The sequence below is a fragment of the Bos mutus genome, chromosome 26 (assembly GCF_027580195.1).
Source record: "Bos mutus isolate GX-2022 chromosome 26, NWIPB_WYAK_1.1, whole genome shotgun sequence".
Taxonomy (NCBI): Eukaryota; Metazoa; Chordata; class Mammalia; order Artiodactyla; family Bovidae; genus Bos; species Bos mutus.
In genome coordinates, this window is record NC_091642.1 from 35,120,506 (window position 1) to 35,176,556 (window position 56,051).

At 39.4% G+C, this 56,051-nt stretch overlaps 1 protein-coding gene across 2 annotated transcripts; it reads right to left on the reverse strand.

The window, feature by feature from the left end:
• Window positions 1–403: 403 nt before the first annotated feature.
• LOC102285833 (cytochrome P450 2C9) lies at window positions 404–54,187 on the reverse strand. Of its 2 annotated transcripts, XM_005899431.3 has the most exons (9): window positions 54,020–54,187; window positions 51,478–51,640; window positions 51,171–51,320; window positions 27,535–27,695; window positions 26,140–26,316; window positions 19,883–20,024; window positions 15,314–15,501; window positions 1,549–1,690; window positions 404–585 (listed from the first exon to the last, which is right to left on the reverse strand). In XM_005899431.3, exons 1-9 carry the CDS (start codon window positions 54,185–54,187, stop codon window positions 404–406), a joined length of 1,473 nt encoding a protein of 490 aa, XP_005899493.1. The 2 variants fall into 2 exon arrangements, with proteins under 2 accessions (XP_005899493.1, XP_005899494.1); XM_005899432.3 differs by lacking the exon at window positions 26,140–26,316.
• Between the last annotated feature and the right edge of the window lie 1,864 nt (window positions 54,188–56,051).

Below are 56,051 nucleotides of genomic sequence, written 5' to 3' on the forward strand. Positions count from 1 at the left end.
TTTCTCACGTGTATTAGGCACACCATAAGGAAACTCTGAGAACTGGCTCATCAAATTATGCTTTTAATTAGGAACATGCATAGAATAATAACTCTCCATTGCCATACACTAATCATCTTGTTCTATTTTGTATTGACTGCATAGTGCTACTCGGTAATAGATAAAGCATTAGCATATGTGACGGCCAATACAAATGTTATATAGATAAAGCATTAGCATATGTGATGGCCAATACAAATGTTACAGGACATGGAGAATAGCGGATACATTTCTGCAGTGAAACTGCACCATAACAAGAAGAGAGATTGAGAAGGCATTCCTAGGCAGAAGAATGAAGAGGAAAGGAGGTGACCAATGCCTCAGATGAGAAGGAGTTGAAGACAACGTCATAGGAGACAAGTCCTTACAGAGGAATGAAGCAGAGCTTGTAAGGAGGTGGCACAGAAGTGAACCCATTGGCAATTGGGGTGGTGTCGATGTCCTTTGGGTCAACCACAGATTTCAAAGTAAATTTTTGTAAAATCGCTGTCAGGAATAAAAACACCTCCATGCGGGCCAGGCTCTCTCCTGCACAAATCCGTTTTCCTGAAAATAACAAACACAGAGAGTACATACTCCTAGAACACTGTGTTTCTGGTTGTTAGAAAGAGTTGGCATGCACATCTGGTATTCCAACCTCTCACAGCTGTGGGGGAGTTTCATGAGGAACTGGCCAATGTGTTACTTATCAGTGGTTAGAAAGTAACAATTGATGAATGGTTGAATGGATAAATGTAAGCCACAACAGTTAGATAGGCAGACATAGAATGGATACACATGCTGTCCACATAATTTCGTATCTTAATGGCTACCCTGGCATTGGAGAAGGAAATGGCAACCCACTCCAGTGTTCTTGCCTGGAGAATCCCGGGGACAGGGGAGCCTGGTGGGCTGCCATCTATGGGGTCGCACAGAGTTGGACGCGACTGACGTGACTTAGCAGAGCAGAATGGCTACCCTTATTTACACAAATTTTTAGTGAGCTTTGGCACTATGCCATGTACTTCATTAACAATTCTCATGCAATTTGATATTTCATGTTTTCATCAACCTTTTTCTTCTCCTGGAAACACACAGTATAGTTGTAGTTTATGTTCTTAGTCTGATGTCCCTATCATCTTTATTTCTACTCCTCACAGCCTCTGTTCTCTGCTCTAACTACATCTTCATCAATCTTCAACACATCTTGAAGTTTCAAGTTTTACAACACATGGTTCCTTATGGATAAGGTACACTTCTCTTATATTTTCAGCACCTAGCTCAAATTTTATTTCTGAATTTGAAAGAATTGGGTCATCTTTCAAAGCTTTGGTAACTTAGAGCAATAAAGAGCATATATTATGAGAAGGGAAAGTGTGGGGGCATTGCAATTCCTACACCTGAGTATAGGAAAAGAGCAGTCCAACCAGCCCCTGAGTGGGAATTTTATAAGAAGTTCCAACTGATCCCCCCCCCCCCGCCCCCAAAGCATCTTGTCCTTTGAAGTAACGAAGGAAAAAATTTTGTTACCTGCTGAGAAAGGCATGAAGTGGTCACTCTTTTTAAAGTTACCACTCTCATCCAGGAAGTGGCCAGGGTCAAACATTTCTGGGTTAGGAAATACTTTGTCATCATACAGCACAGAAGTCAGTGATACTAATACACCTGTGCCCTGGGAAGAAAAGATGAAGATAAACTGAATTATAAAGAAGTCATGGAACTGGAAGAAATGTTATAAATTATTCATTCCAATATTATGACCTACAGGTGAGGAATTCTAGGTCCAAAGAAAGACAATGGCATTTTGAGCCAGACAAAGAAGTAATAAATAAGGAATAAGCTTAAGGCAAGTGACAGTGGTATTTGAAGTGGTGAGTTCATGGATCCTAGTGTGTTAGACCTTCTGAATCCATTCTGCTTATCATACTGTTGTCTGTCCCCATCAGCTGCCTTATTTCACTACTTTAGTTTTCACTCATCTAATATGTGGATTATGGTTTAAAACGGGGAGACTCTTAGAGTTTGGGATGTCTGGATTATAAGTTCATAAGGCTTTTATAAACAGATTTCTCATCTAATTAATAATAAATTCTGTGATAATAACAATAAGTATAATAACAACTGCTAGTATTTATCATTGCCATGTGGATTGTTTGTCTTAAAGTATATGGCAGGGTTCATTAGAGATGGATGCTAGCTTAAAAACATATAGAAAGGGCGGGGGCGGGGGGGGGGGGCGGTCCTAAGATGGCAGAGGAATAGGACGGGGAGACCACTTTCTCCCCCACAAATTCATCGAAAGAACACTTGAGCCCTGAGCAAATTCCACAGAACAACTTCTGAATGCTGGCAGAGGATATCAGGCACCCAGAAAAGCAGCCCATTGTCTTTGAAAGGAGGTAGGACAAAATATAAAAGGTAAAAAGAGAGACAAAAGATGTAGGGACTGAGATCCATCCTGGGAAGGGAGTCTTAAAAAAAGAGAAGTTTCCAAACACCAGGAAACACTCTCTCCGGGCGGGTCTGTGGCGAGCCTTGGAATCTCAGAGGGCAAAATAATCAGGAGGAAAAATAAATAAATAATTAAAACTCACAGATTACCTGCATAACAGCAACTTCCAGCTGTGCAACAGCCCAGAGGCTCGCATCCCCCACTAGCAAGCGGGGGAGGAACAGGGAGGAGCAGGCTGCACTGCTTAAGATAAGGACCTGGCCTGAATCCCCTGAGGGCAATCTGAGGAAACTAGCTTGAGATAGCAACCCAGACTGTGGAATAGCTATCCTGTGATCCTGGGAAAAGCCCTAACCACCGCCAGGCATGCTTACAGAACAAAGGACTGAGCAGAGCTAGCTGGCTGTGGACCCAGTCTATCCCCTGTCAGAGACAGGCAGGTGAGGGCAGCCAGAGCTGGAAGGGGGCAATCGTGGCCCCAAGGAGGCATCCTACACCAAACTGCAAGCAGACTTCCTTGATAACCAAGACTTTCTGGGATTCTGGACGGTCGACATCCACTGGCAGGGTGGCAGCCAGAGATCAGCTTCCCAGAAGAGACACACGGCACACCTGAGAAGGTGCGCCTGTTGTACACCCAGAAAACCAAGTGGCTGGGACGGGGGAGGAGATAAGTCGCAACCTTCAACTGAGGGTGACTACGCGTGTCAAGGACCTGGCCACCTGAGTTGCTCGGACCTGGGATGGGTGCAAAATGCAGGCCCAACAAAGTCCGCCTTTGTGGAGTACCCAAGAACATGAACCTGAGCGGCTTAGACGTGGGACGTGCATGCAAACCAGGGCCCACATCAGACAGTTCCCAGCAGAGCAACATGGAGTCTGAGCAGTGTAGACTGGGAAAGCACACACGCTGTGATTCACTGTGGCTGAATCACTGTGAACACACACCAGTGATATTTGTTTGCAGTGTTCCTCCCTCCTCAAAGCACGACTGAACAAGTGAGCCTAAAAAAAAGTGACCACCACCGCGCCCCTTGTGTCAGGGCAGAAATTAGACACTGAAGAGATCAGTAAACAGAGGAAGCTAAAATAAACAGAGGGAACCGCTTTGGTTCAGGTGCAATAGATTAAAACTGTAGTTAGCACCGATTACATAGGAAGGGGCCTATAGACTGCAAGAAGTACAAGCCAGACCAAGGAACTATCTGAAAATGAACTAACCCCACACTGTCTGCAATGGCTCCAGAGAAAGTCTTAGATATATTTTTACTATTATTATTTTTAATTAAAAATTTTTTATTTTATTTTATTTTTTGGTTATTTTTAAGTCCCCATTACTCCTTTAATTTTCATTTCTATAACCTACTATTACCTTGCAAAAAAAAAAAAGAAAGACTCTATTTTTAAAGCAAACTTCATATATACATATATTTTATAATTTCTGTGACTTTGTGTTTTTTTGTTTGTTTTTTGTTTTTTGGGGGTTTTTGTTTTTGTTTTTTAATATTGTATTTTTGAGAATCTAACCTTTATTTAAGATTTTTAATCTTTGCTTATTGATATTTGTTATCAACTTTGTACCTTTAAGAACCCAATCTACAGGACCCATTTTTACTTGGGAGTGAGATCACTGGCTTGATTGCTCTCTCCCCCTTTTTACTCTCCTTTTTCTCCAACAGGTCGCCTCTATTTCACCCCTTCCCCTTTTCTTCTCTACCCAAATCAGTGAATCTCTTTGTGTGTTCTGGGCTGTGGAGAACACTCAGGGAACTGATTACTGGCTGGATCTGTTGCTCTCCTTTTGATTCCCCCTTTTATCCTCCTAGTCACCTCTGTCTCCTTCCTCCCTCTTCTCTTCTATGTGCAACTCCATGAACATCTCTGAGGGATCCAGACTGTGGAGAGCACATAGGGAAGTGATTACTGGCTAGCTTGCTCTCTTCCCTTTTGATTCCCCCTCTTCTCCTCCTGGTCACGTCTATCTCCCTCCTCCCTCTTCTCTTGTCCACGTAACTCTGTGTACCTCTCCAGGTGTCCATCACTGTGGAGAAACTTTTCATCATTTACATCAATGTTTTATCACTGGTGCTGTATAGAAGGTGAAGTCTTGAGGCTACTGTAAGAATAAGACTGAAAACCAGAGGCAGGAGGCTTAAGGCCAAATCCTGAGAACACCAGAGAACTCCTGAACCCAGGGAACATTAATCGATAGGAGCTCATCAAATGCTTCCATACCTACACTGAAACCAAGCACCACCCAAGGGCCGACAAGCTCCAGAGCAAGACATAACACTCAAATTCTCCAGAAACATAGGAACATAACTCTGAGCCGCAATATACAGGCTGACCAAAGTCACACCAAGCCCATTGACATCTCAAAACTTTACTGAACACTTCATTGCACTCCAGAAAGAAAAAATCCAGCTCCGCCCACCAGTACACTGACACAAGCTTCCTTAACCAGAAACCTTGACAAGCCACCCATCCAACCCCACCAACAGTGAGGAACCTCCACAATAAACAGGAACCACCAAACGGCAGAATACAGAAACACCACCCCAAATGCAGCAATATAAACAAGATGAAAAGGCAGAAAAGTACCCAGCAGGTAAAGGAACAGGATAAATGCCCAGCAAACTAAACAAAAGAGAAAGAGATAGGGAATCTACCTGATAAAGAATTCCAAATAATGATAGTGAAAATGATCCAAAATCTTGAAAACAAATTGGAGATATAGATAAATAGACTGGAGACAAGGATCAAGAAGATGCAAGAAAGGTTTAACAAGGACCTAGAAGAAATAAAAAAGAGTTAATATATACTGAATAATGCAATAAATGAGATAAAAAACACTCTGGAGGGAAACAAAAGTAGAATAAGGGAGGCAGAAGATAGGATAAGTGAGGTAGTAGATAGAATGGTAGAAATAAATGAAACATAGAGGAAAAAAGAATTAAAAGAAATGAGGACAACCTCAGAGACCTCTGGGACAATGTTAAACACCCCAACATTCAAATCATAGGAGTCCCAGAAGAAGAAGACAAAAAGAAAGACCATGAGAAAATACTTGAAGAGATAATAGTTGAAAACTTTCCAAAAATAGGGGAAGGAAATAATCACCCAAGTCCAGGAAACCCAGAGATTGAAAACTTCCCAAAAATGGGGGAAGGAAATAATCACCCAAGTCCAGGAAACCCAGAGATTCCCAAACAGGATAAACCCAAGATGAAACAACCCAAGACACATATTAATCAAATTAACAAAGATAAAACACGAAGAAAAAATATTAAAAGCAGCAAGGGAAAAAAACAAATAACACACAAGAGGATTCCCATAAGGATAACAGCTGATCTTTCAATAAAAACACTTCAGGCCAGAAGGGAATGGCAGGGCATACTTAAAGTGATGAAAGAAAATAACCTACAGCCCAGATTTCTGTACCCAGCAAGGATCTCATTCAAATATGAAGCAGAAATCAAAAGCTTTACAGACAAGCAAAAGCTGAGAGAATTCAGCACCACCAAACCAGCTCTCCAACAAATGCTAAAGGATCTTCTCTAGACAGGAAACACAGACAGGGTGTATAAACTGGAACCCAAAACAATAAAGTAAATGGCAATGGGATCATACTTATCAAGAATTACCTTAAATGTAAGTGGGTTGAATGCCCCAACCAAAAGACAAAGACTGGCTGAATGGATACAAAAACAGGACCCCTATATGTGTTGTCTACAAGAGACAAACCTAGAAACAAGGGACACATACAGACTGAAAGTGAAGGGCTGGAAAAAGATTTTCCATGCAAATAGGGACCAAAAGAAAGCAGGAGTAGCAATACTCATATCAGATAAAATAGACTAAAACAAAGGATGTGAAAAGAGACAAAGAAGGACACTACATAATGATCAAAGAAGATATAACCATGATAAATATATATGCACCCAACATAGGAGCACCACAATATGTAAGACAAATGCTAACAAGTATGAAAGGGAGAATTAACAATAATACAATAACAGTGGGAGACTTTAATACCCCACTCACACCTATGGATAGATCAACTAAACAAAATTAACAAGGAAACACAAACTTTAAATGACAAAATAGACCAGTTAGACCTAATTGATATGTATAGGACATTTTACCCCAAAACAATGAATTTCACCTTTTTCTCAAGCACACACGGAAGCTTCTCCAGGATAGATCACATCCTGGGCCATAAATCTAGCCTTGGTAAATTCAAAAAAATTGAAATCATTCTAAGCACCTTTTCTGGCCACAATGCAGTAAGATTAGATCTTAATTACAGGAGAAAAACTATTAAAAATCAAAACATACGGAGGCTGAAAAACATGCTGCTGAATAACCAAAAAAATCACAGAATAAATTAAAAAAGAAATCAAAATATGCATAGAAATGAATGAAAATGAAAACACAACAACTCCAAACGTATGGGACAGTGTAAAAGCAGTGCTAAGGGGAAGGTTCATAGCAATACAGGCATACCTCAAGAAACAAGAAAAAAGTCAAATAAATAACCTAACTCTACACCTAAAGCAACTTGAAAATGAAGAAATTATGAACCCCAGCGTTAGTAGAAGGAAAGAAATCTTAAAAATTAGGGGAGAAATAAATGCAAAAGAAACAAAAGAGACTATAGCTAAAATCAACAAAACCAAAAGATGGTTCTTTGAGAAGATAAATAAAATTGACAAACCATTAACCAGACTCATCAAGAAAGGGAGAAAAATCATCATCAAAGGGAGAAAAATCAAATCAACAAAATTAGAAATGAAAATGGAAAGATCATAACAGACAACACAGAAATACAAACGATCATAAGAGACTATTATCATCTCACAAGCTAGTAAAGTAATGCTCAAAATTCTCCAAGCCAGGCTTCAGCAATATGTGAACCGTGAACTTCCTGATGTTCAAGCTGGATTTGGAAAAGGCAGAGGAACCAGAGATCAAATTGCCAACATCCGCTGGATCATCGAAAAAGCAAGAGAGTTCCAGAAAAACATCAATTTCTGCTTTATTGACTATGTCAAAGCCTTTGACTCTGTGGATCACAATAAACGGTGGAAAATTCTGAAAGAGATGGGAATACCAGACCACCTGATCTGCCTCTTGAGAAATTTGTACGCAGGTCAGGAAGCAACAGTTAGGACTGGACATGGAACAACAGACTGGTTCCAAATAGGAAAAGGAGTTTGTCAAGGCTTTATATTGTCACCCTGCTTATTTAACTTCTATGCAGAGTACATCAAGAGAAACACTGGACTGGAAGAAACACAAGCTGGACTCAAGATTGCCGGGAGAAATATCAATAACCTCAGATATGCAGATGACACCACCCTTATGGCAGAAAGTGAATAACTAAAAAGCCTCTTGATGAAAGTGAAAGTGGAGCGTGAAAAAGTTGGCTTAAAGCTCGACATTCAGAAAACAAAGATCATGGCATCCGGTCCCACCACTTCATGGGAAATAGATGGGGAAACAGTGGAAACAGTGTCAGACTTTATTTTGGGGGGCTCCAAAATCACTACAGATGGTGACTGCAGCCATGAAATTAAAAGACGCTTACTCCTTGGAAGGAAAGTTATGACCAACCTAGATAGCATATTCAAAAGCAGAGACATTACTTTGCCAACAAAGGTTCATCTAGTCAAGGCTATGGTTTTTCCTGTGGTCATGTATGGATGTGAGAGTTGGACTGTGAAGAAGGCTGAGCATCAAAGAATTGATGCTTTTGGACTGTGGTGTTGGAGAAGACTCTTGAGAGTCCCTTGGACTGCAAGGAGATCCAACCAGTCCATTCTGAAGAAGATCAGCCCTGGGATTTCTTTGGAAGGAATGATGCTAAAGCTGAAACTCCAGTACTTTGGCCACCCCATGCGAAGAGTTGACTCATTGGAAAAGACTCTGATGCTGGGAGGGATTGGGGGCAGGAGGAGAAGGGGACGACAGACAATGAGATGGCTGGATGGCATCACTGACTCGATGGACGTGAGTCTGAGTGAACTCTGGGAGTTGGTGATGGACAGGGAGGCCTGACGTGCTGTGATTCATGGGGTTGCAAAGAGTAGGACACGACTGAGTGACTGATCTGATCTGATATGTAAATAAAGTGGACAACTTGGAAAATATGGACAAATTCTTAGAGAATTACAACTTTCCAAAATTAAACCAGGAAGAAATAGAAAATCTTAACAGACCCATCACAAGCACGGAAATTGAAACTGTAATCAGAAATCTTCCAACAAACAAAAGCCCAGAACAGACGGCTTCACAGCTGAATTCTACCAAAAATTTAGAGAAGAACTAACACCTATCCTACTCAAACTCTTCCAGAAAATTCCAGAAGTCGTGTCCGACTCTTTGCGGCCCCATGGACTATAGTCTACCAGGCTCCACCCTCCATGGGATTCTCCAGGCAAGAGTACTGGAGTGGGTTGCCATTTCCTTCTCCACCAGAAAATCGCAGAGGAAGGTAAGCTTCCAAACTCATTCTATGAGGCCACCATCACCCTAATACCAAAACCTGACAAAGATGTCACAAAAAAAGAAAACTACAGGCCAATATCACTGATGAACATAGAAGCAAAAATCCTTAACAAAATTCTAGCAAACAGAATCCAATAACACATTAAAAAGATCATACATCATGACCAAGTGGGCTTTATCACAAGGATGCAAGGATTATACAATATCTGCAAATCAATCAATGTAATACACCACATTAACAAATTGAAAGATAAAAACCATATGATTATCTCAATAGATGCAGAGAAAACCTTTGACAAAATTCAACATCCGTTTACGACAAAAAAACCTGCAGAAATCAGGTATAGAAGGAACATACCTCAACATAATAAAAGCTATATATGACAAACCCACAGCAAACATTATCCTCAATGGTGAAAATTTGAAAGCATTTCCCTTAAAGTCAGGAACAAGACGAGGGTGCCCACTGTCACCACTACTATTCAACATAGTTTTGGAAGTTTTGGCCACAGCAATCAGAGCAGAAAATGGAAAGGAATCCAGATTGGAAAAGAAGAAGTAAAACTCTGACTGTATACAGATGACATGATCCTCTACATAGAAAACCCTAAAGACTCCACCAAAAAATTACTAGAGCTAATCAATGAATATAGTAAAGTTGCAGGATATAAAATTAACACACAGCCATCCCTTGCATTCATATACACTAACAACGAGAAAACAGAAAGAGAAATTAGGTTTAAAAAGGTCCCATTAGTTTATTTTTGCTTTTATTTCCAATATTCTGGGAGAGCAACGGACAAACAACTAATCTCAAAAATATACAAGCAACTCCTACAGCTCAACTCCAGAAAATAAATGACCCAATCAAAAATGGGCCAAAGAACTAAATAGACATTTCTCCAAAGAAGACATACAGATGGCTAACAAACACATGAAAAGATGCTCAACATCACTCATTATCAGAGAAATGCAAATCAAAACCACTATGAGATACCATTTCACACCAGTCAGAATGGCTATGATCCAAAAGTCTACAAGCAATAAATGCTGAGAGGGTGTGGAGAAAAGGGAACTCTCTCTTACACTGTCTGTGGGAATGCAAACTAGTACAGCCACTATGGAGAACAGTGTGGAGATTCCTTAAAAACTGGAAATAGAACTGCCTTATGATCCAGCAATCCCACTGCTGGGCATACACACTGAGGAAACCAGAAGGGAAAGAGACACGTGTACCCCAATGTTCATCGCAGCACTGTTTATAATAGCCAGGACATGGAAGCAACCTAGATGCCCATCAGCAGATGAATGGATAAGAAAGCTGTGGTACATATACACAATGGAGTATTACTCAGCCATTAAAAAGAATACATTTGAATCAGTTCTAATGAGATGGATGAAACTGGAACCTATTATACAGAGTGAAGTAAGCCAGAAAGAAAAACACCAATACAGTATACTAACGCATATATATGGAATTTAGAAAGATGGTAACAATAACCCTGTGTACGAGACTGCAAAAGAGACACTGATGTATAGATCAGTCTTATGGACTCTGTGGGAGAGGGAGAGGGTGGGGAGATTTGGGAGAATAGCATTGAAACATGTATAATATCATGTATGAAACGAGTCACCGGTCCAGGTTCGATGCACGGTACTGGATGCTTGGGGCTGGTGCACTGGGACGACCCAGAGGGAGGGTAGGGAGGGAGGAGGGAGGAGGGGTCAGGATGGGGAACGAGGTATACCTGTGGCGGATTCATTTCAATATTTGGCAAAACTAATACAATATTGTAAAGTTTAAAAATAAAATAAAATTAAAAAAAAAAAAAGAAAAGAAAGAGAAATTAAGGAAACAATTCCATTCACCTTTGCAACGAAAAGAATAAAATACTTAGGAATATATTGACCTAGAGAAACAAAAGAACTATATATAGAAAACTATAAAACACTGGTGAAGGAAATCAAAGAGAACACAAATAAATGGAAAAATATACTGTGTTCATGGATTGGAAGTATCAATATAGTGAAAATGAGTACATTACCCAAAGCAATCTATAGATTCAGTGCAATCCCTATCAAGCTACCAACGGTATTTTTCAGAGAACTAGAACAAATAATTTCACAATTTGTATGGAAATACAAAAAACCTCGAATAGCCAAAGCAATCTTGAGAAAGAAGAATGGAACTGGAGGAATCAACCTACCTGACTTCAGGCTCTACTACAAAGCCACAGTCATCAAGACAGTATGGTACTGGCACAAAGACAGAAATATAGATCAATGGAACAAAATAGAAAGCCCAGAGATAAATCCACACACCTGTGGACACCTTATCTTTGGCAAAGGAGCCAAGAATATACAATGGAGAAAAGACAGTCTCTTTAACAAGTGGTGCTGGGAAAACTGGTCAACCACTTGTAAAAGAATGAAACTAGAACACTTTCTAACACCATACACTAAAATAAACTCAAAATGGATTAAAGAGCTAAACATAAGACCAGAAACTGTTAAACTCCTAGAAGAAAACATAGGCAAAACACTCTCCGATATAAACCACAGCAGGATTCTCTATGACTCACCTCCTAGAATATTGGAAATAAAAGCAAAAATAAACAAATGGGACCTAATTAAAATTAAAAGCTTCTGCACAACAAAGGAAACTATAAGCAAGGTGAAAAGACAGCCTTCAGAATGGGAGAAAATAATAGCAAATGAAGCAACTGACAAAGAATTAATCTCAGAAATATACAAGCAACTCCTGCAGCTCAATTCCAGAAAAATAAACAACCCAATCAAAAAATGGGCCAAAGAACTAAACACATTTCTCCAAAGAAGACATACAGATGGCTAACAAACACATGAAAAGATGCTCAACATCACTCATTATCAGAGAAATGCAAATCGAAACCACAATGAGGTACCATTTCATGCCTGTCAGAATGGCTGCGATCCAAAAGTCTACAAGCAATAAATGCTGGAGAAGGTGTGGAGAAAAGGGAACCCTCTTACACTGTTGGTGGGAATACAAACTAGTACAGCCTCTATGGAGAACAGTGTGGAGATTCCTTAAAAAACTGTAAATAGAACTGTCTTATGACCCAGCAATCCCACTGCTGGGCATACACACTGAGGAAACCAGAGTCAAAAGAGACACATGTACCCCAATGTCCATCACAGGACTGTTTATAATAGCCAGGACATGGAAGCAAGCTAGATATCCATCAACAGATGAATGGATAAGAAAGCTGTGGTATATATACACAATGGAATATCACTCAGCCATTAAAAAGAATACATTTGAATCAGTTCTAATGAGGTGGATGAAACTGGAGTCTATTGTACAGAGTGAAGTAAGCCAGAAAGAAAAACACCAATATAGTATACTAATGCATAATGTGGAATTTAGAAAGAAGGTAACAATAACCCTGTATGTGAGATAGCAAAAGAGACACAGATGTATTGAACAGTCTTTTGGACTCTGTGGGAGAGGGTGAGGGCAGGATGATATGGGAGAATGGCAATGAAACATGTAAAATATCATATGTGAAATGAATCGTCAGTCCAGGTTTGATGCATGCATGATACAAGGTGTTTGGGGCTGGTGCCCCAAACAAACTGGGATGACCCAGAGGGATGGGATGGGGAAGGAGGTTGGGGGGGGGTTCAGGATGGGAAACACATGTACACTCATGGCAGATCCAAGTCAATGTATGGCAAAACCAATACAATATTGTAAAGTTAAATCAATAAATTAATTAATTAAAAATAAAATTAAAAGAAACATACAGAAAGGATGAAAAAATAGAAAAATCATTTTATAACAATTCAGCTTAGGGTCACCGACTTAGGCAACATTTACCTATTAATGCTAAAAATGTAGGGTGAATGATAAGCATGAAATTTACCAAGTTCTAGTACTATGCCATATATTTTTATTAATTAAGTGTAAAAAAAAGCCAGAATATAGGCCATGGAAAAACCTGACAGATACTATTTTATTATGTGAACAACAGTGCATAACTGATAACGAGATAAATGACATGATGTGGCCTCCCACCTTCCCAATGAATTTCAGTGGGAAACACAAAGCACCTATGTAGTTCTCTTGCCGAATCATAACTGGAATCTAATTTCTAGAGAACCAGCTTGAAGAATATTTTACATGAGTATTGGCCTGGACACTTCACAAAGTGAAATGTACTAAAAGAAAACAAAGAGGGCAAAGAGAACTCATAATGGAAGACTAAAAAGTGAAGATAGCCAGATTTCATGCTTGTTCTTTGGCTGGATATTGAATTAAAAAGGGAAAAAAAGACCATAAAGGATATTCCAGTAAAAGTGGGAAAATTTGAAATACAGGCTGGGGGGACCTCCCTGGTGGTCCAATGGTTAAGACTCATGCTTCCACCGCCTTAACATCTAAAGTTATTAATAATTTTAGTCTATATCAATGCCCACATTTTATTTAAAAGGGAGGTGTTATATCATTCCAAATATCCACTAGGAGAAGGATGAACTTTTTGTGGAAGAATATAAACATCGTCTGAAACTCAGCATTTTCTCATTTATAACAATTGATACTCAACAAAAAGTTATTAGGCACTTCAAAGGCACAGCTAGGTGACCACAAGTAGAAGAGGGGAAAACTTATAAAATATGTCCACCATAGGGAACATTTCTCATCTCACTTTATAAGGACAACATTATCTTAATATTAGAAATCTGACAAGAAAATTTTGAGGAAGAAATATAGACCAAAATTCTTTACTCTAAACAGCAAAGTTCTGAACAAAATGTAGCAAACCAAATTCAGCTGTGTGTATATTTATAGTATGTATATTTAGTGGGAAATTGGGGCCATACAATCATAGCAATAGTTGTAGAAATCAATATGAAAAAATTGTATAGCAATTATAACCTATAAATCATAAAAAATAAAGAGGGTAAATTTTCCTAATCTAAGTTTTAAAATCTACCAAAATGTACATAAAACATGCTCAGTAGTGAGAGGTTAACCTCCACTCTCCCATAGATCAGAAATGAAACAAAGATGAAACACGGATATTAACCCAGATTACAGGGCAATGTATATAGAAATTGCAATTAATTTAGAGAAAGATTATTAGTAATGATTTTAAAATTATCAAGTTTCTTACCATTAAAATCATCAAATGATAAAAGCTGATTATATTCCCATATTCCAGATAAAAGAAATAGAAAAGACTAAAAAGTTTATAAAAGCAAGAATGATATTAAGCACCTAGGGGGGAAACAAAACAACAAAAGATTTGCAAGCCAATCAGTACACTGAAAAATTTTGAGAGAACTATAAACCCCCCAAAACTGGAAGTATATACCATATTTATTAACACAAAGATAAAATGAGTCATGATGTTAAACCTTTCTAAATAGATCAAATATAACACTGATAAAAATCCCAGCAGGGAGCTTTGATAAATTGACAAACCAGTACTAACATTGTTTGGAAAAGTAAACAGCTAAGATCAGGAAAACAATATTAACAAAGCAGAACAAATTTGGAAGACTTACACTGCTACCTGTCAAAATCTGTTATAAACTTTCTAGACTAACCTGGAAACAATACACAAACCATTGAATTGCTACACATATGATTTTTGTGCTTCTCTCATCTGTGTTCATTAAGGATTGCACCCATACTGAGAGAGTCATTTCCTAGGCAGGTTGATAAGGAGTCTAGGGGTCCCCAAGGAGAGAGGGGTCTGGAATTCTCAAGGAGGAAGAAAGGACAAACTTTTTTTTCCTTCTCTACATTCCTTAGGATTATATAACAATAATGTGTCCTGCCTGAGGACAATCTCTGGATTAAACCTTCTGGCTAATTCTGTTATCTTAAAATGTAAATTATGGGAGTAGACCTGGTCTTTACAAGGATTATATAACAATAATGTGTCCTGCCTGAGCACAGTCTCTGGATTAAACCTTCTGGCTAATTCTGTTATCTTAAAATGTAAATTATGGGAGTAGGTCTGGTGAGGTCTTTACAACCTCCAGACATTCTTTGGATTCATTGGCAAGTATATAACTTCATTGCTAACACTAGCAAGTGGGTACTCTTTCTGCCCCCTTCTGATGCCTATGTCAGAAGCTTTCTCTATCTCCTTTATACTTTAATAAAACTTTATTACACAAAAGCTCTGAGCCATCAAGCCTTGTCTCTGGCCCCAGATTGAGTTCTCCTCTGGGGGCCAAGAATCCCGGTGTCTTCGTGTGATTCAACAATAACCTTTCAATACCATGAAATGGGAATGTCAAGACCACTGAAGTCACTGTAAGAGAAACCAATCTAACCTTGGGGATGATATAGTTTCTGAGTTCAATGTCATGGGTCACCATATGGGGCAGACTGGAAGGGACCAGGTCAATGTATCTCTGGATCTCGTGGACCACAGCATCCGTGTAGGGCATGTGGCTTCTGTCCTGCATGCAGGGGCTCCGGTGTCTTCCAATCACACGGTCAATCTCTTCCTGGACCTTAGCTGATAAGAGATAGTATGACTAATGCAAAAAAGAAAAATGCATATCACATTTGCATACCAATTCAGGGATCAGTTCAGTTCGGTCGCTCAGTCATGTCCGACTCTTTGCGGCCCCATGGACCTCAGTACACTAGACTTCCCTGTCCATTACCAACTCCCGGAGCTTGTTCAAACTCATGTCCATTGAGTTGGTGATGCGATCCAACCATCTCACCCTTTGTCATCTCCGTCTCCTCCCGCCTTCAAACTTTCCCAGCATCAGGGTCTTTTCCTTTTGTTTTGTTTTTTGTTTTTTTTTCCAGGTGCTGATTTTATTTTTATTTTTTAACTTTACAATATTGTATTGTTTTTGCCATATATCAACATGAATCCGCCACAGGTATACATGTGTTCCCCATCCTGAACCCTCCCCACTCCTCCCTCCCGGTACCATCCCTCAAGGTCTTTTCCAATGAGTCAACTCTTTGCATGAGGTGGCCAAAGTATTGGAGTTTCTGCTTCAGCATCAGTCCTTCCAATAAATATTTAGGACTGAGTTCAGGGATACATGAGGCATTATGAAGGTATTCCAACATCATTATAAACATCAGTTAGGACTCCCCTGGTGGTCCAGTGGAAAAGAATCTGCCTGCCAGTGCAGGGAGCACATGTTTAATCTCTGGTCTGGGAAGATTCCATATACTGTGGGGCAACTGAGCCCGTGCCTTGCAATTACTGAGCCTATGTGTTGTAACTACTGAAGCCTGTGTGCCCTAGAGCCTGTGCTCCACAAGAGAAGCCACTACAATGATAAGCCTGAATGCAGCAAATAGAAAGTAGCCCACAGTTGCTAAAACTAGAGAAAGTCCACATGCAACAACAAAGACCCAGCAGAGCCAAAACTAAATGAATAAATAAACAAAAATTAAAAAAAAAAAAATCAGTTAAATGCCCAGAACTACACCCAGACATAGAGAGAAAATGACTGTAATATAGATGTGTGCACATTTCCTACAAACTAGGCTTAAGATACATCTATACATATCTCTATATTAACATATATGATAAAACAAATGATGAACTGTTTCAAAATATAAACAAAACATAACCTCAAGACATTATAGTCCTTGCTGAAAGAAAAATAGGAATCAGATGTTAATTTTTAACAAAATAATATAGAGGTAGAAATGTTAAATTATACATTTTGTGTATTTGTACAATTTGCAATGATACTCTTTTCATCTTCCAATTTCCATAAGCCACTACACTGAGTATTCTAGCAGTTTCTTCTGAAATTGATGCTATATTTCTAAATAATAATTCACTGTTTCTATTTTTAACATACCTATTTCTAGACAATATTGTCCTGTGGGAGATGAGAATTTATTAGTATAGCTCCATCTCCACTTCATACAGAACACACATAATTCCTGTTACTCCATTTCCCCCAATATATTTAGATCACAACTTTTGGCTGTTAGAATTTCATTTTATCATCATTCTGACTACATAAACAAAGTTTCCTGATCAGACAACTATGATTATGTTTCATTTTTTGTATTTTCTTGGACTTAAATATGTCTATTTCATCTTATAAATTTCTGCATCTTGATCTACAATTATTTCCAAATACTGAGATAAATATTCCAAACTCCAAATAATAATTTTCCTTTTATAAGGAAATCTCAGATCATCAATTACTTCTCTATTGTTTGGTCTCTCCCTTCATAGCTGCTTTATCTATCTAATCCATTTTGAAGCAGATATTTTCTATGCCTGATACCTAGCAATAGCCCTGACACTTTCATTTTCCTTCATGAGTTCTCAAGATTTCTGGAGCCATGATTTCCTATGACATGACTTCAGGCATTTGGATGAGAAAAGGGAAAGAGTGGGTAAAAATTTTGTCAAACACACTGGTCTGAAAACACCCTTTATAAAATCAATACCCAGTTTGATAGTTGCTCTTGAATTCTGATGCTGTTGTGAACTCTAATCCTTTATCTATGACCTGCTACATTTCTCTGAAAGTTTTTGCAATTTTCTCTTTTATCCTGGTGTTCTGAAATTTCATGACCCTCTGTCTTGAGGTGAATGTTTTTATTTCATTCACTCTGCTAGACATATCAAGAGAATTATCTATCTACATGGCAATATTTAGAGGTCTTTTCTCCAGAGTGTTCATGCTCTGGAGTTTTTCTCTTGCTGCTGAATTTCAGGAAGCAGGGTGCAGAACGGAGCTGAGTCTGAATTCAAGATGTGGATTCTTCCCTAAACTTTCTTCCATGCCACACTATTTCCTCCTGTCTCTGCCCAGTGTCCTGGGCGTAGGGCCTCTTAGATACCACTTCTGTAGAGAGTAAACCTCTCTCATTCTATTGGGGGAACACAGTGATCTGATAAAGTGAAAGTGTTAGTGTCTCAGTTATGTCCAACTCTGTGATCCCATGGACTGGAGCCTTCCAGGTTCCTCTGTCCATGGAATTTTCCAGGGAAGAATACTGGAGTGGATTACCTTTCCCTTCTCCAGGGGATCTTTCCGACCCAGGGATTGAACCTGGGTCTCCTGCATTGCAGTCAGATTCTTTACCTTCTGAGCCACTAAGGAGTTGTCAAAGAGCTGTGGCTAGATGAGCTACTTTTATCAGCCTTTGTCTCCCCCTATTCTGTTTGACACCTGCTACTTCTAAATGCTGAAACTTACAGTATGGTAGGGATATAAATAACTTTTCCTAATTATGTATCTTCCTTTTCTGATATTTAGGACACAACTTAATCTTCTCTGTGCTGTGCTTAGTCACACAATTGTGTCCGACTCTCTGCGACCCCATGGACTGTAGCCCACCGGGCTCCTCTGTCAATGGGGTTTCCAGGCAAGAACACTATAATGGGTTGCCATGCCTTCCTCCAGGGGATCTTCCCAACCCAGGGATCAAACTCAGGCCTCCCGCATTGGAGATGGATTCTTTATCACCTGAGCTACCAGGGAAGTCCAAGGATACTGGACTAGGCAGCCTATCCCTTCTCCAGGGGAACCTTCCTGACTTGGAAATCAAACCGGGGTCTCCTGCATTGCAGGTGGGTTCTTTACCAACTGAGCTACCAGGGCAGTATCTTCCTTTTCCGATATTTAGGACACAACTTCATCTTCTCTACTGACTTCATTATCACCCCTCAATATGTCCTCTGTGTTTTAGAAATTTGTTAAAGATCTATCTGTTGCTGTTTCCTGGCCTCTTCTTGTCCAACTTTAGAAGACTAATTCTCATTTGTAATAGTTCATAGTCATTGTAGAGACATCCTGACACATGACAGGACATTGTTTCTAAATTGCTATGAACAATCATAGCTCTTTAAACGTAAATGTCTTATACAATGTTCTTCGTAAAAGATAAAATTATAGACTGCCAAAGTTCTTATTTTGGCAAGCACTGTTTCTCTATAACCAGACTTCTGGACTAATAAAATACCAGTACAGGCACCTTAAACCTGAATAGTACAATTTCTTGTGAATCTAAATTTTTAGATCACTTCCAAGAAAGTAGATGTTATATCTGGCTACCTCACTAAATTTCTAGGATTTCCATTTAGGCTTCAGTAAGGAGAGTATCCTGGAGAAGGCAATGGCACCCCACTCCACTACTCTTGCCTGGAAAATCCCATGGACGGAGGAGCCTGGAAGGCTGCAGTCCATGGGGTCTCGAAGAGTCGGACACGACTGAGCGACTTCACTTTCACTTTTCACTTTCATGCATTGGAGAAGGAAATGGCAACCCACTCCAGTGTTCTTGCCTGGAGAATCCCAGGGACAGTGGAGCCTGGTGGGCTGCTGTCTATGGGGTCGCACAGAGTTGGATACAACTGAAGCGACTTAGCAGCAGCAAGGAGAGTATCCAGAGAAGGAAATGGCAACCCACTCCAGTATTCTTGCCTGGAGAATCCCAGGGACAGAGGAGCCTGGTGGACTGCCACATGGGGTCACACAGAGTCGGACACGACTGAAGTGACTTAGCAGCAGCAGCAAAGAGAGCTTCCATTTTCCCTGCCCTGGCTTTAGAACATTGCATTTTCAGAATGAGGTGGTAACAAATTGGCCTTTCCATAATAAAGACATTATGCAGCCCCAGGCCAATTCATGCTGGGAGTGCCAGCTACACATGACCTCCTATGAAATCCAGATGCTGCTTTATTGCTTTTGTTATTTTCCACAGTGTTTCACTCCTGTCTGTCATCCTCCTGTATTATGTAAAGATGTCCCAATACCATCCCTTCATTAAATCTGAAAACATTAAGCTGCTCAAACAGAGATTTACATAATTCTCGAAGAGCAAGAAGATGGAAAACACTTCGAGTCTCTTTTCAATATCTCTTCTGCAGTCACCCTGCTCACCATGTACCATACCTGTGACCTCTGGGTGCTTCAGCAGCAGGAGGAGCCCATATCTCAGAGTGGTGCTCATTGTCTCTGTCCCAGCTCCAAACAAATCAAATACAGTGGTTGTCAAGTTTTCCAAAGTAAACTCCAATTGTTGATTTTGTTTTTCCTAGGAATGATTTGATAAAATTGTTTGACAAGCTAGTTTATCAGAATTGCCCTTAATCCAAAATAGCTCATGGTGTTTTAGAGTTAAGGCAACATACAAATTACTTGGCAATTACAGGGAAAAAAAACCATTGTATAGAAAAACAAAATACTATAGATCAGTTGACTTAAATGTTATTTTCTCCTGCCTTATTCCTCATTTGCCTAAAAGTTCCATTCATCAGCCTCTTCTGCATTTAGGTAGTGGTTCAGATAGTAAAGAATCTTCCTGCAATGCAGGAAACTCAAGTTTGATTCCTGGGTAGGGAAGATCCCCTGGAGAAGGCAATAGCTTCTCCATCCCCCAGATATTGGAATGGCTACCCACTCCAGTATTCTTGCTTGGAGTATTCCATGGGCAGAGAGAAGCCTGGTGGGCTACAGTCCGTGATGTTGCAAAGAGGCAGACACAGCCGAGTGACTAACACATTCACTTTCAGGCTATGCAGCTTAATTTTTTGCCAGCAAGATATAAATAGAAACCTACTGGTACACTTCCTCTTTCTTACTCAAAACAAGTATTTGATAGATTGAAAGTGATTTCCGTAGAAATGGAAATCAAAAGAAAGCTGGAGTAGCAATACTCATATTGGACAAAATAGACTTTAAAATAAAGACTGGGGTTTTGCTGGTGGTCCAGTGACTAAGATTCTGCACTCCCAATGCAGGGGGCCCAGGTTTGATCCCTAGTTTGGGAACTAAATCTCACATGCTGCAACTAAGTGTTCACATACCACAATTAGAAGATCCTGCATGCCACAACTAAGACGTGGCACAGCTAAATAAATAAAGATAAACAAATAAATTAAATAAAGACTGTTACAAGAGACAAGGAAGGACAGTACATAATGATCAAGGATCAATCCAAGAAGATGTAACAATTATGAATACATATGCACCCAACATAGGAGCACCTCAGTGTATCAGGCAAATGCTAACAGCCATTAAAGGGGAAATCTATAGTAACAAAATAATAGTGGGCAAATTAAACTTATAGCACTGGACAGGTCGTCCAGACAGAAAATTAAGAAGGAAACACAAGCCTTAAATAACCCATTAGACTAGATACATTTACTGTCCTAGATATTAATTGGGAAGTCCATTCTAAGGCACCAGAATACACTTTTTTGTCAAGCACACATGGAACATTCTCCAGGATCTCATCTTGGGTCACAAATCAAAACTCAGTAAATTTTAGAAAATTGAAATCATATCAAGAAACTTTTCCAACCACAAGGCTATGAGATTAGATATCAATTACAGAAACAAAATGTATAAAACACAAACACATGGAGGCTGAACAATATGTTATTAAATAACCAATGGATTGAACATGACTGAGCACACACCCACCACATTGCAACCAACGGTATTATACATGATACTATACACAGAAAGTCCTAAAGATGCTACCAAAAAACTACTAGAGCTCATTGATGAATTTGGGAAAGTTGCAGGATACAAAATTAATACATAGAAAAGAAATCTCTTTCATTCCTATACACTAACAATGAAAGATCAGAACGAGAAATCAAAGAAACAGACTCATTTGCCATCACACCAAAAAGAATAAAGTAGCTAGGCATAAACCTACCTAAAGAGGTAAAAGATATGTACTCAGAAAACTATAAGATCCCAACAAAAAAATCAAAGATGACATAAACAGATGGAGAGATATATCATGTTTGTGGATCAGAAGAATCAATATTGTGAAAATGACTGTACTACCCAAGGCAATCTACAAATTCAATGTTCAGTTCAGTTCAGTCACTCAGTCATGTCTGACTCTTTGCGACCCCATGAATTGCAGCACGCCAGGCCTCCCTGTCCATCACCAACTCCCGGAGTTCACTCAAACTCATGCCCATCTAGTCGGTAATGCCATCCAGCCATCTCATCCTCTGTCGTCCCCTTCTCCTCCTGGCCCCAATCCCTCCCAGCATCAGAGTCTTTTCCAATGAGTCAACTCTTCGCATGAGGTAGCCAAACTATTGGAGTTTCAGCTTTAGCATCAGTCCTTCCAAAGAACACCCAGGACTGATCTCCTTTAGAATGGACTGGTTGGATCTCCTTGCAGATTCAATGTAATCCCTATCAAATTACCAAAGGCATTTTAAAACAAACAAACATAAAAAGCACTTGACAAGTAAAAGAAAGCAGGCTGTTCTAAGTACTGAGTAGAAGGGACTGTTAACATGCAAAAACATTGTCCTTAGGCCAGTATTAATTTCACGATGCATTTGTAACCTCCAGTGGTCCAGTGCCATGTCTAATATTAAGTAATAAACACCCTCAAGGGAGACCAAACACTCTGAATGAGTATACTTTTTAGAAAAAGAGTCATCGCCTTTGACTTTACACAAGCTATAAGCTTGTCAATTCAAAACTATTCTGAAGTCAGTAAGAAATGCAGTGAACTCATAAAACAGTACTAGTATTTTGATTTCTTGAATTGGATTTGAAGATAAAGCCGTTACGTGTACATAGCCTATCATTATTAGGCTATAGAAAATACTGCTGAAAGGAATTATATAAAACAATGTTGAAAGATTAAAGAAAGCCTTATAAATAAAGGGCTTCCCAGGTGGTGCTAGTGGTAAAGAACCCACTGGCCAGTGCAGGTAGATGGAAGAGACACAGGTTTGATCCCTGAGTTGGGAAGATCTCTTGGAGGAGGGTGTGGAAACCCACTCCAGTATTCTTGCCTGGAGTATCCCATGGACGAGGGAGCCTGGCAGGCTGCAGTCCACAGATAGTACTGAAGTAAGTTAGCATGTATACAAATAAAAACCTTCCTTGATATAGATCAAAAGCACTCAGTATTATTATGATAGCATTACTGAATTAATGTCACAAAGAAGGCAGATAAGAAGTTTCAAAAATCCATCCCTCCACTGAAACAACAACTGGCCATGCACAAAGTGTCTGAGCAACTACTTTGGGACTCTGAAAACTAGTTAGACACTTGCAGCTGATGTGCTTAAGTGCAGTGTCTGATAAATGTGACATCTCCCATGCTGACTAACATTCCTCATAACCCAGTTCCAAGGCAGACAGTTATAGAAAGTGTGGGCTGTATTTGTGGTGCAGCCAGCGGATCTCAGAACAGGAAACTGGACCACATTCTTCTACATTGGGATTGTGTGTTTGGATCACCAAGAGGCTGGCACAGAAAGCAGCCATTGTTTCAATATCCATGGCTTTCATTGAAAACACAAAGAGAATGCTTTCTTTTCCCATTTATATTTATGCAATGGCACCCCACTCCAGTACTCTTGCCTGGAAAATCCCATGGATGGAGGAGCCTGGAAGGCTGCAGTCCATGGGGTCGCTGAGGGTCGGACACGACTGAGTGACTTCACTTTCACTTTCATGCATTGGAGGAGGAAATGGCAACCCGCTCCAGTGTTCTTGCCTGGAGAATCCCAGGGACGGGGGAGCCTGGTGGGCTGCCGTCTATGGGGTTGCACAGAGTCGGACACGACTGAAGTGACTTAGCATAGCACAGGTATTTAAGAGAATCTCTGTAAGGTCACTATCTGACTATGGAGATAACAGAACAGAGAGTCAATTGACCACACAAGATAAGAAAATAGTCTTGGCAAAAATAATCTGGAAAAGTTACTACACAAAGGAATTAATACAGTCTTCAAATAAAAATAACAATTGTTAGAAGAGTGTAAAATATTATTTCCAGAGTTACCACATTATATTATATAAAACATGTAAGTATGGTCCATTAACAGCTGAAAAAAGATTGACACAAACCACTGTTGAGGAAACCCAGACACTGGACTTACTGGATTAAAAACTATAAGATACATGTCTTAGGTATGTGCAAAGAGAAGAAGGAAACCATGTATGAAGAACTAAGAATATCAAAAAAGTATAAGAACAATTAGGGAATATCAATAATGAGAACAGCATTGTAATAAAGAACCAATAGAAATTCAGGAGCTAAAAGTACAATACTAAAAATTTTAAAACTTACCAGAAAGTTTCTGGTATTGTACTTTTTATAATAAAAAGTAGTATACTGAAGTAAATCATTCACTACATCTAATCATTATAAACTATGTAGATAAATATCCTATTTATAATGGAATATAATATAACCATAAAAAGGAAGGAAATACTGCCATTTATGATTGCATGGATGGGACTTGAAGGCATTATGCTAAATGGAATAAATCAGGAAAAGAAAATAAAATATCATATTATCTCACCTATATATGGACTATGGGCTTTCCCAGTGGTGCAGTGGTAAAGAATCTGCCTACCAAAGCAGGAGACACAAGAGACCTGGGTTCGATCCCTGGGTCAGGAAGATCCTCTGGAGTAGGAAATGGCAACTTATTCAGTATTCTTGCCTGGAGAATCCCATGGACAGAGGAGCTTTGTGGGCTACAGTCCATGGGGTCGCAGAGTCAGATACAACTGAGCGACTGAGCACACACACATATGTGGACTATAAAATAAAAATCTGAACTCATAAGTGCAGAGAACACATTGATGGCTGTCAGAGACAAAAAGGGGTCAGAATGAATGAACGTGGTCAAAAAGTACAAACTTCCAGTTGTAAAATATAAATAAGTCCTGGGGATGTACTATACAGCATGATAACTGTAGTTAATACCTTATTGTAAATGTACAAGTTGCTAGGAGGGTAAATCTTAAAACTTCTTATCACAAGAAAAAAATGCAATTATATCTGAGATGGATGTTAATTAGACTTATCGTGGTGATCATTTTGCAATACATGCATATATTGAATCTTTGTGTTGTACATCTAAAGCTAATATGTTATATGTTTATTATATGAATTCTAAATTTCTAATTTTTATTAGAAATAAAAATCTACATTGTCTACAAGTCACTTAAGACCCAAATACACAAATATGTTGAATGTGAAAGAAGAAAAAAGATATTGCAAGATTGAGTAGACAAATAAAGTCTTAAGAAGGCCTGTCCTCAAGAGAAGCTAGTTAACCCGAGCCTCACCTGCTGGGGTTTTATCAGATACTAACTGACCTGAGGGTAGAGAAATATCCCATCCAATTAGCTCTAGCTGTGGGAGAAGTGAAATTCCCAGCTGTGGCCCACTCTCACTTTCCCGCCCCATCTAAGGAGGGAGAAAAACACTGAGGAACACACATGAAGTTAACAGTCTAGAGGCATAGGCTCACTAAAATTTTGCGACCCCTAGCAAAATCACTTTCTTGGTATAAACTGACAAGTTTATTCTAATATCCACATGGAAATTTAAGAGACCACAAAAGCCAAAACAATCTTCAGAAAGAACAACAAAGTTAAAGGACGTCTCAATTTCAAAACTAACTACAAAGCTAGTAATTAAGACCACCGGATGATGTGACACTGACATAAAGACAGAGATTATCAAAATAGAGTTGAGATTACATAAATAACCCTCCACATTTTGAGTCAACTGATTTCTGACAGGGATGACTCATGTGGAAAAAACAGTCTTTTCCACAAATGGTGCTCACAGACACCAGCTTCCAACTCCATATCTATGTCAATCCATTTTACTTTACACTCAATTAAGGTTTCTCTCTTCCATCCACCTACTCTTTCCCATCACACTTCTCTGCACTGCTGAATACAGCATATACCCATCTGAAATTCCCTCCCCTGTCTTTCAATGTGAATATATTATTATATTCACAACCGCTGGACATACAGGAAGGCCAGCTGCCTCAAGCCATTCTTTTCCAGTCCATCACACAGTGTGTGCAATTACCATGACCGTCTTCATATTACAGCATGATATTTTGTATTTTCTCAAAATAATAGGACACAACTTAGTGAATAAACAACAACTTGTTTGTAATTGTTTACATTTCACCTGAGGTGTTATTCTGTCTCTCTTTGGGTAGATTCTTATTACACAAAGAGCGGGATCAATTTTTCTACTTATCATGCACACAATATGTATTTAAACTGCTTGACAGCATTGCCTCCCTGACCATTAAAATAACTCTGGTAAATACAGAACTAGTCAATGAACCACAGAATGCACAATCGATCAGATAACTGAACTGTCATTAACATTTTACCTGCTCCATTCTGATTAGGAAACAATCAATATAGTCCCGAGGGTTGTTAATATCCAGGGATGCTTTGTGTTCCATTGCTTTCTCCAACACAAAACTTTTTAAATTAGCAACATTTTTAAGTACTTTGTTATGACTTCCTGGTAAATAATCAAAGAGTGCGGGGAAATTATTGCAAACCTAGGAGAGAAACAACTGTTTATTAATGAAGATCACTTTAATAATACTTCTATACCATATGCCAAAACCTTGTCAGAAATGGTATTATAAGTATTAATATAATATGGTCACTGTATTGAGGGAAATTCTTATCTTACAGGTACATAATTTGCTATACTGATAGATATATATGAGGGAGAACATTCTGACCAGGTATCAAATATGATAATCATTTCCTATAATCATATATGTATAGTATAAAAGCACTGTTATAAAAGTTATCTCATTTTCTTATATCAACTCTTCCCTTCTATCATGAAATATGGGATGGCATGAAATACTATGACTCATATTTTGTAGATGACAAACAACAGAGGTTAAGAGAGTTTGGACAATCTGATATACAGCTCAGGGCTGGTCTCTGATGTTTCTACTGCTCTCTCATAGACTCAAACATAAGATCATATTTCAGGACTGAAATAATACTAAAAACCATGAAACTTAACTCAATGCAATAAAGTCACTGGTCCCCAGAGCAATTAAGTGACCTCTGCAAGGTCACATCATTGTCTTTTAGGTAGAGGGCAGAACATGTCAGCTCAGCAAAGGTGATGAGATTGTTGTTGGTTTGGTATAGGAACCACAAACCAACAACACCTGTGATGTTGGTTTGTGGTTCCTACACCAAACAACCCCAATCACCTTTGTCATCCCCAAAGCAATTACCTTGTCAGTTAAGATGCCAGCTGAAGCACCAAACACTCCTATCCTAGTCAGTGTCCCCTGGCAGTACTCTCCCCCTTGAAGGAGACATTCTTTTTCTTTCCAAACACAGATATTTCTGCCAACTTAATGTGCTGAAGAAGTCCTTAAGTGGTGACTGGGTGAAAAGGCTTGTGGGCAATGGAAGCTTTTCCAGAAGGACATGGAAGTCCTTCTACTGCTGTAGGCATGTTTTGGGGAAGCTACCAAAATAGTTTATGGAAAGTGGCTTTGGAAACTGGTGGGAAAACCACTGAACAGTGTCAATAGGACTGAATTACAGTTCTGTATTCTGGGCACGAATTTTCCTGTCTATCATTAAAGGGCTCCACCATCGTCCCCAGATGAGCCTTCCATGATGCTAAGCTCTGGGCAGGACTGTGCTTTTCACACATTCACCTCACATCTTGGTGTATCTGGACCTCATGGAGTAAAGAGCAGAAATGATTCCCAGAGAAGAAAGGACCTGGGCCTCACCTGAACCCATGGAGAGCTCAGAATCCTGAGGATTTCGTTCAATCTTTCCATTAGATCTAGAAAAACTGGATCTTTATAATCAAAACGGTTCTGGAAAATAATGGAGCAGATCACATTGCAGGGAGCACAGCCCAGGATGAAAGTGGGGTCACAGGGCAACCCTAAAGAATAACAAACAATTTAAACACGTCATTAAAACATATAGGAGACATTTGTATTTAAGATAACAGGTAAAGGTAATTTTAGAAACTCTAAAGCAATATTTTCGGCTTCCTTGTGGCTCAGCTGGTAAAGAATCTGCCTGCAGTGCGGGAGACCTGGGTTCAATCCCTGGGTTGGGAAGATCCCTTGGAGAAGGAAAAGGCTACCCACTCCAGTATTCTGGCCTGGAGAATTCCATAGATAGTCCATGGGGTTGCAAAGAGTCGGACACAACTGAGTGACTATCATTTTCACAAAGCAATATTTTACCAGCTAATTGCATTAATAGAAAGTATTCCACATGCATAAAATCAACATATCACTTTTACCTTAACCTGAGTAGGTAATTTCACCCTAGCTATGTAAATAATGGTTTTTGAAAAGAAAAAAGTCAATTAAAATCCACTGCTTTAATGTGTACTCTTTTCACGCAAAGGGCCGGTTAAGTTGAATGGGGGAAAAAAAGAAAACAGTTTAAAAGACTATTTTTATATCATTTTATAACCTATATTTATCAGTGCTGAATATTATCTGTTTGCAAAGCCTGTAGAAAATAAAGCACTGATAAAGAAAAAAGAGAATAGTTGAGAACCTCAAAATGCTTTACATAATGTATAGTTGAAAGAATCATCTCTAGAATCAACATGGAAGTTAAACAGAGATTGTAGGTGAATTCATGTATTTAAAGGAACAGATTTTAAAAAGCAGCAAGTATCCATGCTATATGAGAAAAAACTAATACAAATGAACAATGTTGGCCACCACAACATTCTAAAGCAAAAATCCTCCAATAAAAAACAAATAAAATAAATGAGAACAAGAAAAATAACTTTTTATAAAATGGGTTTCTTGTCTAAAATATGAATTGTTGTTATTGTTCAGTCACTAAGTCATGTCTGTCTCTTTGTGACCTCACAAATTGCAGCACACCAGGCTTCTTTGTCCATCATTATCTCCCTGGATTTGCTCAAGCTCATGTCCATTGGGTCAGTGATATCATCTAATCATCTCATCCTCTGTCACACCTTGCCCTCAATTTCCCCCAGCATCAGGGTCTTTTCCAATGAGTCAACTCTTTGCATTGGTTTGGCCAAAGTATTGAAGCTTCAGCTTCAGCATCAGTCCTTCCAAAGCATATCCAGTGTTGATGATACCACTTTAATGACTGAAAGTGAAGAACTAAAGAGCTTCTTGATGAAGGTGAAAGAGGAGAGTGAAAAAACCTGGCTTAAAACTCAACATTCAAAAAACTAAGATCATGGCATCTGATCCTATCTCTTCATGGCAAATAGACTGGCACAAACTGCAGCTACAAAATTCAAATATGCTAGATCCTTGGCAGAATAGCTATGCCAAAGCCAGACAGTGTTTTAAAAAGCAGACATCACTTTGCCCACAAAGGTCCATATAGTCAAAGCTATGGTTTTTAAAGTAGTCATGTATAGATGTGAGAGTTGGACAATTCTTTATTGCCTTCTTTAGGCTGAGAGCTGAAGAACTGATGCTTTGAACTGTGGTGCTGGAGGAGACTCTTGAGAATCCCTTGGAGAGCAAGGAGATGAAACCAGTCAAACCATACCAGGTGATCTGGTATTCCCATCTCCTTAAGAATATTCCACAGTTTGTTGTGATCCATGCAGTCAATAGAGAAAAGGAAAGTTTAACCCACCAGAATAAAAGTTCCAAAGAATAGCAAGGAGAAATAAGAAAGCCTTCCTAAGTGATCAATGCTAAGAAATAGAGGAAAACAATAGAATGGGAAAGACTAAAGATCTCTTCAAGAAAATTAGAGATACCAAGGGAACATTTCATGCAAAGATGGTAACAATAAAGGACAGAAATGGCATGGACCTAACAGAGCCAGAAGATATTATGAGACGTGGCAAGAATACACAGAAAAACTATACAAAAAAGATCTTAATGACCCAGATAACTATGATGGTGTGATCACTCACTTATAGCCAGACATCCTAGAGTGTGAATTCAAGTGGGCCTTAGGAAATATTATGTGAAAAAGATACTGGAGGTGATGGAATTCCAGCTGAGCTATTTCAAATCCTAAAAAATGATGCTGTTAAAGTGCTGCACTCAATATAACAGCAAATTTGGAAAACTCAGCAGTGGCCACAGGACTGGAAAAGGTCAGTTTTCATTCCAATCCAAAAGAAAGACAATGTCAAAGAATGTTCAAACTACTGCACAGTTTCACTCATTTCACATGCTAGCAAAATAATACTCAAAATTCTCCAAGTGAGGCTTCAACAGTATGTGAACCAAGAACTTCCAGATATTCAAGGTGGATTTAAAAAAGGCAGAGGAACAAGAGGTCAAATTGCCAACATCCGTTGGATCTTAGAAAAAGCAAGAGAATTCCAGAAAAACATCTACTTCTGCTTCATTGACTACACTAAAAGCCTTTGACTGTGTGGATCACAACAAACTGGAAAATTCTTGAAGAGATGGGAATACCAGACCACCTCACCTGCTTCCTAAGAAACCAGTATGCAGGTCAAGAAGCAACAGTTAGAACTGGACATAGAACAATAGACTTTTCAAAATTGGGAAAGAAGTATGACAGGGTTGTCTATTGTCACCCTGCTTATTTAACTTCTATGCGGAGTACATCATGGGAAATGCTGCGCTGGATGAAGCACAAGCTGGAATCAAGATTGCTGGGAGAAACATCAATAACCTCAGATATGCAGATGACACAACCCTTATGGCAGAAAGTGAAGAAGAACTAAAGAGTCTCCTGATGAAGGTGAAAGAGCAGAGTGAAAAAGTTGGCTTAAAACTCAACATTCAAAAAACAAAGATCATAACATCTAGTCCCATCACTTCATGGCAAATAAATGGGGAAAAGTGGAAACAGTGACAAACTTTACTTTGGGGGGCTCCAATATCACTGTAGATGGTGCCTGAAGCCATGAAATTAAAAGACGCTTGCTCCCTGGAAGAAAAGCTATGAGAAACCTAGACAGCATAGTAAAAAACAGAGACATTACTTTGCAACAAAATTCCATCTTGTCTAAGCTATGGTTTTTCCAGTAGTAATGTATGGATGTGAGAGTTGGACCATAAAGAAGTCTGCGTGTGGAAGAGCTGATGCTTTTGAACTGTGGTGTTGAAGAAGATTGTGCTGGAGTCCCTTAGACTACAATGAAACCAAATAAGTCAATCTAAAGGAAATCAACCCTCAATATTCTTTGGAAGGACTGATGCTGAAGCTGAAGCTCCAATGCTTTGGCCACCTGATGCCAAGAGCTGACCCATTGGAAAAGATGCTGATGCTTGGAAAGATTGAAGGCAGGAGGAGAAGGGCACAGCAGAGGACGAGATGGTTGGATAGCATCAGTGACTCAACGGACATAAGTTTGAGCAAGCTCCAGGAGATGGTGAAGGACAAGGAAGCCTGGCATCCTGTGGTCCATGGAGTCACAAAGAGTTGGACACAACCAAGGGACTGAACAACAACAATACACAGTTAAAAGCATTAGCAGAGTCAATGAAGCAGAAGCAGATGAATGTTTTAGAATTCCCTTGCCTTTTCTATCATCCAAAAAATCCTTTAAGCTAGGCTTCAGCAGTATATGAACTGAGAACTTCCAGATGAACAAGCTAGATGCAGAAAAGGCAGAGGAACCAGAGATCAAATTGCCAACATATGCTGGATCATAGAAAAATATGAATAAAATTTAAAATTTCTATTTCAAACATAAATCCAAGGTAAATGAAGCAGAAAAGGTAAATTGATGATTTTTTTAAAATTATCTCCTTAGGAATTAAATGTTAATCATTTCCTTTCAGATCAAAAATTAATTATTTGGGCAGAGTTGCCCTATGTGAACATCTGGGATATTGTTCTGTGTAGCTAGCAACAGAATAGTATATTTCAATCAGTTTTAAATGCATCATTTAAATCAAAATTATCATATTTCCAACAAAGAAATCACATTAGAGGAAAAGTTTTCTTTTTTGGTAGGACATCTATAAAACAAAATTGCTGCAATGAAATAATCAATGAAAATTCATTATGTGGAATGATAAAATGTTCATATCTATAGATTAATAATTACTTGAATAAAAAATATACTGACAATAAAATAAATAAATAAATAAATATATATATATATATATACTGACAGAGTGACATCAGGAAGATGGTGTCCTTGCCCTTTTTCTCCCATAGAAACACTGATTTAGAAATGATAAATGCAATAAAAATTTTAATGAGGTTTTCAGAATCCAGTTAAGTGTTGCAGTAAGATAGATGAGTACACAGCTAAGAACAGACATATTAAAACTTATAAAAGTGCAATTTCATTTTTCCTGTATTAGCAACTCCCCCAACCTGGCACAACTCAATGCTGGAAGAGCATGGCCAAGGTGGTGACTACTCCATTGCAGGAAAAAGAAGGATGAAGCATGCATCCAATGAACTGACTTTTCAGGGGCCTCTTAGGAAATGGTTTCTGTCTTAACTAACTTGGGGTGCTCTCAGAACTATGATAGTATGGATGTCTGGGACCACTGAGAATAAAGGAAAGTGAGGATTGTGGTTTGCTATATATGGCCAGCATGGCTTGGTACAATCTAGAGAAAGTGAACTACTTCAGGCTTTTTCTTGAAGGGGATGGGAGAGGAGTAGAGCTTACATCTGGTACTCTGGCTCTTTGCAGGGCTACCCAAGGGAATGGTATCTGTCTCATCTGATTCAGGGTATTAAGCGGGAACTTGCTGCAGACAGACAACAAAGGGAACAAAAGATTACCTGAAATGAATTTGGCAAGCTTCACTAATTGTGAAATTCTACACTCAAGGCCTTTTTTCATACTGTTCATGAGGTTCTCAAGGTAAGAATACTGAAGTAGTTTGCCATTCCCTTCTCCAGTGGACCACATTCTGTCAGATCTCTCCACCATGACCCTCCCGTCTTGGGTTGCCCCAGGGGCATGGCTTAGTTTCATTGAGTTAAACAAGGCTGTGGTCCTAGTGTGATTAGACTGACTAGTTTTCTGTGAGTATGGTTTCAGTGTGTCTGCCCTCTGATGCCCCCTTGCAACACCTACCATCTTACTTGTGACATTGTACAGGAGACAGGGATCAAGACCATCCCCATGGAAAGGAAATGCAAAAGAGCAATATGGCTGTCTGGGGAGGCCTTACAAATAGCTGTGAAAAGAAGAGAAGTGAAAAGCAAAGAAGAAAAGGAAAGATATAAGCATCTGAATGCAGAGTTCCAAAGAATAGCAGGAAGAGATAAGAAAGCCTTCCTCAGCGATCAATGCAAAGAAATAGAGGAAAACAACAGAATGGGAAAGACAAGAGATCTCTTCAAGAAAATTAGAGATACCAAGGAAACATTTCACGCAAAGATGGGCTTGATAAAGGACAGTAGTATGGACCTAAAAGAAGGAGAAGATATTAAGAAGAGGTGGCAAGAATACACAGAAGAACTGTACAAAAAAGATCTTCACGACCAAGATAATCATGATGGTGTGATCACTCATCTAGAGCCAGACATCCTGGAATGTGAAGTCAAGTGGGCCTTAGAAAGCATCACCACGAACAAAGCTAGTGGAGGTGATGGAGTTCCAGTGGAGATATTTCAAATCCTGAAAGATGACACTGTGAAAGTGCTGCACTCAATATGCCAGCAAATTTGGAAAACTCAGCAGTGGCCACAGCACTGGAAAAGGTCAGTTTTCATTCCAATCCCAAAGAAAGGTAATGCCAAAGAATGCTCAAACTACCGCACAATTGCATTCTTTTCACACGCTAGTAAAGTAATGCTCAAAATTCTCCAAGCCAGGCTTCAGCAATATGTGAACCATGAACTTCCTGATGTTCAAGCTGGTTTTAGAAAAGGCAGAGGAACCAGAGATCAAATTACCAACATCTGCTGGATCATGGAAAAAGCAAGAGAGTTCCAGAAAAACATCAATTTCTGCTTTATTGACTATGCCAAAGCCTTTGACTGTGTGGATCACAATAAACTGTGGAAAATTCTGAAAGAGATGGGAATACCAAACCACCTGACCTGCTTCTTGAGAAATTTGTATGCAGGTCAGGAAGCAACAGTTAGAACTGGATATGGAACAACAGACTGGTTCCAAATAGGAAAAGGAGTATATCAAGGCTGTATATTGTCACCCTGCTTATTTAACTTCTATGCAGAGTACATCATGAGAAATGCTGGACTGGAAGAAGCACAAGCTGGAATCAAGATTGTCGGGAGAAATATCAATAACCTCAGATATGCAGATGACACCACCCTTATGGCAGAAGAAGAACTAAAAGGCTTCTTGATGAAAGTGAAAGTGGAGAGTGAAAAAGTTGGCTTAAAGCTCAACATTCAGAAAATGAAGATCATGGCATCCGGTCCCACCACTTCATGGGAAATAGATGGGGAAACAGTGGAAACAGTGTCAGACTTTATTTTTTTGAGCTCCAAAATCACTACAGATGGTGACTGCAGCCATGATATTAAAAGACACTTACTCCTTGGAAGGAAAGTTATGACCAACCTAGATAGCATATTCAAAAGCAGAGACATTACTTTGCCAACAAAGGTCCGTCTAGTCAAGGTTATGGTTTTTCCTGTGGTCATGTATGGATGTGAGAGTTGGACTGTGAAAAAGGCTGAGCACTGAAGAATTGATTCTTTTGAACTGTGGTGTTGGAGAAGACTCTTGAGAGTCCCTTGGACTGCAAGGAGATCCAACCAGTCCATTCTGAAGGAGATCAGTCCTGGGATTTCTTTGGAGGGAATGATGCTGAAGCTGAAACTCCAGTACTTTGGCCACCTCATGCGAAGAGTTGACTCATTGGAAAAGACTCTGATGCTGGGAGGGATTGAGGGCAGGAAAGAAGGGGATGACAGAGGATGAGATGGCTGGATGGCATCACTGACTCAATGGACATGAGTCTGAGTGAACTCCAGGAGTTGGTGATGGACAGTGAGGCCTGGCGTACTGTGATTCATGGGGTCGCAAAGAGTCGGACACGACTGAGTGACTGAACTGGACTGAACTGAACACTCAAGGCCAGAGAAATTGCATCTTCATTTTCAAAAGAAAAAGATTTCAGAGGCCCCCAGAATCCCTAGCCAAGATACCTGGTGAGAGTTTTGCCTTATATAAAGACTGGGCCACAATAATGTGAAGCAATTATCCTCCAATTTAAAATAAATTAATTAAATTTAAATAATTTAAAACGAAGGCAGAATCAGCTGTGAACTACCCATTAAAAAAAAAAAGAAAGACTGGGAGGGTTGGCAATTTTTTTTTTCAAAATCCTGGATTTCAACATGAAGTCACAAAAACAAAAAGAAGCAGGAAACATGGCCCAAAGGTAGAAAATAAATCTCTGGAAACTGATCCTAAAGAAATGGAGATATTACTTATATGAACAAAGAATTTTTAAAAATGTGATAAAGATGCTTCATCAGTTCAAGAGGATGATTCATGAACAAAATGAAACTGTCAACAAAGAGACAAAACACAAAAAAGAATCATACAAGGACTTCCCTGGTAGTCCAATGGTTAAGAATCCGCCTTCACATGCAGGAGACATGGGTTCCATTCCCAGTTGGGAAACTAAGATCCCACATGCCTCAGAGTAACTGCTGCTGCTGCTAAGTCACTTCAGTCGTGTCCAACTCTATGCCACCCCATAGATGGCAGCCCCCCAGGCTTCCCCATTCCTGGGATTCTCCAGGCAAGAACACTGGAGTGGGTTGCCATTTCCTTTTCCAATGCATGAAAGTGAAGTCGCTTAGTCGTGTCCGACTCTGGCGACCCCATGGACTGCAGCCTACAAGGCTCCTCCATCCATGGGATTTTCCAGGCGAGAGTACTGGAGTGGGGTGCCATTGCCTTCTCTGCAGAGTGACTAAGCCCATGCTAATATTATTTAATCAGAATATCAAAAGGGAAAACTATGAAAAAGAATGAAGAAATCCTAAGGAACTTACAGAACACCAATAATTACATCAATATGCATATTGTGGGGAAGAGAGATAGAAAGGGACAAAAAGCTTATTTGAAGAAATAGTGGCAAAAACTTGCCATATCAGGGGGAACACTGACACTCAGATTCTAGAAGGCCAACACACTCTAACTAGGATGAACAAAATAATCCACATTGAAATACATTATAATCAAATTGTCAAAAGTCAAAGATAAAGAGACGAGTGTGATAACAGCAAGGAAATAGTGATTTGTCTCTTACAACAGAAGCATCATACAACTAACAACAGGCTTCTAAGCAGAGGTGTTGCAGGCCAGAAATGAGTGGGATGATAAAGCAAAAAGAAGAAAAAAATGTCAACCAAGAAAACTCTTAACATATCTGGCAAAACAATTCTCCAAAAAAGGACAAAAAAAAGCTGAAGGTGTTCATCACCACTAGACATGTCTTACAAGAAAGGCTAAAACGTGTCATTAAAGTTGAAACAATAGGGCACTGAGCAGAAACACAAAGGCACAAAGGTATAAATCTTGCTGATATAGGTAAATATATAGACGAATCCAGAATACCACATAATGTAGAGGTGGTGCATAAACCACCACTACCTCTAGTATAGAAATTCAAAGATAAACTGACAAAACTTTACCTAGATTACCTAAAAAAAGAGAGGGGAGGTGGGGCAGGGACTTCTCTGGCAGTCCAGTGGTTGAGACTGCATTTCCAATACAGGGGGCATGTGTTTGATCCCTGGTCAGGGAACAAAGATCCCACATGCCATGCAGCCAAAACACAACAAATAAATAAATGGATGAAAAGGTGTACAAGAAAATCTCAATCAAAATAACAAATGCTATCTAAAATTTTTTAATTAAAAAAGAGAAAATTCAAATGAAAAACAATCAGAAGTGAAGATGAGACATTACAATTGATACCACAAAAATACAAAAAATGTTGAAGCAAGTACTATGACATCAACAAATTGTATAGCATAGAAGAAATGGATAGACAAGCTGTTAGGACTGAATCATGAAGAAACAGAAAATCTCACAAACCAAAAATAATAAGGTTGTCAAATCAGTAATCAAAACCCAACAACAAAAAAAGCCTAGAACCAGATGATTTCACTGGTGAATTCCACAAACATTTAAGTATTAGAAACATTGCCAATCGTTCTCAAACTCTTTTGAACATATGCAAATTTATCAATGCAATATATCACATTATTAAAATGAAAAGCAAAAATCAACACAATAGATGTAGAAAAAGCATTTGACAAAATTAGAAATTCTTTCTTGATAAAAACACTTCTATATTACTCAACATAATAAAGTGATATATGACAAACCTACAGTTAACATCATACTCAAAGGTGACAGTCTGAAAGCTTTTCCTCTAGGATCAGGAAAAATATAAGATTGCCCCCTCTTAACACTCCTATTCAACATAGTACTGGGGGTCCAGGCCAGAGCTATCTCTCCGTAAAAAGAAATAAAATGTGTCCAAAGGAAAAGGAAGAAGTAAAAACTGTCTGCTTGCACATCTTACAATCTTATGTATGTAAAGCCCTAAAGTTCTACTAAAAGCTTAGAACTAATCAGTGAATTCAGTAAAGTTGCAGGATATGAAGTCAACAGAAAAAATGAGACATTACAACTGAAAGTGATCTATGACAACCTCCCAGCTAACATTGTACTCAAAGGTGACAGATCAAAAGCTTTTCCTATAGGATCAGGAACAATAAGAATGCCACTCTTACCACTCCTATTCAATATAGTACTGGAATCCTAGCCCCAGCAGTCTCTCAGTGGCAACCCACTCCAGTATTCTTGCTTGGAAAATTCCATGGAAGAAAAGACTGATCGGCTACAGACCCTAGGGTTGTAGAGTTAGACACGACTGAGCATGCATACACACACAAAGGAAAAGAAAGAAGCACAAAAGTCTTCCTGCACATGCTATGATCTTATATATGGAAAACCCTGAAGACCCTACTAAAAACTGTTAGAACTAATCAGTGAATTCAGTAAAGTTGCAGGATATGAAGTCAACATAAAAAATGATTTGCACTTTTGTACATTAAAAACAGTCTGAAAAAGAAATAAAGAAAACAATCCCATTTTTCTCACAATAAAATGATTAAATGCTTAGGAATAAATTTAACCAATGAAGTAAAAGTGTTATACTGATCTCTCAAAGACACTGATGAAAATAATTAAATAAGGCATGAATAGCTATTTAGTGTCCATGAATCAGAAGTATTAATACTATTATTATGTCCATAATATCCAAAGCAGTCTGTAGATTCATTGTAATTCTACCAAATTCTATCAAATTCTAATGGCATTTCTTACAGAAATACAAAAAAATCATTCTAAAAATCCACATGTATTTTTAGAAAAAAAAATCCAAATATTAGAAAAGACCCCAAATACCCAAAGAAGTCCCAAGAAGAATGAAAAATGCTTGAACACATTAAAATTTCTGATTTCAAACCATATTACAAAGCTATCAAGAGAATATTGTACTGGCATAAAAACAAACACATAAACCAATGCAACAGAATTCAGAGCCCAGCAATAAACCCGTACGTATATTATCAACTAATATTTGACAAGGAAGCCAAGAATACTCAATGGAGAAGGATAGTCTCTTCAATAAATAGTGTTAGGAAAACTACAAATTCACATGCAAAAGAATGAAACAGGACCCCATCTTTACCAATCATAAAAGTTAACTTTAAGTGGATTAGAGACTTCAATGGAAGACCTGAAAGCATAAAACCTCTAGAATTAAACTTAGAGAAAACACTCCTTGAGAACGGTTTTGGCAATGTGATTTTTTAAATGTGACACCAAAAGGACAAGCAATAAAATCAAAAGTAAACTAATGGGACTACATCAAAGTAAAAAGCTTTTCTGCACAGCAAAATAAGTAAGAAAGGAAACCTACAAAATGTGAGAAAATTTTTGCAAACCATATTTCTTTTTTTTTTTTAATTATCAAACTTTAATTGATAGACTAATTTTACAGGATAAACAATAATAAGACAGCTAGTCAAGGTTACACTTTAAAAAAAAATTTTTTCCAGCAGCGCAAATCTAATAGACTAAATACGTTCATCTCCTCCCAAACAGGCATTTGATTAAAAACAAAAACCAGAACAGAGCGTACACCACAAGGAGAACATGGTACTTACGTACATTGTCAAATAAATCAGCAGAACTCTTTAGGAAAGAAAAAGAGATTCTTAGAAATTCATAAAGCAGTAGAACCACCCAGCCTGGCAGGTCAACTGACCAGATGTGACACACACTGGAGGGCTCCTGACCACCTGCGACTTCAGAAAGGCCACCAGGCCCCGCGAAGAAGGGAACAGGTGCCAGTCCTAACTGGAGATGACTTGATCACAAAGCCTGAAGACAAAAGGACTATCCTTCCCAAGACAACAGGCCAGGAGAGAAAGAAGCGCCCTCAGAGGACAGGGTGGAAAGCAAGCCGCCCTTGGCACACAGGGTCCTGCCTCTGGCAAAGAGGGCGGGCCAAGTGTGAGTGCCCGGGACCGTTCCTCCAGGCACCTGGTGGAAGGGAGAGGAAGAAGCAAGGCAGCCCCTTCCAGCTGAGATCCGGCAACTGAGTGGCAAAGGGCGTCTCCCTGGCCCTCGTCATGGAAAGCAGGAGCCTACGGAGGCCTCACCTGGCCCACCATGTCTGCGATACAGCAAAGTGCACCCTTAGCTCAGCTTGACTTTCTTTTTAAAAAGAGCTGACGCTACTTGCAAAAGGCCCATCATCGATTAAAACAATACCAAATAGTTGAATACTGAATACCAAAGAGTCGGAGCAAGTCTCGAGACCATCTCTCTCAGTTTTCTGAAAAGGCTGACTGAAACAGAGCTGAGAGCAGGGATACCTCGTCACTAGTCTGCCAAGTGGCGGAGGGGAGGGAAGGAAAGGCTTGTTGTCCTGCGAAAGGGCTGCCAGCTCCACGAGAGAAGGCAGCCTCACCCCCCTGTCCACCCTCAGAGCCCCGCGAGGGGTCCTGCCCCCTCCCCAGCGAGGACTCCGCGTGGAAAGAAGCCTGAAGGAAAATGAACACTGTGATGCTACCGAAGGGGAAGGAGTGTCTGAATTTGCTAACACAGATTTAGTCAGTACATCCTGGACCATAAGAAGATGACGACGAGCCCGCTCACGGGCCAAGTGACAGACTAGTGAGCGCTGCTGGGACCCAGGCGCGGCTTCTCTGCTCGCCAGGGCTTCCTGCAAGGGCTCCACATGGATGGGGCGGCCAGAGCCCAAGATCGGGCCAGCACTGTTCGTGGGCTCTGGAAAGCAACGCTCGAACAGGTCCGTACGAAAAGATGTCATTTACAGTATTTATATAGAAGATCTCCAAGTAAGGAAAAAAGCACCATTTTTACTTCAAATAAAAAGGCTCACACAGGCTTTGGTCCTGTTTTGAGACGACACCGGCCTGAGCGAGAAGCGGTTTGGCCCTTGGGGAGCAGGGAGTCGGTACGCACGCTGTCACTGGGAGGAAGGGGCATCAGGTGGCAGGGATGGGCGGGGGGCAGCCGCCCGAGCAGGGCGAAGGGGGAACCTGGTGGGAAGGGCCTTGGGGAGCAGCCCCACAAAACGGGGACAGGATGCCTGCTTCAAGAGCGGGCGTGTGGCACTGTCTGGACAAGCCTCTGGGACAGGCAGGCTGGCCAACAGAAAGAGCAGCATTCAAACCGCGCCGCCACTCTGCGAGCACGCGAGGCCTGTCAACTGCAGAGCAAGGCTTCCACGAGCAGCAAAGACATGCTCTTTCCTCCAAGGACTGTGGACTGACAAGGACAGAAGAGCTACAGGTACTGCGCCTTTTGCAAGGGGTGGAAAACAGGCCATCTCCTGGATGCTACACTTCCCAGACGAACTTGTACCCCCCAGAAAAGCAAGAGGAGTTTCCTGCCTAGATCCGTAACCTGGCATGGACAACACCACGAAAAGCAAGAGTTGGTCTGGATGGGCTGGATTCTTGAACTACGGACCACAGCTTTCTTATCCATTCATCTGCTGATGGACATCTAGGTTGTTTCCATGTCCTGGCTATTATAAACAGTGCTGCGATGAACATTGGGGTACACGTGTCTCTTTCAATTCTGGTTTCCTCAGTGTGTATGCCCAGCAGTGGGATTGCTGGATCATAAGGCAGTTCTATTTCCAGTTTTTTAAGGAATCTCCACACTGTTCTCCATAGTGGCTGTACTAATTTGCATTCCCACCAACAGTGTAAGAGGGTTCCCTTTTCTCCACACCCTCTCCAGCATTTATTATTTGTAGACTTTTGGATCGCAGCCATTCTGACTGGTGTGAAATGGTATCTCATAGTGGTTTTGATTTGCATTTCTCTGATAATGAGTGATGTTGAGCATCTTTTCATGTGTTTGTTAGCCATCTGTATGTCTTCTTTGGAGAAATGTCTATTTAGATCCTTGGCCCACTTTTTGATTGGGTCATTTATTTTTCTAGAGTTGAGCTGTAGGAGTTGCTTGTATATTTTTGAGATTAGTTGTTTGTCGGTTGCTTCATTTGCTATTATTTTCTCCCATTCTGAAGGCTGTCTTTTCACCTTGCTAATAGTTTCCTTTGATGTGCAGAAGCTTTTAAGTTTAATTAGGTCCCATTTGTTTATTTTTGCTTTTATTTCCAATATTCTGGGAGGTGGGTCATAGAGGATCCTGCTGTGATGTATGTCAGAGAGTGTTTTGCCTATGTTCTCCTCTAGGAGTTTTATAGTTTCTGGTCTTACGTTGAGATCTTTAATCCATTTTGAGTTTATTTTTGTGTATGGTGTTAGAAAGTGTTCTAGTTTCATTCTTTTACAAGTGGTTGACCAGATTTCCCAGCACCACTTGTTAAAGAGATTGTCTTTAATCCATTGTATATTCTTGCCTCCTTTGTCAAAGATAAGGTGTCCATATGTGCGTGGATTTATCTCTGGGCTTTCTATTTTGTTCCATTGATCTATATTTCTGTCTTTGTGCCAGTACCATACTGTCTTGATAACTGTGGCTTTGTAGTAGAGCCTGAAGTCAGGTAGGTTGATTCCTCCAGTTCCATTTTTCTTTCTCAAGATCGCTTTGGCTATTCGAGGTTTTTTGTATTTCCATACAAATTGTGAAATTATTTGTTCTAGCTCTGTGAAGAATACTGTTGGTAGCTTGATAGGGATTTGCGTTGAATCTATAAATTGCTTTGGGTAGTATACTCATTTTCACTATATTGATTCTTCCAATCCATGAACATGGTATATTTCTCCATCTATTAGTGTCCTCTTTGATTTCTTTCACCAGTGTTTTATAGTTTTCTATATATAGGTCTTTAGTTTCTTTAGGTATATATATTCCTAAGTATTTTATTCTTTTCGTTGCAATGGTGAATGGAATTGTTTCCTTAATTTCTCTTTCTGTTTTCTCATTATTAGTGTATAGGAATGCAAGGGATTTCTGTGTGTTGATTTTATATCCTGCAACTTTACTATAATCATTGATTAGTTCTAGTAATTTTCTGGTGGAGTCTTTAGGGTTTTCTATGTAGAGGATCATGTCATCTGCAAATAGTGAGAGTTTTACTTCTTCTTTTCCCATTTGGATTCCTTTTATTTCTTTTTCTGCTCTGATTGCTGTGGCCAAAACTTCCAAAACTATGTTGAATAGTAATGGTGAAAGTGGGCACCCTTGTCTTGTTCCTGACTTTAGAGGAAATGCTTTCAATTTTTCACCATTGAGGATAATGTTTGCTGTAGGTTTGTCGTATATAGCTTTTATTATGTTGAGGTATGTTCCTTCTATTCCTGCTTTCTGGAGAGTTTTTATCATAAATGGGTGTTTAATTTTGTCAAAGGCTTTCTGTGCATCTATTGAGATAATCATACGGTTTTTGTTTTTCAATTTGTTAATGTGGTGTATTACATTGATTGATTTGCAGATATTGAAGAATCCTTGCATCCCTGGGATAAAGCCCACTTGGTCATGGTGTATGATCTTTTTAATGTGTTGTTGGATTCTGTTTGCTAGAATTTTGTTTAGGATTTTTGCATCTATGTTCATCAGTGATATTGGCCTGTAGTTTTCTTTTTTTGTGGGATCTTTGTCAGGTTTTGGTATTAGGGTGATGGTGGCCTCATAGAATGAGTTTGGAAGTTTACCTTCCTCTGCAATTTTCTGGAAGAGTTTGAGCAGGATAGGTGTTAGCTCTTCTCTAAATTTTTGGTAGAATTCAGCTGTGAAGCCGTCTGGACCTGGGCTTTTGTTTGCTGGAAGATTTTTGATTACAGTTTCAATTTCCGTGCTTGTGATGGGTCTGTTAAGGTTTTCTATTTCTTCCTGGTTGAGTTTTGGAAAGTTGTACTTTTCTAAGAATTTGTCCATTTCTTCCTCGTTGTCCATTTTATTGGCATATAATTGTTGATAATAGTCTCTTATGATCCTTTGTATTTCTGTATTGTCTGTTGTGATCTCTCCATTTTCGTTTCTAATTTTATTGATTTGATTTTTCTCCCTTTGTTTTTTGATGAGTCTGGCTAATGGTTTATCAATTTTATTTATCCTTTCAAAGAACCAGCTTTGGGCTTTGTTGATTTTTGCTATGGTCTCTTTTGTTTCTTTTGCATTTATTTCTGCTCTAATTTTTAAGATTTCTTTCCTTCTACTAACCCTGGGATTCTTCATTTCTTCCTTTTCTAGTTGCTTTAGGTGTAGAGTTAGGTTATTTATTTGACTTTTTCTTGTTTCTTGAGGTGTGCCTGTATTGCTATGAACTTTCCCTTAGGACTGCTTTTACTGTGTCCCACAGGTTTTGGGTTGTTGTGTTTTCATTTTCATTCGTTTCTATGCAAATTTTGATTTCTTTTTGATTTCTTTTTGATTTCTTCTGTGATTTGTTGGTTATTCAGCAGGGTGTTGTTCATCCTCCATATGTTGGAATTTTTAATAGTTTTTCTCCTGTAATTGAGATCTAATCTTACTGCATTGTGGTCAGAAAAGATGCTTGGAATGATTTCTATTTTTTTGAATTTACCAAGGCTAGCTTTATGGCCCAGGATGTGATCTATCCTGGAGAAGGTTCCATGTGCGCTTGAGAAAAAGGTGAAGTTCATTGTTTTGGGATGAAATGTCCTATAGATATCAATTAGGTCTAACTGGTCTATTGTATCCTTTAAAGTTTGTGTTTCCTTGTTAATTTTCTGTTTAGTTGATCTATCCATAGGTGTGAGTGGGGTATTAAAGTCTCCCACTATTATTGTGTTATTGTTAATTTCTCCTTTCATACTTGTTAGCATTTGTCTTACATACTGCGGTGCTCCTGTGTTGGATGCATATATATTTATAATTGTTATATCTTCTTCTTGGATTGATCCTTTGATCATTATGTAGTGACCTTCTTTGTCTCTTTTCACAGGCTTTGTTTTAAAGTCTATTTTATCTGATATGAGTATTGCTACTCCTGCTTTCTTTTGGTCCCTATTTGCATGGAAAATCTTTTTCCAGCCCTTCACTTTCAGTCTGTATGTGTCCCCTGTTTTGAGGTGGGTCTCCTGTAGACAACATATGTAGGGGTCTTGTTTTTGTATCCATTCAGCCAGTCTTTGTCTTTTGGTTGGGGCATTCAACCCATTTACGTTTAAGGTAATTACTGATAAGTATGATCCCTTTGCCATTTACTTTATTGTTTGGGGTTCGAATTTATACACCATTTTTGTGTTTCCTGTCTAGAGAATATCCTTTAGTATTTGTTGGAGAGCTGGTTTAGTGGTGCAGAATTCTCTCAGCTTTTGCTTGTCTGAGAAGCTTTTGATTTCTCCTTCATACTTGAATGAAATCCTTGCTGGGTACAATAATCTGGGCTGTAGGTTATTTTCTTTCATCATTTTAAGTATGTCTTGCCATTCCCTCCTGGCTTGAAGAGTTTCTATAGAAAGATCAGCTGTTATCCTTATGGGAATTCCCTTGTGTGTTATTTGTTGTTTTTCCCTTGCTGCTTTTAATATTTGTTCTTTGTGTTTGATCTTTGTTAATTTGATTAATATGTGTCTTGGGGTGTTTTGCCTTGGGTTTATCCTGTTTGGGATTCTCTGGGTTTCTTGGACTTGGGTGATTATTTCCTTCCCCAGTTTAGGAAGTTTTCAACTATTATCTCCTCAAGTATTTTCTCATGGTCTTTTTTTTGTCTTCTTCTTCTGGAACCCTATGATTTGAATGTTGTAGCGTTTAATATTGTCCTGGAGGTCTCTGAGATTGTCCTCATTTCTTTTAATTCGTTTTTCTTTTATTCTCTCTGATTCATTTATTTCTACCATTCTATCTTCTAATTCACTAATCCTATCTTCTGCCTCTGTTATTCTACTATTTGTTGCCTCCAGAGTGTTTTTAATTTCATTTATTGCATTATTCATTATATATTGACTCTTTTTTATTTCTTCTAGGTCCTTGTTAAACCTTTCTTGCATCTTCTCAATCCTTGTCTCCAAGCTATTTATCTGTGATTCCATTTTAATTTCAAGATTTTGGATCAATTTCACTATCATTATTCGGAATTCTTTATCAGATAGATTCCCTATCTCTTCCTCTTTTGTTTGGTTTGGTGGGCATTTATCCTGTTCCTTTATCTGCTGGCTATTCCTCTGTCTCTTCATCTTGTTTAAATTGCTGAGTTTGGGGTGTCCTTTCTGTATTCTGGCAGTTTGTGGAGTTCTCTTTATTGTGGCTTTTCCTCGCTGTGTGTGGGTTTGTACAGGTGGCTTGTCAAGGTTTCCTGGTTAGGGAAGCTTGTGTCGGTGTTCTGATGGGTGGAGCTGTATTTCTTCTCTTTGTGCAGTTGCGCTGTGGGGAGGGAGGGAGGGATGCTGCAAACAAATAACACTGGCATGCGCCGCAGTGCCTCAGCCACACTGGGTCTGCCCCGCTCACGGCGCGCGTGTAGCCTCCCTGCCCACACTGCTCAGGCTCTAGGTTGTTCCACGGGAACAATCCGAGGCTGGCCCTGGGTTGCATATACCTCCCAGGTCCAAGCCGCTCAGGTTCAGGCACTCGGGTAGTCCTCAGAGGCGCAGACTCAGTTGGGCCTGAGTTTTGTGCTCTTCCCAGGTCCGAGCAGCTCAAGTGATGAGGTGTTTGGCGGCGCCAATGCTGCGACTTTATCGCCTCCCGCCACTGGGTTATCTGGGTGTAAAACGGCGCACCTTCTCAGGCAGATGTTAACCGTCCAGACCCCCAAAAAGTTTTAGTTAGCAAAGAAGCCTGCTTACAGTTTTATAGATAATGTCTCTCTGGGGCTGCGATTGCCCCCTTCTGGCTCTGGCTGCCTGTCACCGGAGGGGGAAGGTCTGCAGCCGGCTATCTCTGTTCAATTATTTGTTCCGTGCGTGGGCCTGGCGGTGTCTTAGGTTGGGGCTGGCTTTTCGCGTGGTAGATATCCCACAGTCTGGTTTGCTAGCCCAAATTATTTTGCTCAGATAGTGCTCAGGGTATTCAGGCCAGATTCTTACTCTAAGCGATGCAGCCCGCGCTGCGCCTCCCTGCCCAGCCCCCGGTTGCTAATGGCGCGTGCAGGCGTCTGCGCTGCTTCTCCGCTGGGGGAGTTACTGTAGGACTCTCAATCTTCGAGTTTTAATTGTTTATTTATTTTTTCTTCCTGTTATGTTGCCCTCTGTGCTTCCAAAGCTCGGCACAGATTCGGCAGTGAGAAGGTTTCCTGGTGTTTGGAAACCTCTCTCTTTTTAAGACTCCCTTCCCGGGACGGAACTCTGTCCCTCCCTCTTTTGTCTCTTTTTTTGTCTTTTATATTTTTTCCTACCTCCTTTCGAAGAGTTGGATTGCTTTTCTGGGTGCCTGATGTTCTCTGCCGGCATTCAGAAGTTGTTTTGTGGAATTTACTAGACGTTTAAATGCTCTTTTGATGAATTTGTGGGGGAGAAAGTGTTCTCCCCGTCTACTCCTCCGCCATCTTCGCAAACCATATTTCTTATAAGGGGTTAGTATCCAAAATATGTAGAGAACTCATACAACGCAATAAAAAGAAAAGCAACCTGGTTAAAAGTGGGCAGAGGAACTGAACAGACATCTGTCAAAAGACATGTAAATGGCCAACAAGTGCATAAATGCTCTCAACATTACCATTTGTCTGGAAAATGGAGATTAAAACCACAAAACACACGTTAGAATGGCTGCCATCAAAAGTCAAGAAATAACAAGAGTTGACTGGGATGTGGAGAAAAGGGAACACTTAAACACTATTGGCAATGGCACCCCACTCCAGTACTCTTGCCTGGAAAAGCCCATGGACAGAGGAGCCTGGTACACTGCAGTCCATGGAGTCGCTAAGAGTCAGACACGACTGAGTGACTTCACTTTCACTTTTCACTTTCATGCATTGGAGAAGGAAATGGCAACCCACTCCAGTGTTCTTGCCTGGAGAATCCCAGGGACGGGGGAGCCTGGTGGGCTGCCGTCTATGGGGTCGCACAGAGTTGGACACGACTGAAGTGACTTAGCAGCAAACACTATTGGAGTGAATGTAAACTTCTATAGTCACTATGTAAAACAGTGTGGAGGTTCTTCTATATATTAAAAATAGAACCACCATATGATCCAGCACTGCTCCTTCTGAATGAAATGAAAGCAGAATATCATAGAGGTTTCTATACCTCATGTTTATTGCAGCATTATTTACAGTATCTAAGATATGGAGACAAACTGAGTCTCCATCAACTGTTGAATGGATAAAGTAAAAATAAATATACACACAAAGAGTTGACCCTTGAACAACATGGGGATGGAGCACTGACCCGCATCCCACGTGGCCACAATTCAAAGTCCATGCACAATTTTACAGTTGGCCTTCCATATCTGCAGTTGCATGTTCCAGAATCCAACCGAGCATGAATCATGTGGTACTGTAGCAAGTACTTACTGGTAAATAAACACATATCAGTAGACCAATGAGTTCAAACCCATGTTGTTCAAGTGTCTACTGTATATACATCACTTTAAATGCAGCACTTGAGTGATATATACATACACACACACAATGGAATACTATTCATCCATGAGAAGAAGTAAATCCTTGTATTTGCTACCACTGAATGGATAGTGAGCATATTATACTGAGTGAAATAAGACAGACAAGACAAATGCTATATGAAATCACTTATATGTGGAATGTAAAAAAAAGAAAAACTAACTCATAGAAACAGAGTAGAAGGATGGTTTCTATGGGGCAGGAGGTTGGGGAAATAAGGAGATGTTGCTCAAAGAGTACAGATTTCCAGTTAGAAAATGAATCAGTTCTGGGGAATCTAATGCACAACAATATTACTAGGATTAACATAGCCATATTCAGTTCAGTTCAGTTCAGTTCAGTCACTCAGTCGTGTCCGACTCTTTGTGACCCCATGAATCGCAGCATGCCAGGCCTCCCTGTCCATCACCAACTCCCGGAGTTCACTCAAACTTACGTCCATTGAGTCGGTGATGCCACCCAGCCATCTCATCCTCTGTCATCCCCTTTTCCTCCTGCCCCCAATCCCTCCCAGCATCAGAGTCTTTTCCAATGAGTCAACTCTTCACATGAGGTGGCCAAAGTACTGGAGTTTCAGCTTTAGCATCATTCCTTCCAAAGAACACCCAGGGCTGACCTCCTTTAGAATGGACTGGTTGGATCTCCTTGCAGTCCAAGGGACTCTCAAGAGTCTTATCCAATACCACAGTTCAAAAGCATCAATTCTATATATCTAAAAATTGCTGAGAAATTAGATTTTACATGTTTTCTCAAGAAAGGTAATTATGGGACTTTGATGGAGGTGCTAGACAATGCTATGGTAGTAATCTATTTCAATATATGAGTATATAAAATCAACATATTGTATACTTTAAACTTACACAGTATCAATTACATCTCAATGAACCTGGGGGAAAATATTGAGTGTAGACCACATCCATTCAGGAAGTTGATTTTTTAAAAATCTGGATATGTAGGTGTAGTTACAGCTACCAAGTAGGGAAAATGTATGGTTCAGTAGAAAACTATGCACTATCTATATAGCTCACTGTTTTGTAATTCTATGGGAGATATTTTGCAACTTTTTCAATTTTCAACAATAGTGACACAAAATAATTCTTGTCTCTAGACATACAAACTCTGTTCTATAGAGATTCATTTGACTTTCCTAGCTAGTTTTGTCTTCATTTGCACATCCATATCAACATTTTTTCACTCTAAATTTGTACTTTTCCACCCTTGTCCTATAACCTGGTTGGAACACTCTGTTACTACTTGTTGTAACTTATTTCCTCATTAATGAGTTATACAATATTTTTAACTTGTGTTCATTTAAAAAAATAAAGAAGATTGGTCAATAGGTATGTAAGACGATGCTGACATCACTAATCATTAAGTTTTGTGCTGGCCTCAGCTTATCAATAACCAATGGTGTGGTTGGACCAGCCCTTGTGCTCATATTTTGACTGTGGAGGCTCCTCAAAAAACAGAAATATTCAATACAATTACTATACTACCCAGAAGTCCCACTTATGAGTTTTTATTCAAAAGAACTGAACTTATTTGGGATCTCAAATAGATATAGCCATGGAGTGAAAGAACCTAAATATCCCTCAATAATTAGCAAAAAAGAAAATATGTAAATACACACACTGGAGTACTATTCAGTCATAAACGTGAAAGAAATCTTGTCACATACTACAATATGGATGACACATGAGCATATTTTGCTAAATAGAAAAGTCAGTCGTGAAAGGATCAATGTTGCATGATTCCACTTAGATGAAGTAGCCAAAGAAGTCAAACTCACAGAAATAGAAAGTAGATTGCTGGTTAGCAGGGCCTTGGGGAAAGGAAATGGAGAGTTCAATGGGTAGAGAGTATCAGTCATGAAGGATGAAAGTTCTAGAGACCTACTGTGTGATCACAGTTAATAATACTGTCCTGCACACAATAATATGTTAATAGGATAGATCTCATGTTATATGTTGTTTGCTATAAAAAATTTTTTAAGCATTGCAAAGAAATAGTAGGGCATGGAACAAAAGGAAAATGTATACTTAGTGGTTCCTATGCCAAGCTCCTTTATATTCCAGGCTTGTAAGGTTAAAATAAAGTTTATTTTACTTTACAGGTAGAGGGTAATTTTGAAAACTTTGGGAAATTTCTTCATCTATATGTGATTCACATGAAATCTGATTTTCAGTCTTTAATTCTGAAGAAAAAAATTAAAACAGTGTAATTTGTAATACAAGCTGAAAAATCAGAGTCATTATGACAAACACTTTGTGCCTGGTAGTGGGAAGTAAATATTTACCACAAATTTGTTATCAAAATCCAATAATGATGGAGCAAAGTTTGGTAAACCAAAAACAGAGTCAAATTCTAGTTCGAGAAAACAGGGTAGAAAGGTGTTAATTAGGTTGAAATCTAGTTAAATAAAACATTTCATATTAATCACTTGGTTTGGTGTATTGTGCTGATATGTAGCATATATTTTTTCAAAATATAAATATAGTGAGTATTGGGTAGCAAGAAATCATTGATGCTGATATCTTTAAATAGTGCTGCCTTTACAGAGAGGGCTTCCCAAGTGGAGCTAGTGATAAAGAGCCTGCCTGCCAATGCACGAGACTTAAGAGGGAGACACAGGTTCAATCCCTGGGTTGGGAAGATACCCTGGAGGAGGGGACAGCAACACACTCCAGTATTCTTGCAAGGAGAATCCTACGGATAGAAGAGCCTAGTGGGCTACAGTCCATAAGGTCACAAAGTGTCCGACATGACCAAAGGGACTTAGCATGAACTCATGCCTTTACAGAGAACTCATGATTGAGGAGAACTGCACTGAGATAGATATTCCTAATGGACTGAAATCATAGATGACAGAACTATTGACCAGAACTTCAGGCCTGGGTCCTGGAATAACTCTCAGATGTGTCTGTGAGACTGAATATAAGAATATAGTTCAATTAAGTAAACACATATGACACTTGTTTCATGCTCCATAAGGGCAGGAGGAGGTCATTCCCACCCTGTCCACTTAACAAGTATTCCCTGGTGAAATGCTCTAAAACAGACAACCACATTTGTGATATAGGAAAACCACTGCTCTCTCTTTCATGAAATGATTCAAAACTATTCTTAGTGATTTCTGATATTAAAACAGGGCTCAGGAGACACTATGAATAAATGACCTTTTGTAACCACACAGCATGTGTAATCATAGAAGTCCACACAGCAAGCATAGATACACAAAAGCCCGCTTGGTTCTCTGCTTCAAACTCTCTCTCCTCCACATGAGGGCTGACAGTCATGACCCATAGGAAAGATGTGGCCCATCCTGAAATGCTTCCAAGGGGCATCATTGGAGAGAGAGAAGACTATTAAAGATAGAGCTATAAGAGCATAGAATTGCTCACCATTGGTTTTTCTCAACTCCTCCACCAGGCAGCAGGCTTCCTCTTGAACTCGGTCCTCAATGCTCCTCTTCCCCATCCCGAAATTTCTCAGGGTCATGAGGGAGAAGCGCCGTATCTCCTTCCATGTCTTCCCATTGCTGAAAAGGATTCCTACCAGGAGGAGAAACAGAAACTAGGAGGGAGGTCCTAGGGAAGGAGAAGTAAGCTGGCACTTGGCAGGCCCCCATATGGACCAAGCTCTGCTGGAGAGCTCTTCAAATTCCTGTTTCCATTCTGCCCACTCCCATTGCCAATGCTTAACACATACCATTTACTATATTAGCTCTTTCAGCCAATGGAAACATTCCTCTTCCAGAAAACTCCTCTCTCAGATCAATCAGGGCTTCTTTCACTGCTTCATATCCATGCAAGACCACGATGGGCTTCATGCCAAAATACACAGTGAACACAGGGCCATAGACTTTTGAAAGCTGTGAAAGGAGGTACACATAATAACAAAAGAAGTCAATATTTGAAACTATATTGTGCCTGAGGCATAATGTATTATCATCCTACTATTATGCTTTCATTCTGCCACATACAGCCTAAATATTTCTGAATTATTAAATTCTGCATTAGCGTAAGTATGATGGCAATTGTTACTCTTTCCATTTCCATCTGTTATGCTAGGCAATGGCCCAAGTAACTGGTACCCAGATTACAATGAATTCTCATATCAGCACCTTCAGAAGGTGTATTTGCCTGGCTTATAAATAAGGAGTATATCATGAGAAATGCCAGGCTTGATGAAGCACGAGCTGTAATCAAGATTTTGAGGAGAAATATCAATAACCTCAGATATACAGATGACACCACCTTTATGGCAGAAAGCAAAGAGGAACTAAAGAGCCTCTTGATGAAAGTGAAAGAGGAGAGTGAAAAAATTGGCTTAAAGCTCAACATTCAGAAAACTAAGATCATGGCATTCGGTTCCATCACTTCATGGCAAATAGATGGGGAAACAATGGAAACAGTGACAGATTTTATTTTCCTGGGCTCCAAAATCACTGCAGATAGTGACTGCAGCCATGAAGTTATTGCTCCTTGGAAGAAAAGCTATGACCAACCTAGACAGCACATTAAAAAGCAGAGACATTACTCTGATGACATAAGTCTGTCTAGTCAAAGCTACATTTTTTTCAGTAGTTATGTATGGATATGAGAGTTGGACCATAAAGAAGGCTGAGTGCTGAAGAATTGATGCTTTGAATTGTAGTGTTGGAGAAGACCCTTCAGAGTTCGTTGGGTTGCAAGGTGATCAAACCAGTCAATCCTAAATGAAATCAACCCTGAATATTCATTAGAAGGATTGATGCTGAAGCTGAAGCTCCAATGCTTTGGCCATCTGATGCGAAGAGGTGACTCATTTGAAAAGATCCTGATGCTGGAAAAGATTGAAGCCAGGGGGAGAAGGGAATGACTGAGGACAAGATGATTGGATGGCAGCACTGTCTCAATGGACATGAGTTTGAGCAATCTCCGGCAGATGGTGATGGACAGGGAAGCTTGGCATGCTACAGTCCACAGGGTCGCAAAGAGTCAGACATGACTGAGCAACTGAACAACAACAACAATAAATAAGGAAACAGGTTGTGGAATTCCATTTCCTTTCCAGTGTCCCATGGCTACTACATAGAAGATTTGAATTTGAAACTCTTATTCACTGTCTGATCCTTAAGGAGCAAGGCATCAATCCCTGAGGCCCACCTTTAAACCATCACCTAGCTGACTGCTTCAGAACCACGTGCAGTGTTCTTCCAATGGGAATTCATATTCGCTAGCCCTGATTAATACTAGAATTCCATATTTTAAAAAATGAATTCAGATAACTCTAATGCCCAACTTAGTTTGAGATCCAGTGGTGTCACTAACACAGAAAGGGAGGAAGCATCATAGAGGCAGTGTCAGGACATGCATATCTCATGGAGGAACAGCATCTTCCATCCTGCAGTATTTACCCGGTACAGATAGGACCTTCTTGCAGAATCCAAATGAGTGCTTCTGGGACCCTGACTGGTGACTTCTTTCTCTCATTCACTCATGCTTGTGCTGAATGCAGAGCTATTTCCTTAATACCAAGCACAATGCACTTCTTCAGAAAAGTTCTATTTTCATAGCCATCTGAACAATACATACAGCTTATATAGTAAAAGACTTCTGCAAGGAAATCTCTAATCACAAAAAGCTTATCATTTACTTTCAGTCCCAAATCATAGAAAATGGCTGTGAAATGAAAAAGGGAAGTAACACTTGCAGCTTTTGCCACTTCATTATTTTGATTCTATTACATGTGCAAAGACAAATATTTCTCTGCTCACAAAACACATTACTTCTTTTCTCTACTTATGACAATGACAGGCCAGAAAAGGCAACAGAAATACCAGAATTTACAGGGGATAATTTGCTGATCTGTTTTAACAGTGTGCCCAGGACTTCCCTGGTGGTCCAGTGGTTAAGATTTCACCTGCTGATGAAAGTTCAATCCCTGGTGCAGAAAGATTCCTTATGTCCAAGGGCAACTAAGCCTGTATTCCACAACTCCTGAGTCCATGTGCCCTAGGACCAATGCTCCTCCACCACAATGAGCAGCCTGTCCGCTGCGACTAGAGAGTAGCTCCAATCTGCCACAACTAGAGAAAGCTTGTGCACAGCAAGGAAGACCCAATGCACTAAAAAATAAATAAATACAAATTAAAAAGTAAAAGAAAAAAAAAAAAACAATGTGCCCAGAGAAATATATATTATTTTTAAAACTAGGCTTAATTTACTTACCCTTTTCAAGCCACTGGAGGAGCATAAAGTCTACTTACATTGGTTAAAGATTTGCTGATGTTCTTAACATCTAACTGTAGGATGTTTCCAAGAATCGGCAGAGGAGTGGGGCCCGGCGGGAGCTTCCCTTTCCCAGAGCTCTGTTTCCAAAGTGAGAGGAGAAGCAGACAGGAGAGACAGAGCACCAGGACCACAGCCAGATCCATTGACGCCTTCTCTTCTTACTCAGACGACTGTGAGCCTGAAATCTAAGTCCCTGCTATTCAACCTGGGTCTCTCTGAGGACTAAAGATATCAGTCAATCACATCCACTTTATACTCTATTCTGAGTGGACTTTGCCACTGATAAAGATAAAATTAAAGTGTCCTTTAGTCTTGTTTTTCCTCTGTCCAGGAATGACTTTGGAGACTTTCATTTACTTGTACTGGGCTGGGATCCACATTTGATAATTAAAAAAAATGTCCACTGTGCAGTCAGGATTGAGAACCACTGAAATAAATAATTTGATACCAAAAAACAGCTCAAAACTCTGGATTCAAGTCAACGATCAGTTGCAAATTTATGACTTTGAAGACAATCAGTATATTCTATACCATTTTTATTTACTTATTACCAAATTAAACAAGTTTATTGGAGTATACTTGATTTACAAAAGTTAGTTTCAAGTATGCAGCAAAGTGAATAGGTTGTACATATACATATATCCACTTTTTTTATCCTTTAGATTATTTTCCCATATAGACAATTATAGAATATTGAGTAGACCCCCTGTGCTATATAGTAAGTTCTAGTTAGTTATCTATTTTTTTATTTTTAAATATTTTTAATCCTTTAAATTATGAAAGTATGATATCACATTTACAGGCGACTTGGAAAATATAGAACAAATTTGCGTATAGTTCCACTGTGTATTGCAATTATTTTTTTAAGTAGATAAATTAAGGTTTTTAGTTGGAGATTTTTAGTTGGAGATCAAATTCTCAAAAATTAATAAATGAATAGAAAGAAAAGTAGAAGTATACAGTAGATCTAAAAAGCACTATGAATCAATTCAACATAGTTAGATTTATACAATTTTCACACAATAGCAGGATAAAAATTCTATTCAAGTTCCCATATACTATAAACCAGGAGACAGTGGAACATATCCAGGGACATAAAACAAGGTGCAAAAATTTCATGATCTAAAGATATTGACATCATACAGAGTGTGTTCTCTTACCACTGTGGATTATGTCAGAAATCAATATCAAAAGATATTTTAAAATAGCTCACATATTTTCAAGTGCAATGTGACATTTATCAAGACAGATCTTTGACTTAGCCATTGAAAACCTTAAAAAGGTTAAAAGAAAAAGCACAGAGGGTGATTGAAGAGAAGAAAGCATCTAAATGAGAAATTAATATCAAGGATACTCTAAAAACTCTAAGTATCTGGAAATTAAATATCCACTTTTACATGATGGGTATATCTAAGAAGCAATAACAAGGAAAATTAAAAAATATTTGTAATGAAATAAAAATGAAAAGAGCATTTATCAGAATTTGCTGCATGCAGCTGAAGCAGCTCAAGGCAACTAAATACAATGTGGAATCTTGAATAAGGTATGAAAACAAACAATGGACACTAGCATAAAATTTTGTGAAATTTGAACAAAATCTGTGCTTTAGTTAATACTGTGCTGTGCTGTACTGTGCTGTGCTGAGTTTTGCTGAGTTGCTCAGTCATGTCCAAGTTGATTTGTGATCCCATGGACTGTAGCCTACCAGGCTCCTCTCTGTCCATGGGGATTCTCTAGGTAAGAATACTGGAGTGTGTTGCCATGTCCTTCTCCAGGGGATCTTCACAATCCAGTTGTCAAACCCAGGTCTCCCACATTGCTGGCAGATTCTCTACTGTCTGAGCCACCAGGGAAGCCCAAGAATACTAGAGTGGGTAGCCTATCTCCAGGGGATCTACCCAACTCAGGAATGAACTGGGGTCTCCTGCATTGCAGGCAGAATCTTTGCCAGCTGAGCTACCAGGGAAGCCCAGTTAATACTGTACCACATGTTAATTTCCTGGTTTT

Excerpts from the sequence above, each read along its gene's own strand:
- LOC102285833 (XM_005899431.3), bottom strand. The coding sequence starts at position 54,187 with ATGGATCTGGCTGTGGTCCTGGTGCTCTGTCTCTCCTGTCTGCTTCTC. Across the intron at positions 15,502-19,882 it reads GAAGCACCCAGAGGTCACAG|CTAAGGTCCAGGAAGAGATT; the intron begins GTATGGTACATG and ends ATCTCTTATCAG. Across the intron at positions 586-1,548 it reads CTTCATGCCTTTCTCAGCAG|GAAAACGGATTTGTGCAGGA; the intron begins GTAACAAAATTT and ends TGTTATTTTCAG.